We start from the raw sequence: 70,435 nt of genomic DNA on the forward strand, positions 1-70,435 counted from the left end.
TCAGCATTTTTCTTTAAAAATTTCTTGAATACCATGCTTCTCGATGCACCAAAGAGCAACTCGATCTCAACCGAGCTCTGATACCATGTTAGAAAGTGACTTTGAATACATTAGGTTCAATAATGAACCCATACACATGCACACGAAGTGCGAATATACCCACTCAATGGAACAACACAAGCACATCATGTGCTAATACATAAACCCATAAAAGGGGTAAATATGACTTAAAGTCATAAGTTGAATAAGGAAGAAGAGGGTAAAAACCCTATACAATGGAGCATAAGCTCCTACAAGGAGTCAAGAATACAAAGGGGGAGACCCATATTTATAACACAAGAGAGGAGCCACATAGGGGGCTCCCAAAGGAGTCGTTGGGAGCCCCCAACGGTCACATTTGTGACCGTTGGGGGCTCCCCAACGACTCTTTGGGGAGCCTCCCTAGGTGTCGCAAACCACAAAAAATAATAAAAAAAGAAACTAAAGAATAAAAGAAAAATTATATGCATATTCCAATTGGAATATGCGTAAAATGACAAATTACAAGAATACCCTTGAGGGTATTTTAGGAAGAGAAAATATATATATTTATATATATATATATATATAAATAGAGATACGTATACATATATATATGTATACGTATACATATATATATGTATACGTATCTTTATATATATATATAAATATATACATGTACATTTAAGGATTATATTTCAACATACATATATGTGTATGAGTACACATATTTTAACAAAGTCCTCCATCACTAAAGACAAAAGTAGATATACAGATACCAGTCCTAAAAGGATAAATAAGCTGTTGAGGAGTCTCATGGGGATGCAAGGGGAAATGTTTTCACAATAAACTAACGATACATGATATATGGGCCCTACCAAAATCCAACCTACAAACCATATTCTAAAGGTAATGATAATTTTTGAGAGGCACATAATGTCCTTAATTGTATGTAGCCTCATGCTTACCCAAGATCTGTTATCATATTTAGAAATATTTTCATGTTTCCAACTAGTATAAGGCCAGCTTTTGGGAGACACACAGAGTCGAGATGTTCTAAAAGTAGGACAAAAATTAACAGTATGCCTGGTGTTGGCCTGATGAATACGACTCAAGTGCTTTTTCTTATTGAAAAACAGTGAGAACAATGGGAAAGCATAAAGAAACATGAAAAAAAAGCAAAAGCAAAAGTGATGCAATTTATATTCTATTTTTCCTTTTCACTTTATTTTTATTTTCTCTTTTTAGTTATTTTTGTTTATTTTCTTGAAGAAGAAAAGGTCTAGTCTTCATCTTTACTTCACATCATCTTTCTCAAACCACTTTTTTCTAGAAAAAAGAATTATTGATTACTTTTTGCAAACATTTTCCTTTGCAACCATTAAAAAATAAAATATTTGAAGGCAATATTATTTTCTTGTAGTAATGTCACCGTTTATAGTCTTCTGATAAATGAAATAAATTACAAGGTTAATTACAATGATAAAACTTTTCTTTTTACTCTAACTACTTTCCTAGTTGATCTAATTGGACTATGTTTGGATTTTGTTGTCACATATCTATTTTGTACATTTCAAAGGCAAAGTCAACTGTCTGCTCTCTAACCATTAGGGAAGGAACTAGTAAGGAGTATCGATTTTACCAAACAAACATGCACCCCCCCCTCCTCCCCCCCCCCCCCCCCCACACACACACATACATACACACTCGTCTCTCTATATAATTTTTTTCCAAGTCTTTTTTTCCTAGACATTGGGCCAAATCTCTTATGTTTGTTGCCACATATCTTTATAGGCTATAGCCTTTAAGAAATAGGAAATAGAGCCCTTGTTTCTCCCACTTTCTTGAACATGCAGCCCATTCCTCTTTAGGAAGAATTGTTCTTAAGCATCATGTATAATGTGAAGTGCACATTCAGCTATGTCACACGGACTCTTCTAACCGGGCACCACACCCGCGTCGCATCCGCACCCAAACGGGTGCGACACTTGGACACAACTTCCTTTGTGTTAGGTGAAGTCAACCACACTGAGGTCCATTTCTATCCAAAAGTGGATTCAGTTAACCCTAATCAAGTCCATTTTAATCTCTCTCTCTCTCTCTCTCTCTATATATATATATATATATATATATATATATATATATATATATATATATATATATATATATATATATATATATATATATATATATACTCCCTGCACCCCCACACCCAAGTTTTTTTAAAGTGCTGCATCGCCATATTTGCACCCGCACCTATGTGACATAGACGTTCAGTGTATGCCGCTCTTAGATATGCTCTTCACAGTGCCTTTAGGCACAATACCTCTGCCTTCAACCTGAGATAACTTTGGGAACTTTGTCTAAAGGAAACTAGAATTTCTGTGATCTGGATCAAAAGTTTTATAAGGATAAACTGATGAAGATTGATTTTGTCATTCAAACAGAAGAATGGGTTTTCAATTTTCTGAAGAGTGAGGAAATGAGAGCTGGCTAAAAGAGCATTTTTTTTTATTGTGGGATCTGGTCTCTTTCCTAAATTACTTGGGCATGCCCACAATAGATGAGCACTAGAACCTGTACTGGTGAGAGGATGAGATATTGGAGTCCAAAGTATTTATCACTAGTGAGTCAAGCATCCTATTCAATCAGTTATCTCTAGCATAACATATCACACCTTTGGCTTGAAAAAAGATGTAGAAAATAGTACTTGTGATGTCTGCACATTCCTTTCAAATGGGGGCCAAGACCGATGTCCCTTATTAATCATTGCAAATAAGTCACCTTATTGTTTTGTTGTTTTTATGTGATATTTTTCAATGACTTATCCAATTTCACCTTTTCTTCTTTTTTCTTAAATGCGAGGATCTGTTGTTCGGGAAATTTAAGCACTTCAAAATATTCAGAAAAGATCACTGTGACTCTGTGAGAACATCTTTGTATCCCACTTTGGTGACGGGATAGTAAACTTGATATATTTTCAATAACTCCTCAATGGATAACCTAAAGGGATTTAGCCGCTACATGAAAATGATTCATTCTGTTGCATATTCCCCTAATCATAAAGGAGGTGCCTTTTTTTGCTTTGGACAAGGTTTTAATTTGTAGGCATGTTATTTTTTATCCGCTCAATTTCTATCATCCTCTACAAACATGTTGCTTTCAATGCATCATCTAAAGAAATTGACTAAGAAGTATGCCAAATAGGAGAAATCATTTTCCATTAGTTGGTTCATAAGGATGGTTACATGTAGTGATAGTTAAAGACATCACTTCTTTTGATCAAAGCGAGTTCATAGTTATACACATGAAGAAAGAATGAGATGCCTTTGGTATTAAATTATTAATCATGTCAGTGCTTCACAAGGCAGCAAATCTGCCATAAAAAACACCGTTAGCAAAATCCTGTAGAATGCATATATATTAGATATTTGGATTTGGCATCATATGGAGGCTTTCAATATTATTATAGTGGTGTCTTAAATTTCGGATTCATCTTATTCTAAGGCACTTAAAAATAAAATAGAACGAAATTCAGTCTATGTGATCACAATATCCATGGAGTATTGTTGAATGAATAGAGAAGCAAAAATGTTATTGAAAGCAAATGGGTCATCAGGTGGAGTATCAGGTGGATAGAACTTAGAAGATAGGGCCAGAGATTCAGGACCTAGTGCAAGGATACTGTGCATTTGCTCGGATATTATATTGTGGATACAGAGACTTATTATTGTATTGGATATGATGGTGGTCATGACAAAAGTTTTCTGCAACACAAAGATTTCTGCTGCTTTGGCCTTGAATCCCGCTTTTGATGATAGATCAAAGTATATTAAGATCAATTACCACTTTGCTTGTCAGGAAATCAATGTTTTTTGGAATTAAATAAACTAGCAACAGTTTTCTCCAAGTCTTAAACATTATGTACAAACTTGAAGTGTGTCAAAATCCCTAACTAGGGGCATATCTGCAACTTTTTTTGTAGATTTTAATCTTTTTTTTTTTGGCGGAATACACTTGTAACTTTAACACATCTATATTATATGCCCTAGCTTGACCTCGTCGTATAGAAGCTTGAAGTGAATGTCAAAATCCCCATCTAGGGGCACATCTGTAAATTTCTTTGTAGTTTTTTATAGTCCATTTTTTTAATGCAGAATGCACTTGTAACTTTAACATGTCTATATTATATGCCCTAGCTTGACCTCGTTGTAGTATAAGAAGAGAATACCCGAAGAGAATACCCGAAGAGAATACCCTGAATTGAACTGTTTTGGGTTCATGACTCTTTCACCCTATCTTCTTTCTTTTTGCTTCCTTAAAATCGAGGTGTCTTTCGGACTTGATGATTTTTATACATTCTTGAAAATTTGTATTGTTTTCATCTTTTGATTTCTCCTGAAATGAAATGCATCTGCCTCAAAGTGTTGGTCAGATTTAAGCTTATTCAAGTGCTTGCTTAAAGTCAAGGTGTTTTTCAGACTTGATGATGTTTATACATCCTTGAAATTTTGTCTTTTTGGCATCTTTTGATTTCTCCTGAAATGAAATGCCTCTGCCTCAAATTTAAGCTTATTCAAGTTCTTGTATCATCAAGGAGGTACAATCACCATGAAATAAATGGGAATATCTTGGTGGATGTGCCTTGTTAAAAGATGCATGGTCACAATAGGCATCTCTTCCTTGGAGCAATTGTTTGCATCCATGCTCTTGAGGGGAATAAGACAAGGAGACCCCTTGTCTCCCTATCTTTTTCTCCTTCTCATGCAAAGGCTTACAAAGAAACTGCAGTTTTGCAAGGATAGACAATTTCAATGGAGTCATAGCTTATACGCCGTTGATGCTCTCTTTTTTGTTCAAGATAATAGAGATTTTGTACAATCCTTTTTTGAAGTTATTTAAGATTTTGAGATGAAATCGGGATTGATAGTAAGGAAAAATCCATTTTTATTCCTTTTAATTTGAACAATTCGAGACTATCTCAAATCAAAAACCTTTTTTGATGGCAGAGGGAAGTTACCTATCAAGTATTTTGGTGTTTCAACATTTATAGGAAAGTTGAAAGGTGAAACTTGTCATGAAACGACATGGAAACCAAGATCCAAATGCCAAACCAACAAGCATTTGGATACGAACAATACACATTAAAACAAAAACAATACAACTATTGTGAATGAATGATTTCATTAGTAATGAACATTAAAATACAAAAAAGAAAAATACATTAAGACCTCACTACAATATATGCTAAAAAAATACCTAGAACTACCCAGCACTCTTTCACCTAACAAAGGCACCCACCCACCCATATTTATAGAAAAAATAAGGGAGAAGAGAGAGATTAAAAGAGAGAAGGAGGAGCTCTTCTAGCCGTTGGACTAGCCTCCAACGGCTAGAACAAAGTCAACCTAGGTTGACCAAAGGCTTAGTCAACCTACATATAAATATACATATACATATACATATACACACCAAAGATACATTTATCTTAACACCCCTCCTCAAACTTACAGTGGGAAATTACAAACTAAGAAACCCATTACATAAAATGTCTTCAAAGGATCTTTAATATCATCAATGCTTAAAATACCTACAAGAAGATCTAACAAGAAATAACTATACTTATATAACTTATGGAGAGAGGATAGCCAAGCACACAACCATACAATATGTAGAAAATATTTAACAAGTCAATTTAACATTTTCAAAAATCATTTAAAGTAAAATATGATAGTCATTAAAAGACTACGAGTTTAAAGGTTATTAGTTCACTAGAGAACATAATAAAATACTATCAAGAGAAGCAAACAATAATAACCATAAAGTCATTCTATGAAAAACATGCACATATATGTCTACTACAAAAGGTCACATTAATGCATATCAATATTATCAATATCATCACAAAGGATTACAAATGATTTTCACATAGTGGAAGATACACGAAGTGATTTCCAGCATTTAATTAAGTGAAGTCAAATACACAAAGATCAATTACATTTTGGAAGTAATATAAGTCATACAACTAAAAAGGTTACTTATGGACCAGTTTTAAGAAATAACAATAAACAAGCATTTAAACGCCGATGCTTAGAAACAAGTGAAAATACAAAAAGAGATACAAAGTGAAAACAATTTCAAGAGCAATCAAATGCTCACAATAGCCACTATAGGCGTACACAATACAACACACGAGATTTTACCAATGAAATGCTTAGTAAGACATTAATTAAACTTATGCAAACTATGCAAGATAATCAATCATGGAATAACTCATGCAACTAAAGTGTATACAATGCAAAAATACATGAAAACAATCATTTCTTGTAAAAGAGCAAATGAATTTAGAAAAATTATGAAGAGATTTAGAAAATCTCTTACATCATAATGAATGTATTTTGCAAATAAAAAACACTAGTTTGATCATCACAAGCAATCTTCTCACTAGACCTCAAATCTTCAAAAGTCAAGTATATCAGTGACTAGAACAAGAGCATAAACATAATGCCAACAATAGGCTAAAAACACACATGAAGGTGTGAATAAATATCTCTTGTCTACATATAATGATAATCAAAATGAGTGTATCGGCTACTAAAACAAGAGTATTATCTCAATGCCACTTATGGCTTAAACAAACACACAAAAGTGTGATCTTTTGTCTACATATAATGACACTCAACATGAGTGCATCAACTACTATAACAAGAGTATAATCACAATCAGTGTTGTGAGAGGCGTAAGCCTCAGTGCCTGAAGCGTACGCTTCAGAGGCGAAGCGTAAGCAAAAAGTACCGAGGCTCTGTAGTGAGGCGATTGAGTCTTAAAGCACACGCTTCACATGGGTGAAGCGTACGCCTCGCATCGAAGCACGCTTCGCATCTAAGGTGTGCACATCATGTTACTCTTCCCTCTTCAGTGCGCGGTGGAGTACCTCGAGATGACGGAGGAGCACAGCCACGACAATCTCATTGCCAAGACGAAGGCGTTCTTGAGCTCGTGCGAGCGGCTCCTGGCGGAGGCCGAAGAGCTCGGTATCATCATGGGAAGCAATGCCAGGCGGGGGATCCACCGATGGTCTTGGCAAGGAAGTTGTTGGTGGTGCGGCAGATCTCGGGGAAGGGCAATATTTGGGGGTTCTCTGGGAGGGACTCACAAAGGCTGGCAACCGGCGGGGGATCCACCGATGGTCTTGGCAAGGAAGTTGTTGGTGGTGCGGCAGATCTCGGGGAAGGACAATATTTGGGGGTTCTCTGGGGGGGATCCACTGCGTGCTAGAGGAGGTTGCCCTTGAGTCGTCTGGGTTGCTTAAATCGGTGGTGGTGAGGTTGGCGCTCCAGCTGGAGGTGGGGGCATGGCCGGAGAGCTCTCTGATATGACCTCTTCGTCCGAAAGGCTTGTTCACGAAGGCTCTAGCGTCTGATCGTGTTTGGTGGCTTGTTCACGAAGGCTCTAGACCTTTTTAAATTATATTAAAAAGCCTTTCGCAGTTTTTAAATTATATTAAAAAGCCACCAAATATAAATGATAAAGTTGTTAAATTATATTAAAATAATATGCTAGCGTTTGATCGTGTTAGCCAAAATGGGGGTGTCCGTAAGACATAGACTGTAGATTTGGGATGTGGCATAGACCTTTGTTTTATTTTTAAAGCATATTGTGCTACAATTTCCTATGTGCACCACATGCATTTTGATATTTGATCAGTTATTGCCCTTACCTGGCATTACATCAACATGGCAATAACTGAACATCCTTCATCATTCTCATCCCTTGTGCCCAACGGCCACAATCCCCCTCTCCATCATCTAGAGGTGTAAAATGGATCTTCTATTCTGAATCCAGTACATTCTTTTTTGATATATTATTATTTTTTAAATCATAAATGTGTTTTTAAATCATAAATACTATTTATTTTATACTGTTGTTTATTATTAGTTTTTATTTAAATTTTTTATTATTTTATTAATATTATATATTTTTTTATTTTGATCATGAAGCTTAGGCTTCAACGCCTCAAGGCTTACGCCTCGCTTCATAACAAGCTCAACGCCTCGCTTCGCCTCAACGCATTTAACAACTTTGATCACAATGCCACTTATAGGCTAAACAACATCTTTTGTTTACATATAATAACACTTAGATACGAGGTATAACAGGAGGAAACACAAGAGATAAAAAAGCTCGTAATGAAAAACACACTAATGTTTACCAATAAGAATATCAATTTTAACAATCTTTCGAAATACCATGGTTTAAGAAATATATAGCCATCACAAAATTATAATCATCCATAAAAATAGCAATGGCCAAAACATCAAATGGGTGATACAACACACTCAGATCCAGAGATCAAACAACTATCAGTTAGAGCCAAACCATAAGTTGACAATCTAGACTGACATAAAACGAGGTGCACTCAACTTACCCCAACAAACATCTCGGAATAAAAAACATGGATCCAGAGTTCAATCAACTATCAATTAGATCCAAGGCTAGTGTCAACACGACACTCGTAAACTTTGATAATTACATACTGATAAGATGACTTGAGGTGCATACATAACTCACCTCAATAGCTAACTCGAAATACCAATAATAATGAGTTCAGAGGCCAATCAATCAGACCCAAGTCTAGTGACAACATGTTACTCATAACCTATGTCACATGGGTGCGGGTGTGGCACTTTCAAAAACCTTGGGTGCGGGGGTGCGGCAAAAAATATATATATATATATATATATATATATATATATATATATATATATATATATATAGAGAGAGAGAGAGAGAGAGAGAGAGAGAGAGAGAGAGAGAGAGAAGGGGGGTCCGCGGGTCCCACTGCGCGGTCAGCCTCCAACGTCTAGAACAAAGTCAACCTAGGTTGATCAAAGGCTTAGTCAACCTAGGTTGATCAAAGGCTTAGTCAACCTAGGTTGACTAAGCTAAATATATATTATATAATATGTATACATATACTTATACACACCAAGGATACATTTATCCTAACATAAACCATGCCATTGTAATGGGTTGGTCCAAAAATTCCAGCACCGGATACTCTTGGAGTGGACATCTGATTTCCTTGCTTGGAAGAGTGATCCTTATCAAATCGGTGTTGATGCCCTTTCCCATCTATTGCATGATGTGCTTCAGAATCCCAGTGGTGGCGATTCAGCAAATTGAAAGAATTATGAGGAACTTTTTATGGGGTGACAAGAATAATGGGAAGCATTATTATACTTTCAATTGGGATATTGATTGCTTACCACACGAGGAAGGAGGTTTGGAATTGAGAGATTCAGGAAGTTACCCGTGCTCTTTTGGCCAAGCTAAGTTGGATGGTGGAAGAGAAGATAATCCTTGGGTGATGCTGATTCAAAATAAGTACTTATATTTCAACTCCCTTTGGCATGAATGTGAGAAGTATATCAGGTTCTTGGGGATGGAACTATGTCAAATGTGGGTCCCATATTGTTGAAGGGAACACTATTTGGAAAGTGGATGAAATTAGTGTAATGAAATCAATCGGAATAACAAGTCCTACAAGGGACAATACAAAAGCACCTAAATGCATACAATGGCTACAAAGAGCCTAAATGTGTACAAGCACAAGTCCACAAAGGGACAATACACAAGCCAATCAATGACCAATCCATGAGATCATAAGAGGCACCAAAGAGCATACACAAAAGAACACAAAAAACATAAAAAAATAATAATCTTTATTGAGATAAAATGCTTAGGAAAGCATTACATCCAATGGGACAAGAGGTCCGTAATTATATACAAACAAGAGGGCCAAGTGGACCCATATAGCTGTTAAAATGTATACTCAAGGATATTATTGTAAGTATAAATATATGTACTTATATACATAGAGATACGTATACATATGTTATATGTATATGTATCTCTATATATAAGTATATATATTTATACATTTTCTCCTTTTTTACCTGAAAAGGGTATTTTAGTCTTTTTACATTTTGTGCATATTCCATTTGGAATATGCTGTAATTTTTCCTTTAATTTTTTATTTTTCCTTTTTGTTTTTTCAAAAAGGTGCATTGGGGGTCTCCCCAATAGAGTCGTTGGGGAGCCCCCAACGGTCACAATTGTGACCGTTGGGAGCTCCCCAACGACTCTTTTGGGGAGCCCCCTTGCACCCCTCCTTTCTTGTATAAACAGGGGTATTTCCCCTTGTTGTAACCTAAGCTTGAGAGTCTCAAGCATTTGCTTTTATATATTGAAATACATGCATTATTGCATGTTTATTATTTATACGTTTTTTGCGTATTTTGTTCAAGTGTTGTGAGAGTGCTTTCGTGCACTTCTTTTATAAAGTTTTTATGCTTGTTTATGTATTGTCTCTTTGTAGACAATTTCACATGGTATCAAAGCTCGGTTGGTGATTGGAGATAGTGGGATCCTCCTTTGTTCGAGTGCCTCGAAAACCGTGCCTTCGGATCTTTTGAGATTGAAGTTGTGGATCTTGATTCTCAAATATTTTAGAAGGATCTTGTGCAAAGAAGAAGTTGAAACATTGTATTGGTACGTCTTTTTTCTTCTTCTCTCTACGTCTTAATGGGTGAGAAAGAGTCTTGAGGGAGAGGAAATCAAGATTCTTGAGGGAGAGGAAAGGATCAAAGCTCTTGAAGAATACTCAAAGAAACACGACGAATGGGAAATGAAGAACTTCAAGATTCTTTCTTGGTTCTTCGCATCCGTCGAAACGAAGATTAATGCCAACATTATCAAATTAAAAAAAGCATCGGAAGTTTGGCATTATCTCTAGAAGATGTATACATCAAGAGATCTATCTCATAAGTATTACCTTCAAAAGAAGGCCCTCTCCCTTACTCAAGGTGAAATGTCTATTAGGGAATATTTTGCCGATCTTTCCTCTATTTGGGATGAGCTCTCTATGCTTGAACCAAAATGGACTGGAGAGGCAATTGAACTCCTCCACAAGCAACTTGAAGAAGATCGTTTCTTCAATTTTTTGAATGGGTTAGAGACCGGAATTTGACCAAATAAGGTCATCACTTCTATCCTCATTTACTCCTTCCTCTCTTGAAGATGTTCTCACCAAATTAAGTGGTGAGGAGACTCGTATGAATTTATGTAAACAAGGACCAAGTGTTCTTATGGTTCCTTGTAATCATGAAGAAAACAATGAGGTTAATGCCGTATCAAGACCCGGAAATAATGTAAAGACCTATCGTCCTCCTCATTTTAAATTCCAAAATCAAGGAGGAGATGGTGGACAAAGAGGAAAGCGAGACTATAGCAAGACTATATGTCATTTTTGTAAAGAACCGGGGCATATCAAGCCCGTATGTCCCAAATGGAAGAAGCTTCTCGCTATGGCCACCACCAGCGCACCACAAAAGGAAGAGGCTTCATCAAGTGGGTCACTCTCGTTGAACCAAATAATGGAAGCCCTTCAACCTCTTCTCAAGGGAGCCACATCCGGTGCCGCCGTGTCTACTTCTTCCATTCCAAGTAAAGTCTCTTGGCTTTTGGACTCAGGTGCATCCTTTCATATGTCCCCAAACATGTTTTCACTTTCCGATTATTCAAAAAATGCTTCTCCATCCTTTGTTTCCACTGCGGATGGAACTTCTCTTGAAATAAAAGGAATAGGTAATTTTGAAACTCAAGATTTTTTTATTCCAAAAATTAGATTTATACCTAAACTTAACTTAAATCTTCTCTCTGTTTCTCAACTCTTGGATCATGGTTGTGATATTAAATTTTCATGTGATAAATGTTTAATACAGGATCGCCTGTCCTGGAAATTGATTGGGGAAGGCTTTAGAAAAGGCGATTTATACTACATAGAATCTCTTCAATTTCCAAAATCTTTTTGTAATGTTGCCCGAAACAAAGATATAAACATGTGGCACAAAAGACTTGGTCATCCTAATATCACCAAGTTATCTTACTTACATTTTGCAAAGGACCTATATAAAAGTTCTTTTTCTTGTAATGACTGTATTCTCGGAAAAATGCAAAGTTTACCTTTTGAGCAAAGAATTATGTTCTCATCAAAACCCTTTGAAATTATTCATTTCGATGTTTGGGGACCGACACCTGTTGTCTCAAAAGGAGGCTTTTCTTATTATGTTATTTTTGTGGATGATTTCTCTAGATATTCATGGATCTTTTTTCTTAAATTCAAACATGAAGTTTTTTCATGCTTTAGAACCTTCCATTCAATGATCAAGAATCAATTTAATAGTAACATAAAGATTTTTAGAAGTGATTCTGGAGGAGAATATCTCTCCAACCAATTTAAAATATATCTTGAAGATCAAGGAATCATTCACCAAAGATCTTGTCCTAAAACCCCTCAACAGAATGGGTTGGCCGAAAGAAAACATAGACATATCATTGAGACCATTAGAACCCTTCTTATTTCCCAAAACATCCCAAAATTTTTTTGGGTTGAAGCAGCTCTTGCTTCTGTTTATCTGATAAATCGTTTGTCTTCTAGAATATTAGGAAAAATATCCCCTTTTGAGATTTTGTATAAACTCGAACCAGATTATAATAGGTTACGAGTCTTCGGGTGTAAGTGTTTCATGCTTACGGATAAGAATGACAAACTCTCTCCCAAGGCTATCCCCTGCGCTTTTCTTGGTTATTCCGAAACTCAAAAGGGATTTTGATGCTATGATCTTCGAGAAGATAAATTATATGTTTTTAGAAATGTAACTTTTTTGGAAAATGAAAGTGGATTTGAAAAAAATGTTTCTCAACAAGAAAATTTTGATTATTCCTTCCTTTTTGACTTATTGTCTAGTAATGATGATACATCTAGTGATGATGATATATCATCAAACCATGATGAGAACATTGAGAGTAATGTCGAAGAGCATAACCAACAAGAAGGCAGGATTTCAAGTGATCCTATAACATACTCTCGTAGAAACCAAGACACCTTTAGAAGTGCTATTGACCAATATAGTGAACTTGTTCCTGTTCTCGATCACCGAAGGTTTGAGAGGAATAGGAGACCTCCCACTCGTTTTGTCTCCTTTGATTCCTTTTCACCCCGATATAGGGTTTGTCTTAGTGCCATTCATTCTTATTTTGAACCAAGAAACTTTGAAGAAGCAAAGAAATGTATAGAATGGCAAGAAGCTATGCAAAATGAACTTAATGCTCTTAAAAGGGCTGAAACTTGGGATTTTCAAACTCTACCTATAGGAAAGAAAACTATAGGTTGTCGATGGGTTTTTAAGGTTAAAACTAAGAGCGACGGATCCCTTGAAAGGTATAAGGCTCGCTTAGTTGCAAAAGGGTATGGGCAAGAGTATGGGATTGATTATGAAGAAACTTTTGCTCCTGTAGCCCGAATGGTTACAGTTAGATGTCTTATCACTATTGCATCTATTAAAAATTGGAATATCTTTCAAATGGATGTGAAAAATGCCTTTTTAAATGGTGATCTTAATGAAGAAGTGTATATGGATGCTCCACCTGGCATGGAGATCCCTAAAGATAAAGTCCTTCATCTTCGAAAGGCTCTTTATGGTTTGAAACAGGCCCCCAAAGCCTAGTATGACAGATTTACCAGTGTAATGTTGGAAAATGGCTTCTCCTCATGTTATACTGACACTGCTTTATTTACTAGAAAATCTAAGGCAGGGATTGTAATATTATTACTATATGTTGATGACATGTTAATTACAGGTGATGATGTTCAAGGAGTCAAGGGTATTAAGTCCGTCTTGACTTCAAAATTTGAGATGTCAGACTTGGGTTTTCTGACATATTTTCTTGGAATTGAGGTTGCCTATTCGCAACGTGGTTATTTTTTATCTCAGTCTAAGCTTGCTTGTGAGATTATTGACAGATCAGGAATTTCTGATGACAAAGTATGCGAAACTCCTGAAGTTGTGGGAGCAAAAATGAAGATTGACGACGGTGTTCCTCTAATCGATCCTACTCCTTACAGACAGTTGGTAGGTTCTTTAATGTATCTCAGCATTACTCGACCTGATTTGTCACATGCTATACACATCGCTAGCCAGTTTCAGCATGCTCCTACAACCGTTCATATGAGTGTTGTGCTTCGCATCATCAGATATTTGAAGGGAACAGTGAATAAGGGAGTATTCATATCCTCTTCTTCTGAATTAAAATTGCTTGCTTATACTGACTCAGATTGGGGAGGTGACCTTAGTAACCGTCACTCCACCACTGGTTTTTGTATTTTCTTAGGAGAATCTTTGATCTCGTGGCGATGTAAAAAGCAACAGAAGGTCTCCTTATCATCCACGGAAGCCGAATACAGAGCCATGGCATCTACCACCATGGAAATAGTATGGATTCGACGTCTTTTGGAATATATGGGAGTAGTTGTCAAAGAACCAACAAAGCTTTGCTGTGACAATAAAAGTGCAATCTACATTGCCAAGAACCACACATTTCACGAGCGAACAAAGCATATAGAGATGGATTGCCATTATGTCAGGGAAGAATACTTGAAGAAGGTCATTGATCTACCATACGTGACGTCTGAGTATCAACTTGCGGACTTCTTCACAAAAGCTCTTTGTTCGCCTAGATTTCATTTCCTTCTTGACAAACTTGCAGTTATCACACCGTAAGTTTGAGGGGGGTGTTAAAATGTATACTCAAGGATATTATTGTAAGTATAAATATATGTACTTATATACATAGAGATACGTATACATATGTTATATGTATACGTATCTATATATATAAGTATATATATTTATACATTTTTCTCCTTTTTTACCCGAAAAGGGTATTTTAGTCTTTTTATATTTTGCGCATGGAATATGCTGTAATTTTTCCTTTAATTTTTAAATTTCTTTTATTTTTTATTTTTCCTTTTTGTTTTTTCAAAAAGGTGCATTGGGGGTCTCCCCAATAGAGTCGTTGGGGAGCCCCCAACGGTCACAATTGTGACTGTTGGGAGCTCCCCAACGACTCCTTTGGGGAGCCCCCTTGCACCCCTCCTTTCTTGTATAAATAGGGGTGTTCCCCCTTGTTGTAACCTAAGCTTGAGAGTCTCAAGCATTTGCTTTTATATATTGAAATACATGCATTATTGCATGTTTATTATTTATACGTTTTTTGCGTATTTTGTTCAAGTGTTGTGAGAGTGCTTTCGTGCACTTCTTTTATAGAGTTTTTATTCTTGTTTATGTATTGTCTCTTTGTAGACAATTTCACAATAGCTCCCAACGAGTTGCTATGACCTTGAGGATTGCAGTAGGAAAAAGGTTGATGACGCAAGACAGGTTGCAAAGGCTGGCTTTCCAGATTGCTAACATATATTTGTATTCTTGTGCTTTAGAAACATGTTCTCATTTATTTCTAGAGTGCAAGACTGTTAAAAGAATCTGGAAAACAGTGATTAGGCTGTTTGTTGTTTGGGGGAGCATGGGAGCGAATATTCAAGAAGCTCTTAGGCATTGAAGTCGTATGAAGCTACCGGATAAAGTCATTAAACAGGGGTGGATACTTGCTTTTCAGTTGATCATCAGAAAATTTTGGGAAATAAGGAACCAAATCATTTTTTATAATAAAAATTACTCCCTCGAAGCTGTCATGATGGATGCTCTGAGTGGTATTCGTGAGCACATTCTTCCTGTGTTGCAAAGCTCAAATCATCCAATAAAGCTCAACTGGTTGTATGCGATTAGATGGTGCCCTCCCCCCAATGGATGGACAACAGTTTCTATCTTCAGTCATTTCTTGAATCAGTGGAGGATAGGGTATGCAGTGAGAGATCAGTCAGGTCGATATATCAAGATGGAATGGATGGTGAGACCGAAAAATTCGGAATGCAAAGCAAGGATCTGGTGATTAGAAAATTTGGATGGTTTGGAGATGGATCAGGTGAGAATTGAATCTTCGAGTTGTGATGTCATTAGCGCGGTGAATCGAGCTCTAGAGGGTCGGGACTTTCGAGTAAGAGTGGACAGTCTGGCTATTCAAAAATTTGCTCATTTTGAGATAAAGTGTATATGGGTTCCAAAGAATGTAATCACATTCCTAGGAGGTTAGCTGAATTGGGGGCTATGGGTTTTGATAGATGCTGGAAGGATAAACCACCAGATTGGTTTCCTTCGAGAATTCAGCGGGTATGATTTTGTAATCCATCTGTAATCTGGTTGGGGTCTGCCTAACCCCAGCCTGCCAATCCAAACAAAAATTTGTTTGCATCCATGCTTTGCAAACCTCTATCACTGACAACTGAAATGATCAATGGTCTCAAAGATTCTGAGTCCCATGTATCATTCTTTCATCTTCATTACTTCAGTATGTCTAACTTATTGTTAATAGATTAGTTTAAAGTAAAGTTTGTAAAAGGTGGGAACTTTTTCCTCAGCTCTCACTGGATTTGACCTCATTCTCTCCTATCCCAGCCTTATAAAAGATTAGAGAAAACAGTCACACCTTTTTCTTCCTCTCCAACATGGTGAAACTGCCGGAGGTGTTGATGCAGGTAATTGAGGGCTTGTGGATAATGGTCCCACAGCAGATCCCTATATAGGTAAATGTTTTCCGAGCTTGATAATCCTTGTGTCAGTGGTCTGAATCCACATCTAAGCATGAGAAGGTAGGTGCAGAGTGGAAAAGGTGGCAACAACCAATCTTGACCTGCAATATCCTTTCTTATAGTTGTAGGATTTTTATGTGGTCTAAAACTTCTAAGCATCTCTATTTTCTTTCCTCTCAAAAAACAGAAAATCCTATGCATTTCTAGCCATTGGAAATATGAGGTTGAAAACAGGCATAAGTGCATTGTTAGTTAAGGCTAACCTGCTGAGCGGCAATGTTGATATTATTTCATGTTATGATTGTGTTTTTTAAATCTACTTAGCATATTTAACTAGCATTGTCTGAAACAATATTATTTTGGCGGTAATCTTAAAGGCATCTACTAATCAAGGGAAACCTACTGCAGCAACAAGCATCGAAGCTGAACTGGAAGCAGAGAATCTATACTCCAATTTTCCAGAGCAGAAGCAAACATTCTGTAGCTCTGATCAGATCAATCTTAGAAAGACCCAAATGTAGTATTAGTAGCCATGAGAATGGATCCACAGAACCTGCAAGGGTTCTTTTGGAGAAATTGTTTGCACAATCGCAGAAGCTTGAGAAACAAATGAGTAATGTCTCCCATTGGGACAGAGACATGGATATTAGTCTTGAAGTTCTTGAAGCTGATCTTCAAGCAGCATTGGTAGCTTTGATGAAGAAGGAAGGGGATCTTCAAAATGCTGAAAGAATGGTGTTATTGGACGGTGCTGAATTAGATCATGCCAGACATGAATTGGAACAACGTGAGGAAGAAATGGTTGCTGCACAAACTAGACAATTAGAACGGGAGAAAGAACTTAAGAAGGCCCACAGTGATCTAGTCTTTCAAGCTAGGCAGATTGAAGAATTGAAACTTCTTGTTGCAGAGCGTGACAGGGAGCTTATCAGCACCCAATCTACTCTTTCACAGAAACAGGCAGAACTAGATAAACTGCAAAGGGACCTGGTTATGAAGAACAAGGAAGCTACAAATATTAGTTTGGAACTGCAGCGAAGAGATCAGATCCTGATTCAAGCAAATGAAGTCACAAAGAAACAAGATGCTGAGGTTCAGGAACTCCATAAGGTCATTAGAGAGAAAGAGCTCAAGTTACTAGAGTCCTTGCAGCAGAGGAAGAATGAGGAAGAGGATCTAAGAATTGCAGAGGCCAAATTAGAAAGGCAAGCCCTTGAATGGTTATCTACACAAGAAGAACTTAAGAAACTAACTGAGAATGCTGCTAAACAGAAGGTTAAAACCAAGGAAACGATGGCAGAGTTGGATAGAGTGAGAAGACTTCTTGCTGATGTACGAATTGAGCTGATGGATTCCCAAAAGTCTCTAGCTTATTCTCGCAAAACGCTGAATGATCAAGTGCACCAGCTTGAAAAGCATCTAGCTGATATGGAGGAGCAAAAACTTGTCTTGATGTCGCATAAAGTAAGCCTAAAAGATGCTCAAATGGAAATTGAAAGTGAAAGAAGTAAACTGGAAGCTGTACTGGCTCATAATGCTGAACTTGAGCTACAACTTAATGCTGAGAAGGCATTAGTAGAGAAGCTTCAGCTTGAATTGGATGCTGAGAAATCTGCCCTAGAATGTGCATCGAATGAAGTCATGTCACTCAAAAAGAAGCTGGAACAGAAAAACTCCGAGTTCAGTATTGCTCAAGACCTGCTTCAGGTTAAGGAATCTGAGTTGGTAGATGCTAATCTTGAAATCCAGCATCTGAAATCAGAACGAAAGTCCCTTCAGCTTATTTTAGAAGAGAAGGATGCCATTATTCAAACCACAGAGAAGAATCTGGAGGGCATGAAAAATGATGTCTATGAGCTAAAAAATATGATGAATGGAAAAGAAGATAAACTTCTTCTAGTGACTTCTAAACTTCGTGATAAAGAACAGCATATTCATTCCATGCAACTTGAACTAGATGACACCAAATTAAAATACTCAGAAGCTGCATCCATTGTGCACCGAATCACAAAACTCACAGACATGCTGGTTGTTTCTGCAAAGAATGAAGGTAATGTTACCTTGGTCTTAGATGTTCAGGAAAGGCTGTTAACTGGAAAGGAGAATGTCTCATCCACAATGGGCAAATCATTAGAGGTTCTCGTTTGGAAAAAACAGTTAGAAACTGAGCTTGAGATGACAAAAGAATCCCTTAGACAAAAAGAATTAGAGTTGCTAGCTGCACAGAGAGCTCTTTCTGTGAAAGAAGAGGAGCTAAAAGCAACACTTGAAAAATGGGAATCAAAGGAAAGGGAACTTGAAAAGATGCAGGCAGAAATCCACGAGGAATCAGAGAACATCAAGAAACTGCACATTCTTGCACAGGAAAGAATTGGGGATAAGAGTGTTGGTGATTTGGCAATCGAGAGGCTTCAAGTCGAGGTTGCTCAGTTGGAAGTTGAGGCAGCAGTTAGCGCCCTTCAGAAACTTGCAAATCTTAGTCACGAGCTGCTGAAAGAAACCAAGACCTGTTTGTGCTTTGAGATCGACACTGACAAGCAGAGAAATGAAGTGTTAACAGACTCAGCTCTGAGCGAAGGCTTTGAGAATTTTGAGAAGACAAAGGGGGTGATTGTTAGGCTTTCAACTTTGACTGAACAACTTCTTGAAGAGGCTGACATTCAGAGATGAGGAGTCACGATATGGATGCACCAACATTTGTACATATCAAACCAATTCATTGCTGCTTTCGTAGGCTAATAGAAATCATTGCCTATGTGATGAGCTTTCTATACATTGTGGCATGTTGTAAGAACAAATGTCCATATTAAAGATGATGGCCTTCAATAGATGGAACCACACAAGGGCACAGCTCAAACACTAGTCTAGGATAGTTTGCTATGAAAGATGGTGTTTTTCAATTAATGGAACTATACAAGGCCACCGCTTGAGCGCCAGTTGAGGACAGATTGCTGGTACAATCGTACTGTATTTTTTGTATACTAAGTTGAGTATGAAAATTGTTGGCTCCAAGTTGCATTTTGCTGATATTTGCATCATATTTGTACAGTCTTCTTTTATGGATGAGCAGATATTGGGCCGAATTTTACATTCATTATGTAATTCTAAGATGTTTCTGAGATAGATATCTAAGCCAGCTCACTAGCAATGATAACTCGGATGTCAAAAAGGCCAGTAACAATTTGATATCAAGAGATGGAGTGTATGCACCTAGAGTGATGCTGCACCAAGGAGGCAAGGAATTCATTCCAACAGAGATGAAATAAATAAATAGACAGGGAAGAAAGGGGAGCGCTAGGACAGCTTTTGCAGAAAAAAGACAAACGCCCCTTCCGTGAGGAAAGCAGCCCCCCATAAACATCGCCAAAACACCTAAATCAGTAGAATGATTTCCCCACAAGAGGGATCAAAGTCATCAGACAGCTTTCTGAGAAAGGAAGCCTGGGACTCAAACTCACTCTAAGGGGGTGTTTGTTTCAGCCCTTTCCACATGAAAGATGCTGTCACCCACAGCCCCTCTTGTGAAAGGTGGACTCTCCCCTACTGGGGCTAAAACAATCATAACTTTGTGAGAAAATGGTGCAGGCCATTATATTTAACGAAAAATGATTGCATTGTATAACTAATTTGACATGTTTTCTAAAATGTCTTATAATTTTTGTTATTCTTCTCATGTCCAAAATCATAAATATTTAGTTTTAAAAAGTTTGTTTTACCTTTTGTTCATGTGAAATTCTTAAATATATTTAAATTTTCTTTCAAATATGTGATTGTTTTTTGTAAAACAGTTTTTATTCTTAGATTTGTATCTCTTTGATCCAACGTCAAAAACTTGCGCTTTTATAGTCGTTGAAAAGTTGAAACACATGCTTGTAACTTTTCTTGCAAACTGGAACAGTCATGATAACAATCACATACACTGGAAAAAAAAGAGACAGACGTTAGCTTTTCAATGCCACCAAAATCTTGATCTGATGAGTAGTGGTAAGAAAGATTCTCTAAAAGATAGACTGTTTGATTGTTCTACTCTACATAGTATGCTTCTATTCTGATTTTGAAACTCGAAAATGAAAATCTTAGATGATTTTTTTTTCTCTAACTCAAAACAAAAAAAAATTATAGGCATGTGTCTCCGCTTTTCAATGACTATAAAATCCAGGTTTTTAATGTCAGATATTTGATAATAGAGATTATTTTACAGAAAATATATATGTAATTTTACTCTTATATATATGCGTGAAGTTCTTCTTATATATGCGATTTTTCTCTTATATATACAAAGTTTCTTCTAAAAATGTGATTTTCTTCTAAATGTAAGCGGGGTTCCTCCTATACATGTGATTTGATTTTCTCTTAAATACGTGTGGAGTTCTTCTTATATATGCATTTTTTCTCATAAACATGTGACTTCCTCTTAAATATATGTGATTTTCTAAGTTTAATAGGTTGTTGACCACTATTTTTATGTGAACTGAGGTATATACGAACTTAGTCATATATTTGCGAAGTTTTGAGGTTTGAGTTTAATAGGATGTTCATACTTATTTTTATATGGACTTCCTCATTTTATGTGGACTTTATTGTTTTATGCATGTATTTTATGTAAACTTTCTTATTTTATGTGAAATCCCTCATCTTTGTGTATATTTTATGCAAACTTCATTATCTTCACATAAAATAATCTATCTTTCAGAGGATGTTTCTCCCCAATTGTTCATCAAATTAAAGTGATTTTGGTAGTGTTGGAAAACTGACATCCCCCATTTATCTTTTTTATTTTTTTAAATTTTCGATGTAAGTAGACAAAAAATATCATAGAATAGACAGAAAAGGCATAGCCACGCTTGTTCATCTCTTATTTTATAAATATTTTCAAGGTTATATCTCAAAGCTTGTTTGTCATTTTTCGATGAAGTAGGTGTTGAAAATGTATTTCTATTTTTTTTTTTAAAAAATTCTAGAATCCTTTATTTTATGGGTTGAAATATCCTTTGAAGATAGATTGTTCGATTGTTTCAATTTATAAAGTATGTTTTTATTCTGGTTTTGAAATTCAGAAACAGGAATCCTATAGGGGTTCATGAAAGTTATAGTCCAATGTCTTAACTTTCCAACAGCTATAAAAACATAAGTTTTTGATGTCAGAACAAACATTTACAAATCTGAGAAGAAAAACTATTTTACAGAAAACAATCACATATTTGAGAGAAAGTTTACATATATAAGAAGTTCACATGTGTGAAGGGTAAAGCGATCTTTTTAAATCTAGATATTTGTGATTTTGGATATGAGAAGAATATAAAAAATTATAAAGCATTTCAAAAAAAATGTCAAATTGACGGTCCAATACGATCAATTTTTGTATATTTAATGTGATTGCACTTGTTTTCATATCAAAATTGGGTTGTACCTCCCTCCAGGGAATGGGTTTCTCACATGAGGGTTCTATCTTAGGAAAGTTGCGTACTAAATGGCATGTGTAACAACCACCTCATAAAATATCCTAAAAAATCAATGGGTTGTTAGACATTATGTTACTAGTAGAACACATTCTATAAAATAAGGAAAGGGTCATTCATCTCTATACTATGTTTTTGTTTTTTTGAATTTATAACTTGAGAAAACTGCACCGGGCATGAAGACCTTGTTGCGTTGACTAATCTTGTCATACCTATGGTCATCATCCCTACAAAGTAAAACTTCAAGGCTAGGACCTTGCCCCTGAGCCTATTCTACGCATGCATTGGCTTTCACATATATTTGAGAATCGAACCTTGATTGCCCGTCTAGCAGCCAAGGCTCCACCCCACTAAGCCAACCTCCTTTGGGGGTAGGGATGGCAGTGGACTGAGAGAATATGGGGCCCCACCCCGTTTGGACCGAGGATGAAGGGCATGAATCAGGGATGGACTTACGCTTTCCCCTGCCCCGTCTCGATCCCCGCCTTGCCCTGCCCCGCCCCGCCCCATTCTCAATCCTTCTAAGGGATAACAATAGACTGAGGGGAAACGGCCTGCCCTGCCTCGCCCTCGTTTGGATAGAGGATGGAGGACATGAAACGGGAATGGAGGGGTGGGGGTGGGGAGGGGGGGGGGGAGGTTAAAATTCATCCCCGTGCGAGGATGGAAGCAGGGATGGAGGTTCGGATTTTGAGATGGGTCCCCCGGCCCCGCCACCGCCCCGGTCCACTGCCTTCCCTATTTCTTATTTGGGGGAGACTAGATGGTTATTTACATTACCATTGTTTGATATTCAGATAAAATGAATTTCTTTCAATGACACACCGGTTCTTTTTCCAATGTTCTCAATAATATACCAGCTCATTTTCAACGTTAACTAGACCACTAACCACAGATGAACTTATCCAACATACTCCCCATTCCTCTTATCATCAATATATTTCATATTCCGATAAAAAAAAGTGAATTAAAAAAGGCTGTTTTGGTTGCTTGAAGTTGTGTGAGGGATAATTTCAAGTTGTGTGAGGGATAATTTCGTGAACATGGAACTCAAAAAGTCACACCTCAGTAGTCAGATAATTGCTTGTTAAAAAGAAAAACAGTGTGGAAAAAATCGTGATCGTTACTTTCCGAACAGGTCATCCTCCATCAAGCACGATGGACGGCCATAAAAGGCCCAATCCAAATTAAAAAGCTTATTACGCTATAAAACCCCTCCCACCGGCCACCCCTCCCGTTGTCCCTCCCCTGCATATCCCTCTCTGAATCGACGAAACCTTATCCGAGAGCCAAATCCGTCGCCTACCACCCTCCTAATTTTCGCCGAAGAATCCTTTTCCGTCTCACCCATGTTGGGGAATTGAGGGTTTCTTCCTCGGTGAAAACTCTCTGATGCCCCACTTTGAAGGAAGGGAGAGAGGAGTTCCGTGTGCTCCGAGGTTTTGGGCCCGGGGTTCCGTCGCCGGTCGGGTTAGGGTTTCGGGATTCTAAGGTTTGAGGAATTTGCATGGGAGTGTAGTGCGTCGAGAGTTACGTCGATCCGTGCCGGAAACCATGTCTGCGATAGTCTGTGGAAAGAGGTCCCTATTTGAAGAGCTTCACACGCCTCCACCCGTCTCGAAGAGATTGCGCTTGTCCGGCAGCACCTCACCGATCCGGTTCTCGCCGACCAGGGTGGTCGCCACCACCATGGACTCACCGCTCTCGCAGCTTCGGGAGATCTTCCCAGATATGGACGAGAAGGTCCGTTTACTGCCTATCTTTCTTTGCTGTTTTCCTGATTTTTCGATCAAATTATGCTTCTTTTGATCCGAATTATTTGGTTTTGGTCGTTATCTGTTGATGGATGAAGGTTGGGGAATAAAATTCTGAATTGGATTCAATAGGTCTATCAGAATATCTGGATTAGATGAATCAAATCATTTTTTCCCTTTTTTGGTTATATTGTCTGTGATCGTTTAAGGTTTTAAGTGGTTACCATTTGAAACATTTGAGAACTTCTGAACTTTAGTGATGACTTTGTTCGGTTCTCAGTCTTTGGATCCTTTCCTCTCTATACATCAAGTTGCTTTCTTTGATTCTATTGGAATTTGACACTTGTTTTTGCGATCTTATCAATTTGGTCTCGTCTGCGGTTATCAAAATAATTTTCCTGCAACCATCAAGCACAATCTGCCTCTTGATGCTTCTACTTTTATTTTGTGAGATTCAAGCTGGTCAAGACATCGTATTTCATGCAACTGTCAAGTTGTCAATTATGAGTGAGTGGAATGCAAGCTGCATATGATTTTCTGAAATTTCTCAAATCATTGTAACTATGTTTTTCTGAGTTTCATAATTATCTAGATATGAGGTGGATGAGAGATTCTGCTGCTATCTAATTAAGGCAATTGTATGTGCTGCTGATAATGCATATGCTCTTGATATATTTACTTGTACCAGGTTAGGAGATCTAAAGAATCATTTTTTCTTTATTTCATTTGATGCTTTCTCTGACACCCTTTTGAAGCTTCATCCATGGGACATTGAAAAGAACAAATAATGAAGAAACACCTCTCCGTATTTGATTCTGTGATGTGCATTTCTTTTACATTTTTTTGTTATATCTTCTGGCGGATGGTTACTTTTCAGTTATTTTTTTCCGAGGATTGGTGTTACCATCAGGTCACAATATCTGCTCTGGTTGCTATTTTGCTCTATATAATGCTAAATTGCTAAAATGACAGACTTAGACTGTGCAGTCTGAGCAGCTTTATTGCTTGTAGCCTGTAAATTGTGGTCTTGCTTTGCATGTCTGGATGAATCTCTTTGAATCGATATTTCCTGTGTTGGTTTTATTGGTCTTGTCACTTGTTAAAGATTTTTGGTGGTTTGGAGCTCATAGGTGTACATATAAAATTTATCCAGTTAAATTGCTTGTGCTATTTGCTACTCTTAAAAGAAATATCTATAGAATAATTCATTGAATCCTCTCTTTCAGCTTCTTGGGCAAGCACTTGAAGCATGTGGCAATGATTTGGATTCTGCAATCAAGAGTTTGAATGAGCTTTGTTTTGGAGAGCATAACATGGCTTCTCCTGAGAGAAAATCTGATGTTAAAGAGGTAGTAATTTCTCAGCAATCTGCAGAAGGTACATATGTCTCATTTTCATAGTTCTTGGGGTGGTGACAATGGTTACTTTTAAAGTTTCAGTAATTCTTTTTCTACCATTGTGTTCACGGCTTCACACTTACAAGTAAAGAATAATGATATTTGCAAATTAAGACCAATGTCTTTTATGGAAACTTGGAGGAGCCCATTTTCATATATACAGGGTGCTCTACCTACTCCCACCTAATAGAAGGTTCAGATTTTCAAAATTTGAGTGTTTTTTTAGTTGATCGGACCCTATAGATATGATCTACAATAATTATTTAGTGGTAAACAAGTTTTGGATCATGTGATTATGGCATACATGTAGGTTTTTTGATGATCTTCAAAAATCAATGGCTCACAATGTACCAAAATTTCATGACTTAAAAAAACCTATTTTGATGTCCAAAAACATGATCCAAAACATGATTCTTATCAAATAAACTGTGTTAAGTACATCTATAAGGTCTGATTAAGAAGATGCAATCTACAACTATGATTTGTAGTAGGTGCTCCCGCAGCATCTACTCCCTCTAAACCGTTAGATTATTTTGAAACCAACGATCTAGATGGGTTTTGAAACTCTGTCTTTTACAATTATTATAGAACTTAAATGATGGTTTTCCATTATTAATGATTTGTAAAGAAATAAATGAGGGAGGAGGAGAGGCAGTTTCCAAAGATGAAATCAATGAGTTGATCTCTCTCTCTCATATTTCATGCATGTGGATGAATGGCATGAATGCATAACATGCATGGATGATGGACATGGATGCATGCAGGAATGCATCCATGCGCTTCCCTCTTTCATATATATAAATGGATGCATGGGCATAAATGCATGAACCGATGATAAACATGTATGGAATGGATACATGTCATGAGTGCATGGATGGATCATGGAATGGATACATGTTTTCTCTCTTTCACTCTGGATGATGGACATTGATGCATGATAATAATATTAGAGAGAAAATTAATAAGTCAGCCACATTTAATTTTTAGCTTTGGAATCTACCCCCATCACCACTCACGCCTCCCTCGTTTAGTTCTCAGATGTTAATAATAATTGAAAATCATCAAAATTAACGCTGCCTCCCCTTCATTTACTTTTTTAGGACCATTAAAGATGGCAAGCCATGCAAATTCCAACCTCTTCTAAACTGTTGGATTAAAAATAATCCAATGGTATATATGGAGTAGGTGCTGCGGGAGCACCCTATATATATTATCAGTTGGCAAACTCGTGACTAGGATTCAGATAGAGTCAGCGGGTCGAATCAGTAACTCAGGCGAGTTAGGACTATGCATTTTCTAGTGTTAAGATTTGGAAAAAATCAAACTCCAAACTGTTTAATCACTAAATTTAGCACATGACATCAATGACTAAGCCATACAAGCATTTAGCTATACATAATTGGTAATATTTATGATTTAAAACTATATGATTCTTTATAGCAAGTGTCCTTTTATGACAAAAAATACATAAAGGGCATGTGGATCGGTGGTCCTGAATCGGTGACCCACTTGGGGGTCGACTCAGGCGATTATGGAGTCGGCTCTCCGGGTTTGCCAACTATGTATTTGCTGTCTTCTCTTTGTCAGGATTTCAAGTAATGTATTGGCTGGTCTTTATATTGAAGAAAGATTTACTCACCTTTTGGTTTCAACTTTTATCATTGATAGTTATACTGGTCAATGGTGAAGTGTCTCCCAACGGTCCATCTCCTACCGATCTTCCAGCTGATGGCTCTGAGTGGGTGGAGTTGCTTGTGAGAGAAATGAAGAATGCTTTTGATGTGAATGATGCAAGATTACGTGCTTCAAGAATTTTATTGGTGCTGGAGAGCTCGATCGTCTCTCGAGCTGGCGAGGTTGTATCAGAAAACCTTCACAAGGTATTTTTCTATTCACTTATCTTTACTAGATTAACATAGTTCAACATTGGAAATTCAAGACCGTGATAATTCTGCATGTTATAAGGTATTGGCCTATTGGGTGCCTTTCTGTTCAGAATTTTAGGCATTTTCCTTAACCCATAAGGATGGTAATAAAAAATATTCTCCTACCAAAGTCTTCTAGAGGTGAGTCATCCACGGCTGTTCTCTGCAGCATTATCTGACATCCTATTTCAAACTTCAGGCCTTTCTTTTCCTCACTCGTGCCCACTCTTGCTTCCATAACCAGCCTCTTTCTTTCCTTTATAAATCTTGGCCCCGTTGATGAATACAATACTATCTGCAAAAATAAACAGCTGTCTGCCTCCCTGTGGACGGCATTCATGCATCACTGGCCCTTAATCTATCTGCAAATGTTCAGGTTCAGGTAGAAGATGGTCTTGAACAGTATCTTGTTAGCTGTGAAGCTGCTTGTCCAAAATAGGGGATTCTGAACCAGGCATTTGTTGGAAATTATTATATCTTTGATTTAGATAAATTGTATTGGCTTTATTGGCAAAGTGAGTATATTCCCGTTGTATTATTGTCTTTCATTTTAGTTACAGCTTATTGGAAAATGGTTTTTTCTTTATTATATTCCTTTCCTTTTGCTTCTTCCCAGTGCTTTAGATTTCCTTTTATATTTCCAAGATTTTCCTGGCAAAAAACAGAGAAATATCACACTCGATAGATTGTTGGTTTTTCATCCGCCTGCTCCATTCATGGGCAGCTCAACATTGAGTTGCAGTTCTGCCGATAATGATCCCACACCAGATCAGTTTTTGCTTGTTTTAGTCATGAGTTGCCTTGGTCTTTGTTTTTCTTAAGCTTGTTTTTTGTTTGGCCAGGAGAACTTGATGCTCAAGGAACAAGTAGATGCTCTTCTTTGCGACAACCAAATCCTTAAGCGAGCTGTGACCATCCAGCATGAGCGCCAAAAGGAATACGACCAAAGGGGTCATGAGATGCATCATCTAAAGCAGCTTGTCGCTCAGTACCAGGAGCAAGTGCGGACACTTGAGGTTTGTATTCCTTGGCCCCCATATATGTTGGAGGTAGAGCGCACTTGATTGTTTGAAAACAATATCTTCATGTACTTAAGATTTTTGTTTTCCTGATTGGTGTTTCAGGTGAATAACTATGCATTGACAATGCATCTACAGCAGGCACAACAGAGTAGCTCTATTCCTGGGCGCTTTCACCCGGATGTGTTCTAGTTTTTTTCCTGGATATATTACATTGGTATAGAACAGAGATGGGCGGGGATTCCTTATTTGATTCGTAAATTGTCCCTGGGGTATTAGTATATCATGTAGTTATTGAGGTCTCTGTTGTAATCTCATAGATGCTGATTGTGTTGATCGTGTGCATTCATCATAACTCTCTGTGATGTCCATTCATCACTTTATTCTCTCTCTCTCTCTCTCTCTGTTCTATTGTTGGCCCTGTGAGCTTGGAGAAAAATGAGGAGAGAAAAGTGAGACCTCTATTTTACCCTGAAAATTGGAGTGTTTCCAGATAAATTGTATAAAAAGAATCTATTGTTTGCAAAAGTAAATAAAGTGGATATCTGGTATGGTTCGACATGTTTAGATTGCAAAGATTTTTTTTTCCATGAAGGATGGCGAAACCACCTTTGTGATCAGAGACCTAGTCACACTGGCTCAGCCTGCTGTACTTTCAATCCCCTTATCGATGGTGTAAACCTGTGGCACACCCATTGCCCCCAAGGATTCACCCGGCTTCAGCTTGGCAAGGGCTTATCTCCCTTGTTCTCATTAATGCAAGGGGTTTGACACTCGTGGGATTGAGGCGGCCCTGACCACAGGTCTAGTGGCCAAGGCGACCTCCACTGCACCAAACCCCTTGGGGCTTGTAAAATCTTATTAAAAATCATAAAATAGGCTTGGTGATCCAAACAAACAATAGATATTCAGCTCATCTCGTCTTATATAGGCTCATTGAGTAGTAATAAGTATAGTTTAGATCTATTTTTTAGTTTATATCGCTTAATGTAGTGTAGAATGAATAGTTGAAGTGTTTGGCTTGTAAGTAATAAATTTAGAGTTGCTTCAAGCTTATTTTTTTCTATTAATAAGGCAGTCCAACTTTGAAAACTTTTTTTTAGGGTGGTGGTGGTGGGGGGGGGGGGGGTGTTAATGAGCCAGCTCACTTTGTTTGGCTTGGGTTCCTCACATGCTCGAGCTCCACTCAACTCATCACAAAGACAAGCCAAGATCACATCAAGCTTACCAACGGGGGCTCCACGTGGTTGGTAGGAGCTGTCAGTGCATGTCTCCTTGTGGTAAGAGGTTGCAGGTTCAAAACCCAGTGGTACAGTTGAATAACTGGTGGGGGTCTGCCTAACCCGAGCTCTCAGGGCCTTGCAGGATGAACCAATGTGAATGAGTGTAATCTTCCTTGCCCAAACACGATTGGTTCTAACCACACTAAGTGATACTGTGGTACTGGACAGGTTGTCACCGAGCATTCCTAGTCACAAGTGTAAAATGGATCAGGTTTGGTTGGACCTTCCATCCAAATTTGACACTGTTTTTATGTATACATTCTCAAAGATTTGAAATGGTATTTAGATTTGATTCAAGTTATTTTCCGGTTAGAATTGGATTCAAATCAATGTCTTATGTTTGGATTTGTGTGCAATCCAATTTTTTTGTGCATTTTGCGCGTAAAACCCTTGATTTCGATCTTCTGTTACCATGTCCAACATTACCACATATTTCATGTCCAAATTCAACTTTACATCATTGGATCTCATTCATATCTGGACTCAAACGTGGGTTTATTGTACAAAATTCAAATTAAGTTTCAGATCAGGCAAGATCCAGCCTATGTTTGATTTGTCTGAGGCCTTAGATTCTTGTGCACTTAAAAAAAGTCTTTGGGGTTTTCTTACCTCACAATCAAATGCACTGTAATTGAAGATCAAATGAGATAGCTGCATGGTCAGATGACACTATCATATCTAAGAGGTCTTGAAGTTTGAATCACACAAGCATTATCCTCTTTTGTTTTTTTTTTTAATTAACTACCTCAATCACTCAGTGAGTTCATTGGGGGTAAAACCCTGAAGGCACCTTTTGGATGACGCCCAAAACCTACGTAAAAACCAAGTTTTCTGCGTAAACTTGATTTTGCCCCTCTTAACCAAGTTTTGACGCCGTTTGAGTGACGCACCTGGTTTAGGAAACTCGGACGATTGGCAACTATAGTACTGTACTGTCAGTGTTCATGTCGCGTACCAAAAAAAAGAAACGTTCCTATAAAGAGCTCCTTTTCTCAATCACCGTTTCTGCAAGGCCCACGACTCTCTCTCTCTCTCTTCTGTCTCTCTCAAGAGTAACTTCACGTAATGGGTCGTGACAAGGATAGTAACTTCATGTTAATAGCGGGCGAGTAGTAGGCCCTCTTGCTTGCTGCAGCTTGTGGGGGTTCAGGTTTTCACCAACCAAAACCATAGAGGATAAAGCGGCCCATCACCCCTTTATCCTCTGAAGTCTGAACCAAACGGCCGCTGGTTTACAGACACCCAGACCCCCGCCTAAAAGCACCCCCAATCTTAAAATCCCAAATCAGCCACTACTAATAACCATCAAAACAATCTCTTCTAGCGATAATATCCCTCGAAGGAACGAAAAAAAGCTACATTTGGAATTTCGGTCCATACATCTAGAGACTTCATCGTCTCTCTCGTTTCTCTTCTTCTTCTTCTAGATGACCCACCTTCGTCTTCCTCTTCAATTTCTCTAATGGCACTCTCTCTCTCCTACCACCCAATCAATCTCTCACCCATTTCATCTTCCCCAGAGAAACCCATCTTCAGAAACGTCAGATTGAAGTCTGAGCTTATTCACCACCCGCTTCATGGTGCACCATCCTTCTTAAATGGGGGGCAGAGTCTCTGGAACGATCCACTTATCGCTTTCTCCTGCAACTGCAAGAAGAGGGTCGGAGGTGGTGGCCTCGATTGCCTGCGGAACGTGGTTTCTGCAGATTATTACTCTGTTCTGGGCGTCCCAAGAACGGCCAGCGGCAAAGAAATCAAGACCGCCTACAGGAGGCTCGCCCGCCAGGTAATGATGTAGATATATCTGTGGTTATTCCTGTTTTTTTATTTTCTGAAGTTGGGTGTCTGGTTATTGCTTGAGATGGGCTCTTTAGCTTATTGGGACTTTGAAGTGCATGTTGGGTATGAGTCTTGGTGTTTGTAGAAGAGCATTTTGATTTGTTTGCGCTGATGATCGATTGTTTGTTGGAGTTTCATTTCAAGATGTTTGATTTTCAGCCATCTTATGCATTATCTGTTACCGGTTTGCTTTATCTTTGTGGCAGTGAAGAGAAGTAACGTTCTCCAAGTTAAATTGTTGTATATTTGGGTTTAATTTTGGTTCAGTTTTGCTGGAAGTAGCTAAAGGCATGGTTTAGATTTTTACTTTACTCTTTGGACTTAGCAAGCCATTGAATTAGGCTGAATTGTAGACAGTGTCTGGTCATTGACTTATCTATAGACATTTTATTTTAGGAGATTCTCTTCTCCTTAAGGGAGGTAGCTAAAATGAGATATATGGGCTGGTTTTGTTTCCTTATGTTGTTGTAGAACGGGATCGTTGCTGAAGAGGATTTGAATCTCTAGCACTCAAGCCACTTCTTGCATCTGAAAGTTCATCTAGCATAGAAAAATTTAGAGATCCGTGGTGGCATGGAACTGGTTCGGGAGTTCCACACCAGCCATATTAATTTATCATTTTTGGGCCTGAAGGGCTAGAAATTTGTCTTATGTGACTTGATAACTGTAAGAGAATCCATCAGTCCGAAATTTGCTTATATCTGTTACCACAAGATATTATTGATTTGTGAATCCATGTCAAATGTGAATTTTATTGAATTTGTAATGACAAATATCTTTCTCATAGTTCAGCTTGACATATCATGTAGGATGTTGGTAAAACCGAAAAATTGGTTGTCAGAGTATGAAGCTCTTCCTATATCTTCTGTGGCTTTTGAAATCTGTTGATGCATTAATCTCACTATTTTGGTGCAATCTTAGCCATGCTCAAAATCTAAAATTTTCTTATTTTTCTTGCAATTCAAAAATAATATCATGAAGTACCATCCTGATGTAAACAAACAACCTGAGGCAACTGAAAAATTTAAGGAGATAAGCACTGCATATGAGGTATGTGTATTGCTCCTTTAATCCCCTTGTATTGTGAATCTATTTCCGTTTCTTAGTTCTTGGCGATGCTATAAATAACATAGGAGGTAAAGTTACTAGGCATAAGCTGCTTTCTGTTATTCAAGTCTGTATCCGATTTTGTTATTTCTTAACATTGTTTGAATTCTAAACTACTGCACTGTCAGGTGTTATCAGATGATAAGAAAAGGGCTTTATATGATCAATATGGTGAAGCTGGGGTGAAGAGTCCAATTGGGGGTTCAGCTGGAGCATATGCGGTATGTTCAAAATCAGGCAGCTATTGTAGATTTGTTTTCTTGATGGTTATAGGGCCTCTGTATTGGCATGAAAAGGTGTCTTATATAATTAGTTGGCAACTTAACGTAGCTGTAAGTGTGGGAGTTGTGTTAGGGAGATTGTGCTGCTATTGTAGGTTTGTTTTCTTGATGGCTATACAGCCTCTGCCTTAGCATGCAAAGGTGTCTTAGTTAAATAGTTTACAGCTTACTTGTAATTGTGGAGGTTGACTTAGGTAGGTGATGATTAGGAAATTTTCCTTTCATTGCTTTAGGTCAATTAGTGGGAAGTTGAAGAGAAAACCTTCCTGACCTCTTACTCGAGTGTGCATGGGAAATTTTGATGAACAAGGCAACGAGTAGACTGTTATCCCTAATTTATCAGTCAATTGTAGAAACTCCTATAGTTACCACCAGACTACGTACTTAAAATTCCTGGACCAACCCAGATTGAAAAAGAATCAATCATACCCCAAATAGTCATTGGGCAAAACTCTGTTGACCCTAATAAGAAAATAAAAAAGCTAGACATCTAGTAATTTCTAAACTCTTTATTTTAATTGTTATTTCTTCTCCAGCATTTCAAGACATGAAAGATGCAAACTGCAAAAAATTTTAGAATGGTCATTGGTTAAAGCAGTCTTAGAATGCCTGAAAGGATCTACGTTAAGATATGTTAATGTTCATCTGTATCATTCATCTTGGGTTCAGTAAACTCATCCTCTAAATTAATCAAGTCTTGGAAACCACCATACTAGCATCATAAAGAAGGTACACAACATGCACATTTCCAATCCTATGTCACAACATGCACATATACAAACTTGTCACATGGAAACTTCACTTAGCATGTGTGTCTTGTGTCGACATGACATGAGACCAGACACGATGCTTGGCACACCTCGATACTTCATGAACACGGTCAAACTTGTGCCAGATATAGTCGACACATGTCCTTAACTTTATCTATTTCTTTTGTAATATGGATTGTTTATTTTATATTTATTTATGTGTTTTTTCTTTTAAATTTATGATTGATTGCATTACATTTCAAATTTTAACTTAGATTATATATGTGTATGTATATATATTGGCCATCTCCCCTTCTCCTGTTTTACAAAACTCACGTGTCATACCAAATGTGCCTGTATCTTGTCCTTACCCATATCCGTGTTTATGTGACAGGCAAAAAGCACACTAAAACAAGCAACAAAAGGCAAAAATATTGGACAACCTTAAATTTGTTAAAATATTCGTTACTGTTCTTTTGGCTGCCCTAAAATATTTGAACCATGAAAAGTTAGAGCAGAATACGTGAAGATCCCAAAGATATCTTGCATCAAGCTGTAAAACGATTGATGAGGTGCAGAGAAACCTATCTCCACAGTAACTCTGCATTTATACCTCGGTTCACATGTGTTTAATCTGGTTAATGAACTTCCTGTGCACTGTCACAAGTGCATATTCTTTTTACAAGCATACAGATGGTATTTCTATGCATTTTCACAAAGTGAACTGACAAAAAAATTTATATTTTCTTAGTTTGGGCTATTTCAAAAGGATACCTCAATTCACTCTTGTGTCGTGTCCTTTCATATGTTATTTTCAATTCAAAAATTCCACCAAGATGACATGTCACATATTCTTTTTTCCATCTCCTTGTGATATAGAGCGTGGGGAAATTTATTGGTTTATGGGGCTGTGTAGTCAAAAGCGCTAGGCGGTGCCTAGTCGGTAGGCCCATAAAAAGACTAGTCGAGGACTTGGCGGGACTAGCCGGACTAGTTAATACCTCAATCTATGTCATAGGGATTCACCAAGACAGGTGCCGCACCCGCGTCGATGCGATGCGGGTGCGGCACCCGGTGCGGTCAACCCGACCTTGGGTGTGGTCAACGCACCCAGGGTCATTTTGGTCCACTTTTTGGATTAAAAAAATCTGCTTTGGAAAATAAAAAAAAAGAGACCCTTGCTTTAAATTCATTTAAAATGCATTGAACAACATTATTTTCAAGTGAATAAATTCTCATTAAACTCTCTCTCTCTCTCTCTCTCATTTAATAGTAATAAAACTTCCTCTCATCCACCAAAAACATAAAACGAGTTTATCAACAAGGCAGCTTTGGAAAGTGTTGATAATAGAAAACGGTTTCCTAAAATCTATCTTGGAAATTAAAAGCTTTCATTGAGAATAGGAAAGGTCTCCTAAAGTCCAATGTGTAAATTAAACCCATATTTTGAAGTTTTAAATAATTTTATTTAGATTCTTGGAAATTAAAATCTTTCATTGAGAATAGGAAAGGTCTCCTAAAGTCCAACGTGTAAATTAAACCCATATTTTGAAGTTTTAAATGATTTTATTTAGAAGTTTCAATTTTGGACCCCCTTCTATATATATATATATATATATATATATATATATATTTTTTTTTTTTCGCACCCCCGCACCCAAGGTTTTTGAAAGTGCCGCACCCCCGCACCCTCACCCGCACCCATGTGACATAGACCTCAATTAAAAAATAAAAATAAATATACAAAGTGTACACAAAAATATATTTATTTTTTTTGGTAATTAGATGTTTTCATCAGACAACTACACCATTATGCATGATTTCACAAAATATATATAACCAGAATATTATATATATATATATATATATATATATATATTCAATTATTCATAACCTATTCAGTATAATCAACAAAATATGCTTTGAGTTTTTTGCAGAAAAATTAATTGTAACAGACACATACATATTTTATTCATAGCATAATCAGCATGCATATATATATATATATATGAGAAAGAGAGAGAGAGACACACACACACACACACACAAAACAATCATACTTTCCGCCTTTCACAAACATATATAGATAACATATTACATACTCAGTAATGCTAGAAACATGCTTTGAAGCTTTTATAGAAAAATTTACAAAAACACGCCCACCATCACTTTCAGCCGTTAACAGAAAAATTCATCAGAAACAAGTTAACATACACATATATAAAAAACATAATCATTTAAAACTAAACCCCTTCCCATCGTACAATTTTTAAAAATATATATAATAATAAAAAATGAATAAACTGTTTTTGCGCTTAGGTGGGGGCAGCTTAGTTGCTGATTAGACACCCTAGTCGACGCCTAGTCGTCAAAATTGGTACATTTTAAGGTACCCACCTAGGACTTGCAAAGCCTAGGTGTTTTACTTATGCCTAGGCCGACTAGGAGGACTAGTCGGTGCCCTTGACTACATAGGTATGGAGACATACGCAGAACATCCCCTCAAGTTAAAATAGCACTATCCAGCATGGTGTGGATTTTTCTTCCAAAGATGAATAAGTTTCTTTTTCTCTTTCAAGTGACCCTTTCATTTTTTTTCTCCCTTGCAGACCAATCCCTTTGATCTATTTGAGACATTCTTTGGTGCAAGTATGGGTGGTTTTTCTAGCATGGATCAGACTGGCTTCAGAACTGGCCAACGCACCACTGTTATACGGGGTGATGACCTACGGTGAGACGAGCTTTGAAATTAAAACTTCCTGAGCTTGTCCTTTGCTTCATTTGTATAGTCTGTTCTGCCATCAATAGCAGTTGGTATACCCTATTGCTATGCTTGACTGCAAGATTTATTAGGTAGTTTCTCAGGAGATGAGGCAGCAAGAGTTTGTCTCCTGTTAAATGATTTGACTATACTCCTCATGATTATTGTTTTGATCAAAATAAGCTTCAAAATGATTTCACAAGCCCTTGTGGATGATTGACTGCAAATTGAGTATGTAGGATCCCCTGTTAATTTAGAAAGTTCTGTGAACATTGGCTGACTTAATAGACACAAAATAGGTGCCTGCCTGACTTCGTCAACGCAAAATAAGTGACTGATTTCTTTTATCTTACATATTTTTTGATATTTTCAATTTGAGATTAAAACATTTTTTCCCTCCAATATAATCGATTGATAGCTTGATAGTTCAAGTATATCATGGTTGTTGCAGGTACGATATGTCATTGAAGTTTTCAGAGGCTATATTTGGAGCGGAGAAAGAGTTTGAGCTCTCTCACTTGGAGATTTGTGATGCATGTACTGGTACCGGCTCAAAGACGGGCTCAAAGATGAGAATTTGCTCAACTTGTGGTGGCAGGGGTCAAGTGATGCGGACAGAGGAAACACCATTTGGTCTTTTCTCTCAAGTATGTAAGCCTTTTTTGTTTGTTGATCTTGATATGCATCATCAATTTCTTTTTTGAGAAAACTTTAGTAGAAGAAAATGTATGAGGGATCTTATTGTTCTTGTGGCCCAAGGAGCTTTGGATATTGAGAGCAAAACACTTCATTTATTTAAATCATGGGCACCAAATATTTTTTCAAAATTAATGAATCTTTAAAGGTTTATGAAAAAAGAAAAATATTATGACATTCAAGAAAACATTTAAATTCAAATATCTCAATAATATCATAATGTTTTCATGTTAATTAATATCATGATACTTTTCTACGAAATTCAGTTTTTTAAACTTTTTGAAGATTTTAATTTTTTATTATTTATTTTTTGAATTTCCCTAGAGTTTTAGGTGACTGTGATCTAAATTGAAAGCTAAGACAAGCAGTGCACTTTCTTAATTTGCTGAAGTGGTTGCATATATTTTTTCATGTGAGCAAAGATGGTAGTTCCTGAGATTGATTGCTATTTTCATTGTATGATTTGAAAAAAAAAAAGCTGCCTGTTCTTGATACTCCATTAACCCTTTTTCTGGTGTACTGAGTCCTGGATATGTATTCTAATGTACTTGAATATTTGCTTCTCTTGCTTGTTCCCAGCTCTCCGTTTGTGCAACCTGTGGTGGGGATGGCCAAATTATATCAGAATATTGTCGAAAATGTGCTGGTGAAGGACGTATTCGGATTAAGAAGGATATAAAAGTAAAGATACCTCCTGGAGTCAGTCAAGGCAGTACACTGCGGGTACGTGAAGAGGGTGATGCAGGACCAAGAGGGTATGTTCTGTTCTTTATATCAAGTATGAATTGTTTATCTTGTTATAAGAACTTCTTGCATCCTTTTTGGTTTTAGTATGGCTGATTTATGAGGATGACAATTTCTTTCCTTATGTGGATTGTTGCATCTTCTAAATGGTGGTTCATATTCAGGATGTTGTCTGGACTGTAGAACATGTATTCCTGAAAAACATGTGCATGTTCTCACAGATCTTTGTTTCTTTTTTCCTGCACGTGGATGGGCATATCTTCTAAATTGGTGATCATATAATAATTGGTATTTACTATGTCTAATGATGAAGTTTGACCTCAAGATACACAGCATGTACCCACATTTGCAGAGAGAAAAAACGGTCATTTGATGGTTCAATAAAAAATTGCAGCATATAAAACTGTAGTTAATGAAAACAAAACTGTGATCGATGGCCATCATTATCAGCCTTAACTCTAGAATACAATAACCTATCCAATTCCAGACCCTAATTTATCTCATATTAATTAGCAAATAAAAATTGCAGAATGACATGAAATATACTTGTAAGGCAAATGAGATCAACAAAAATAACACTTGTCAAAATAAATCCATCGACCTATGAAGAACATAAAATAAAGAGATGCTAACTCAAATATTGTGAAAATTAGAAGTGGAAACCATGAAATTCATGATAGGTCATGGGCAGATCTAGAGGGACATGAAGCGACATATAATGGTCATGGCTATCATGCATGACACTGAGATTAAAGGGCTGCATGTGATGCTACAATGTCATTGGAACACCAAATTGTAACAAGGCCAGGTGTGACTTACAGGGTCCTGCCAAGCCAAGAAGAGGTGTCATGACTAGTAGAAGTCATGTCCAATCAGTAAAGCCTGTGGAGATATTTAACTATTTTAATAAAAATTTTCTCTGTTTAGATATCAACATCTACATCCAGAAAGCTGTATACATTGGAAGAAGCTTGTACAGTGTGGGAGGGGGCAATCCTAGATGTGACTGGATCCATGACATTGTTTTTGTTAACCAAGTATTCATGAGTCTAAATCCCAGTAAAGGTTTCCCCTAGCATGCATAGCATCTATGTCACATGGGTGCGGGTGCGGGTGCGGGTGCGGGGATTCGGCACTTCCAAAAAACCCGGGTGCGGGGGTGCGGCAGGGGCAAAAATGTAAATATATATATATATATCATGTATAGTGTATATGTATGAATGTATGGTAGCTGTTAAGGTCCATGACATTTATGCATGTTAGCACGTTCACCACAATTTTATGCCCCTAACAAATTTAAAAATTGATATGGTGATTAGGTGTATTAATTGTCACAATTATGGACATTTTAGTAATTTTTATTAGGAAAACATATTAATAATTGTGCATTTTGAATGCACAGCTAATAAGTGTGTAACTTATTTTTACACAAAATTGCAAAAATAGCTACTGGTGTCCATTAATGCATGGAACCGCCAAGTCATTTTTAAACTTCAAGGGTGTATTTTATGGTCATGTGTTAACACCTGCAGATGGCTATGGAAGTCAACACACTTATTAACTTCCTAGACTGATCCCTCTTCATGAGAAGCCTTTTGTTTTATGTTTGCAGAGGCATTGATTTTTTTTAGATGTATATCTGAATGTGTGCCCAACTTGCTTTTTACCATTTTTTTATCTTATATGGTTGTCCCCAAAGATGAAAGTGCTGAGTTGTGGAGCCTGATTCATTGTTTTTGCCCTTGCAGGAAGGGGGGTCCGGGGGCTCCCCCCAGCGCGGTTCCCGCTGGCGGGGGGTTATAGGGGGGCAGCGCCCCCCCCCCCCCCCCCCCCCCCCCCCAAAGATTTTTTTTTTAAATTCCACAGCTCATTTCATAGGGCAAATTTTTTTTTTTAAATCCAAAAAAAAAATGGACAAAAATGACCCTGGGTGCGGTCAATGCACCCAGGGTCGGGTTGACCGCACCCGGTGCCGCACCCGCGTCGATTCGAGTCGCGTCGACGCGGGTGCGACACCCTGCTAGCCGAATCCCTGTGACATAGCATAGCATGTACCTCAAGGAGAAACCTAGCTTATGAAATGGTGGGTTTGTAGGCCCTGTAATTTCAATCTTTGGGTGAATAGGAAACACCAGTCCCTATTGCTGATCATCTATGTCACACGTACACTCCACTTTTCCTCTGTACCCGTGTCGACACACGTGTCCTCGTGTCGACACACGTGTCCTCGTGTCGACACACGTGTCCCCGTGTCGACACACGTCGACACCTGGACACACCATTTTACCCTTCGTACATACAAGTTTGTATTCAATTTATAATTTATAATTATATTTTCTGTTTATAACTTTATATTTTCAGTGTATAATATATATTTTAGATATAGATTATATTCAGTTTATTTTGTATTTGTGTGATATATATATATATATATATATATATATATATATATATATATATATATATATATATATATATATAGTTGTGTCCCCATACCTGCATTTTTTGAAATTGCCGTGTCGTACCCACCACACCCGTACCCATACCCATGTGACATAGCTGATCATGCCCTTGCAAGAGTCTGAAATGGACTTGAATTTTGAATGTTTGCAAGTTAATGAAATCCCACTTATATAGCCGCTCCACACTGCTTAAGGGAGGTGCAAGAAATAGTTAATGTGCGTTACAGTATAAAAAATTCTGCTAAAATCTGGTTAGTAAATAAGTAAAGTTGTATGAATATTGTCATCATAGAGAAAACAAAATGAGGTTGCTTGCCTTTGGACATTGTTTATCATTTTGCTGATGGAAGCACACAAAGTGTTATCCATTGTTTAACGGCCCATTACAATGGATCAAGATCTATCAAGCATGAGGGATTTGCAAGATAAATAAGGTCAGTCAGCCACTGCTACCTAGACTATAAGGAGGCTTTCTTCAAAGTCTTCGAAGTGTAACAGTGGTGGACTCCATCCTTTCAGCTGATGGAAACTTAACTGCCTACTTTCTTTGTAATCATATTTACATGTCCCAAATTTGTCCATGGGCCTTTGTTTGAGGTTAATGGACTCTCTCTCTCTCTCTCTCTCTCTCTCTCTCTCTCTCTCTCTGTGACACTTTTATTTTCACTGTTGGTTTACAAAGCCCTAATTCTTCTGTAGTCCCATAAAATCACAATGCCACTCTTGTCTAGTGTTCCTAGTAATACAAATATGCTTCAATACAAAAGCCAATTTTTTGGAAAGGATTTTAATAATGGTATCAAGTCTTAGTTAGAACCTATGCCCTGCATAATCTGTTCAAATAGTTAGAAATAGCGCAAGTGGACCCCGATGAGCCTCATGCCAAGCTTTTGGATTTAGCATGTGAATCAGCTTATCAAGGATTCAAGGTCCTATACTTAAATTAAACTAGAAAGATAGGTGGCCCTATTATGGGGCCCCTTAACATGGTCAGAAGAATATCTAAATAACATCTATCTTTTTCTTGACTTTTTGGCCATAATAACAGAAATCTGCTGTTGGTACTAGTCAGAGATTTCAGAATCAAATAAACTATATTTTCACCCAAATTCAACTAAGTTGTAGTTTGATCAGAGGCATGATGTCTAGGTACTTTGGAAGCCTTCTCAAGATTCATAAAATAAGCATTTGATTGGGAAATGGAAAGGTTTAGGCTAAGACAGTTGAAGTTAATGCGATCCAGAGTAGTTGTACATGTCCTTATTTGAGGAAATCCATGTGGCCTTGCATGCCTTTTTGGGCTAATCGATTGAATAAAAACTATTATTATTGTTGTCGTTGTTGTTGTTTCGAATATATTATGTTGAACACATTCAATTGCAACCAATCAATCTCATGGATGTTTACACTTGTATTTGCTTTCACATTGATGCAAAGACTTGGTAATAACTAGGAACAGAAAATTGAAAAACACTGTAAAAATGATCTTTAGTGATCATGGGTGCTGTTTGCCCTTTGCCCATACATTTCCACACATTAAACTTGTTGTGTGCCAGCACAATTGGAGGCACTAGTGATGTGGCCTTGGCAATATATTTCACGGATATGTTAAAATTACTCAATCTTTTAAGAAACTTTGTATGTAATGAATCATCACAATAAAACTGGTCATGATTTGATTTGTGACAATTCTGTCCATAAAAACTCAATGTATTTTGAGTGCATTAAATATGGTGATGATTGTCACATCAACATGACTACATGAGAGATTACCCTGTATTATGGTTCTCAGGTGTGCATGGCACATGTACATTATGAGTCCTTATAATTCAATGGGTCATGTAAGCCCCATCAGTCAACTTTTGAGTCAGGACTTAATTTTGATCATAGGGAAGTGTTTACCTTAATATGGGCTAAACACTTGAGGTCCTAGCTAGAAAAAGACTTGTTTTTATTAATAAACATTGAATACGAACATGAACTTAGCCTAACTCAGTTTGCATCTACCAAAGAAATGTTGTGCCATTGGTCATGGTTCATTGCATATATCTAAAGTTTGAAAGTTATGCTTTGTCTAAAATTTTAAAATGTTTTCCCTTTGAAACTACTCCTTGCCCCTACTGAATCTAAATGTACACATAAAATAATCTAATCGGATCACGATCTTCATTGAATTTACCTATCTTTAGGTTTCTATCGATTGGGAATATTAAAACTCCATAGAAGACCCAACAATTAATCTAACTGGATATGGTAGGGGCTTTACCAAATGACCAAATGCATGTCAATCTGTTGGATGGTCTAACCCACACCTGCGAGATTGACAGCCCTAGGTCTGCAGTGCCTTAGCTATGGATAGGTTTTATGTCACAGGGACTCGGCCAACTGGGTGCCACACCCGCGTCGATGCGATGCGGGTGCGCGTGTGGGTGCGGCACCCGGTGCGGTCAACCTGACCCTGATTGCAGTCAACGCACCCAAGGTCATTTATGTCCAACTTTTGGACTCTTATTATATATATATATATATGTTGAGAGTTATTATCGTGAGGGGTTTATTGGAAATCAGAAAAGTTATCAGGTGGTCTTGTTTATATCTTAACTTTTAATGGTCTCTTTTGTAATTTTCTTTATTGACCCTAATCACTACTTAAGGGTGATTAGGGCTAATCGTGAATAGACTTTTTATCTTTTCTCAAACCAAGTTGCAACATGGTATAAGCGCCTCTCGTTCTTGGGAGAATCTGACGCCTAGGCTGAATTTCTTTCTTCCCTCTTTATCATAGTTTCTTTCTTTCTTCTTCTCTCCTCCTAGCCTATATCTAGTATGTTCGATCTTCCTTCTGATCGAACCCTAGGTTCTTTCCTCTGTCTCACGACCCGGGATCTAACTAGTTCTGCACAATATGCAAATCTGATTAGACACCCTAGATCGTGTGTTCCTCTTTTGCTCCTTGTTGATGACGCCTCAATAATATTGATTGATCGTGGTGCATCAGATCTACTATCATGTTGTGATTGCGTGGAGCAGATCTGACATCATGATCGTGTTGCATCAGATCAACAATCATTCTGTGATTGGGTGGAGCAGATCTGAGATCGTGCAGTAACTGGGTGTCGTGTAGCATGGAGCGTTGATGTTGGATCAGATCTGAATGGTGTGGTTGACTTACTGTTGCTCGTATCAAAGTCGTGTTGATGTGGTAGGCGTTAAATCTGTAGTGCTTGTTGTCGTTGGAATCAGATTTGCTCGTATCAGAGTCGTGTTGATGTGGTAGGTGTTAAATTTGTAGTGCTTGCTGTCGTTGGAATCAAATTTAATTAGATCTGCTTAATTTTTTGTTGAAGTTCAGATCTGAAATCAATTTTTGTCATCTGAAATTAATTTTTATAGTGGTGATCAGATTTATTATCTTGCTGGTGGCGTCTGTGATATATATATATATATATATATATAAAGAAGATGCAAAACATCTCTAAGATGAAAGAGCTTGTGACGTGTCCTTCTAGGGAGAATTAAAATATCACCGAGTTGAAGGTTGATGCAATGAAATTCTCGCCCAATCCCAAGAAAGCTTACTTTTTATGTCTCAAAAGAGTTTAAAAGATCATCAAGAGATTCTAATAAGAGAGACAACATCATTAATATAATTCCTAGGACTAAAGAAGACTCGGATCATCTCCAAGTTTAAGGAGTATGTGACGTGTCCTACCAGGGAAAATCCGAACATCGCCAAGATGAATGCTGATGTGATGAAATTCTCGCCAAATCTCAAGAAAACCCATTCTCTATGTAAAAGAGTGCAAAAGATCATCATGGGTAAACCCTAGATATCAAACTGCCAAAACTCTGAAGAATTATCTTTATTCATATGAAATTATTTTATCAATATCTTTTCATCAATTGCTTTTATGATACTAAGAACAAATTCCTTTCTTTTCATATCAAGGAAATTGATAGTTTCCTTAAAGAAACTCAACACGAATAATTTGATTTTGATTCTAGATTCTATAGAGTTAGCCCAGTTAGAGGTAATACTCAAGGTAGAAGAGAGAATATTTTCATATAAATGTGCTTATTTTCAATTATCTTGAATCAACTACAATTTTTATCTTATTGATAATATTGTTAAGTTATCCCGACATGAAGCAAGAACTTGTTGTCTATTTTGTTATATCCTGGCGTTGTTTTTATCCCTTTTTAGGACTTAATAATGGGAGTTTTCAAGATCCTTCCCTTCTTGTTTTGATCTGAACGCCTTGACTCTCAGATTTGCACACTTCTCTGTGTTCCCCACTGTCCCGTTATAGACAGTTCCCGTTCAGGGTAAGGGTTAAACTTGAATTGTTTCTGCAAAAGGTCATCTGTTTTAAAAGTTATATATATATATATATATATTTATTTATTTATATTGCAAGACAGAGATTTTATTTCAACTAAAATCTATTTCTTTACTATCAGATTGCTTGTGATTACTTTCTGGTTATTATTATTATCCTGCTCATTGGCTAGCTACTGTCAACGGTGAATACCATGGCTGAAATAAAGTCTAGTGATGGTGAACAAAGGTCTGAAGTGTCTGCAGAGTACAAAGCTTTTGCTAATCCCTTCTCTTATGGGTCGTCCGTAAAGCTGGACGAAAATAATTATGAAAGGTGGTCGAGGACTTTTATGATGTCTGTGTCAGGACATCGTCGAAAACATATTGTTAGAAAAGGAACCAATAGAGAAAACTAGGAAATATGCCACATGGCAGGAAGATAATGACATTGTTGTCTTGGATTATGAACAATGTTCAACCACATATTGCAGACGGCTTAATTTATTATTCTACTACAAAGGAGATGTGGGATTCATTACGTGACACGTACTCTCAAGACAAAAATGTCAGTAGAATTTTGCAAGTTGAGCAAGAGATATTTCAGTTGCAGCAGGGTGATCAGAATCTTTCCCAATATTATGCATAAGTTAAATCAGCCTATGAAAGGCTCAACTTTGTTCGTCCTCCCTGCTGCACTAATCATAAAACCCATCAGGAGCAGACTATGGTGGCTCATTTTTTATCAGGATTATCTCCTGATTACTCAGTAGCCAAGGTGTAAATGCTTACTGGCTCTGAGATCCCTACTCTAGCTGATGCCTACAACCGGTTAAGCCGTCTTGTTGTTACCCTTCCTCCGCCTCATGGGGACTCTCAGACTTCAGCTCTTGTTGTCACCGATGGACGAGGACATGGTTTACCTAGTTCTTCCAGAGGTAGAGGTCGTGGAAGAGGCCGTGGAGGTCGTAACAGACTTCAGTGTACATATTGTGGCAAGCAGGGGCACCTTGAGGATCGGTGTTGGGATAAGAACCCTAGAAGTCGCCCTCAGAGCTCATTATCGTTCCCCAAAGCAACAACTCAGGTTGTCTCTTCCATCACTGAACCTGTGCCTACTTCTTTAACTTCGTGTGTGGAATCGAGTTCTAATTCCTACCAATGGCATCTCAGATTGGGTCATCCTTCTCTTTCCAAGCTTCGAAGAGTCATTCCACAGGTCTCTCCTACAACGTCCTTTCAGTGTGAAGCATGTCAGTTGGGCAAGCATCATCGTAGTTCCTTTTCTTTAAGTCAGAGTTGTCCTAGTCAAAGTCCTTTTGATCTAATTCATGTTGATGTTTGGGGGCCTAGTCAGGTTCCTAATAGGTTTCAGTCCAAGTATTACCTTGTCATCGTTGATGACTACTCTAGAGTGTCTTGGGTCTTTTTAATAAAGGAGAGATCTGAAGTCCTGTGTATTCTCCAATCTTTTATTCTTGAAATAAAGACTCAATTTGGTTCCATTGTTAAAATTGTTCGCACTGATAATGCTCTTGAATTCAAATCTAGCAAACTATTATAATTTTATCAGGATAATGGGATTTGCCCCCAATTTTCATGTGCCCATACGTCCCAGCAAAATGGGGTAGCTAAAAGAAAACACCGACACCTTTTGGAAGTAACTCGAACCCTTATGATTCAAACAAACATGCCAGCTTCTTTTTGGGGAGATGCCCTTCTTACTTCTTGTTACCTTATTAACAAAATGCCTTCTACTGCTCTTAATGACCAAATTCCTATCAGACAGCTTTATCCAGATTGTTCTTTGTTCAAAGTTGCTTCTAAGGTATTTGGTTGTGTTTGTTTTGTGCAAAAACTTGGACCTACTAGGGACAAACTAGCTGCACATGCAACTAAATGTGTCTTCCTTGGGTATCCAAAAAACCAAAAAGGGTATAAATGTCTTGATCTCATTGCTCCTTAAGAGTATATCAGTGCGGATGTCACATTCTTTGAGACCATTCCTTCTCACTGTGCGCGTCTCATGTGAATCCTGATATGTCCAAATCTTTTCCCTTACCCATTCGTCGCATTCCTTTGGAGTTAGTTCCTTTGTTGCCTTCATTATGTTCTGACCCATCTTCAACTCAGTTCCATGATCCTCCATTGGTGTATACTCGCCGTCAAGCCTCCTCTCGTGGCCCTTCATCATCTTCTTCTCCTGCAGTCAATGATTCTGATCATGTTGATGATTTTATTTCCTATCCTGATGATCGTAGAGCAGATCCTGAGATTGAAAATGATTTGCCCATAGCCCTGAGGAAAGGCACGCGTCAGTGTACTCTGCACCCAATTTCAAAGTTTGTGTCCACAAAAAGGATTGGAAAGAGCATGCAAAACTTTCTATCCGCTTTATCTGCCATCTCCAATGATGTCAATCATCAACATGCTTTATTAGATCCTCAATGAAAACAAGCAATGCAAGAAGAAATGGACGCCTTGATTTCTCAAGGGACTTGGGAGCTTGTTGATCCTCCTTTTGATGCAGACATTGTTGGTTGTAAGTGGGTGTACAATATTAAATATCATTTTGATGGCACTTTGGAGAGACACAAAGCTCGTCTAGTTGTCAAAGGCTACACCCAAACATATGGGGTGGACTTCTTTGAGACTTTCTCTCACGTAGCCAAAATCGACACTATACGCTTAGTTATTTTTATGGCTGTTCATCATGGGTGGAGTATGACTCAGCTTGATGTGAAGAATGCTTTTTTGTATGGGGATTTATCTGAGACGGTCTACATGCAACAACCGCCTGGCTTCGAACGACAAGGGGAGTGTGGCAAAGTGTGCAAAGTGAAAAAGGAAATAAATGGTCTAAAGCAAAGCCCGCGTGCATGGTTTCACAAATTGTTTGAGATGATGTCTAAATTTGGTTTCCAGAGGTCACCATCAGACCATTCTTTGTTCATAAATAATAACTCTAAAGGTTTTGTGATTATGGTTGTTTATGTTAATGACTATGTCACACGGACTCGGCTAAAGGGTTGCCGCACCCGCGTCGACACGCACGGACTCGGGTGCGGACTCGGGTGCGGCTTTGGACTCGGCCCGGACTCGGTCAACTCCGAGTCGGACTCGGTCAACGAGTCCGGGCCGAGTCCGACCACATTTTGGACTCGGTCAACTTTGACCGAGTCCAAAATTGTCCAGTTCGAGTTTTAAATTTTGTTTTGGATCCGGGTCGGGTCGGGTCCAAACCCGACCCAGATCCAATTTTTTTTGGCAGCCGAACCCTAAAAGGGGTTTATCGACAGGGAGAGGGGCTTACCCTCTCGATTTTGCCTCTCCCCCTCAGCCCTTGCAGCTTTCTCCTGCAACCACGCCGGCGATCCGAACTCTGGCGACAGGCAGCCACCGTCTCCCCCTCCGTCAGGTATGTCGACCCTGCTCGTAGCCTCCCTCCCTGCACCCTCTGCTCGCAGAGGAGGGGCTCGGCCCCCCTCCCTGCACCCTCTGCTCGCAGGGGAGGGGCTCGGCCCCTCCCTGCACCCTCTGCTCGCAGGGGAGGGGCTCGGTCCCTCCCTGCACCCTCTACTCGCAGAGGAGGGGCTCGGCCCCCCTCCCTGCACCCTCTGCTCGCAGGGGAGGGGCTCGGCCCCTCCCTGCACCCTCTGCTCGCAGGGGAGGGGCTCGGCCCCTCCCTGCACCCTCTGCTCGCAGAGGAGGGGCTCGGCCCCTCCCTGCACCCTCTGCTCGCAGGGGAGGGGCTCGGCCCTTCCCTGCACCCTCTGCTCGCAGAGGAGGGGCTCAGCCCCCCTCCCTGCACCCTTTGCACGCAGGGGAGGGGCTCGGCCCCCTCCCTGCACCCTCTGCTCGCAGGGTAGGGGCTCGGCCCCTCCCTGCACCCTCTGCTCGCAGGGGAGGGGCTCGGCCCCTCCCTGCACCCTCTGCTCGCAGGGGAGGGTCTCGGCCCCCCTCCCTGCACCCTCGGTTCGCAGGGGAGGGGCTCGGCCCCCCTCCCTGCACCCTCTGCTCGCAGAGGAGGGGCTTGGCCCCCCTCCCTGCACCCTCTGCTCGCAGAGGAGGGGCTCGGCCCCCCTCCCTGCACCCTCTGCTCGCAGGGGGGGGGCTCGGCCCCTCCCTGCACCCTCTGCTCGCAGAGGAGGGGCTCGGCCCCCCTCCCTGCACCCTTTGCACGCAGAAGAGGGGCTCGGCCCCCCTCTGCTCGCAGGGGAGGGGCTCGGCCCCTCCCTGCACCCTCTGCTCTCAGAGGAGGGGCTCGGCCCCTCTCTGCACCTTCTGCTCGCAGAGGAGGGGCTCGGCCCCCCTCCTTGCACCCTCTGCTCGCAGAAGAGGGGCTCGGCCCCTCCAATATTCCCTGTTTTATTAACTTTATTTTATTTACTTATTTAATTATTTTCTTTTCAGTTTTCACTTTTCAGATATAATGGCGAGTTCTAGCGGTAGTGTCAATACATTTGGTTCAAGTTCTAACCCTGAATTAGATGTTTCTCAACCACTTTGGAGGCTTGTGACAAAAGGGATAAAAGCTAGTAGTGGTGGTGGTGGGAATGTGCAGTTTCATTGTAATCTATGTAAGACTGTTTTCACAGGTTCTTATACGCGTGTGAAAGCACATCTTTTGCATATTCGTGGTCAAGGAATTAGGGCATGTTCTGAGGTTGACAAAGACATGTTAAAGCAATTAAAAAAAGAACAAGAGGAAACTGAAAAGAAGAAAATTGCAGAGATGAAAAGCGATTCGATTAATTTGTCTTTTCCTACTGCTAGTGATACACAAGAAGAGCTTTTAAAGAAAGAAAGATGGAAAGCAATAAAACAATACAAGCGTCATTCAAAAACATGGCAAGAGCAGAAATTGATAAAAAGATTGGTCGATTCTTTTACTCAAGCTCAATTCCTTTTAATGTAGCTAGAAGTCCATACTGGAAAGATATGATTACATCTTTGGCTAATTGCAATTTGAGTGGTTATGTGCCTCCTAGTTCAGAAAAACTAAGAACAGTCATTCTTGCAGAGGAAAAAAATAGAATTGAAGACTTGCTAGAGACCCAAAAATTTGCATGGAAACGACATGGAATGTCGATTATTTCTGATGGGTGGACTGATTTACAAAGGCGACCACTGATAAACTTCATTGCTTACTCACTAAATGGGTCAATCTTTTTGAAGACTGTTGATGCATCTGGAGAGTATAAAGATGCTGAATATTTAAAGAGATTATTTGTTGAAGTGATAAAAGAAGTGGGTGAAGAAAGTGTGGTGCAAATCATTACTGACAATGCTCCAGTTTGCAGTCGTGCAGGAATGAATTTGGCAAGTGAAGATACATATTCACATATTTTTTGGACTCCTTGTGCAGCACACAGTTTAAATTTGGCACTTAAGAGTATATGCAATCCATCAAAAGATGATGCACATGCACATGAAATGTGCTTATGGATTGAGAAAATAGAGCATGATGTTCGAAATATTAGAAATTTTGTTGTAAACCATCATCATGCCCTTTCTATATTTAATAGGCATTCTGAACTCAAGTTACTGAAAGTTGCTGAAACTCGTTTTGCTTCTCTAATTGTTATGATAAAAAGAATTAAGCAACTCAAGAATGCATTGATGATGATGGTGGCTGATCAAGATTGGGATTTTTATCGTACTGAAGATGATGTCAAGGCTCAAGCTATCAAAAAATGCATCTGTGATGATTTTTGGTGGGATAAAATTACATATTTTGTTGAATTTACAGAGCCTATTTGGGAAATGCTGAGAGAAGTTGACAGAGATGTACCCATGCTTCATAGAATTTATGAAATGTGGGACAATATGATTGAAAAAGTTCAAAGTATCATTTTTAAACATGAGAAGAAAGATATTGCACTTGATGATTCAGAATTTTACAATCATGTACATTCAGTTTTAGTGAGAAGATGGGATAAAAGCAATACACCTTTGCATTGCATGGCACACTCTCTCAATCCAAAATACTATGCAAAAAAATGGTTGACAACAGGTGTTGGTCGTGTTTCTCCAAATGAAGATCCTGAGATATCAAGAAATAGAATGATATATTTGGGAAGAGTTTTTAATGATCCTCACATGTTTAAGGTTGTAAATAGTGAGTTTGACAAGTTTTCTACTGGAAGATTTGATTCTTTAGCAGCACTTGTGGCAAGGGACGAGGAAGATCCCCTTAATTGGTGGGCAACATATGGATCAGAGACACCAAATCTGCAACGTCTTGCAATGAAGTTGTTATCCCAACCTGCTACATCATCTTGTTGTGAAAGAAATTGGAGTACATATGCTCAAATTCACAACATTAAAAGAAACAAACTCACTAGTAAAAGAGCAGAGGATTTGGTATATGTTCACTTAAATCTACGATTAATTTATCGCCGCACCAAAGAAGAGTATAGGTACTTTTTTTTCTTTGTATTCAAAGTTTGTATTTAAATATTTCATATTTGTATTCAAAGTTTTAAGTTAGATACTAATATAGTGATTTTTTGATGCAGTTGTGGACCATCCAAGAATTGGGATGTAAATCCAGAAGATTTTGACTTGGAGAGAGAACATAATTTACATACTCTCAACATGGACTACCTCGATCCTGTTCTTCCTTCTAATTCAGACGATGAGGCAGATTTATGATAAGTTTTGTTGTTTATCACACTCACAAGCTTCTTTATGTGTTATATTTTAGTAAGTTTGTGTTGTTAAGAATTGTTTTTTTTTTGCTTTAAAATTTACAATCTTTATGTGTTAATTTATTGTTATATATATAATTATAATATTTAAAATATATATATTTATAATATATATTTTTTAATATATAGCCGAGTCCCCGTGTCCAAATTTTTTGGAATTGCGCCGCACCCGTGTCGCACCCGCACCCGCACCCATGTGACATAGGTTAATGATATAATTTTAACTGGAGATAATGAGCAGGAGATTTCAAGCACCAAGGCATATCTGCAAAAATACTTTATTGCAAAGGATTGGGGTCCTCTCAGGTACTTCTTGGGAATCGAAGTAGCAAGAAATAGAGAAGGTATGGTTCTTTCTCAGAGAAAATATGTGCTTGATCTTTTACAGGAGACAGGGTTGCTTGGTGCAAAACCAGCTACTATTCCCATGAATCCTAAACTACTCTTGTATGACGTGCAATCTGAGACAGTTGATAGTATAGGACTCTCATTGGTAAACTTCTCTATGTTACTATAACAGTATAACTAGGCTCGACATATCATTTGTTGTTGGCAAGTTGAGTCAATTCATGGATAAACCAAGAAAAGTTCATTGGGAGGCAGCTATGATGGTTCTTAAATACCTGAAGACATCTCCAGGAAAAGGTCTATTGTTTACAAAAGGGGCAAATCTTGATGTGGTTGCGTATACTGATGCTGATTATGCAGGGTTTTTTGATGATAGGAAGTCTACTACAGGGTTATGTGTTTTTGTTGGTGGCAACTTAGTTTCATGGAGAAGCAAGAAACAAGCTGTAGTAGCAAGATCAAATGTTGAGTCAGAATATAGGGTCATGGCACAAACTGCTGCTGAAATAATTTGGATAAAATCTATGCTTAACGGATTGGGCATAAAGGTTTCTCTTCCTATGAAGATCATGTGTGATAACAAGGCAGCCACATATATTGCTAATAATCCTGTATTTCATGAGAGGACTAAGCATATTGAGATAGATTGCCATTATATTCGGGATATGGTTCAAGTGGAAAATATATCAACTGTTCATGTTTCTTCAGAAGATCAAGTAGCAGATGTTTTTACCAAACCCCTTCCTATCGCAGAATTCTCAAAGTGTTGTAATAAGCTGAGCATGATTGACATCTATGCTCCAGCTTGAGGGGGGATGTTGAGAGTTATTATCGTGAGGGGTTTATTGGAAATCAGAAAAGTTATCAGGTGATCTTGTTTATATTTTAACTTTTAATGGTCTCTTTTGTAATTTTCTTTATTGACCCTAATCACTACTTAAGGGTGATTAGGGCTAATCGTGAATAGACTTTTTATTTTTTCTCAAACCAAGTTGCAACAATATATATATATATATATATATATATATATATATATATATATATATATATATATATATATATATATATATATATATATTGCCGCACCCCCGCACCCAAGTTTTTTGAAAGTGCCGCACCCCAAACCCATGTGACATAAGTTAGGCTGAGTGCTCCTATATTTGGTTCCTGTATGCTAGTACTTTTCATTGTTTTTAATACATTTTGACATCACTATGTCCATGCAGATATCTAATGCTGGTTTCAATGTTCCTTTGGAGGTTGTTTATTTGATTTTACTGTCTGCAGGCTGGTAGTTCTTCTGTACTTGATAGCATGTGACTTATTTTCTGATGTTTTTTCTGATCCTCAGAGTGTATCTGACAATTGTATCTGGAAATTTCTTTATTTTAACAGGGGACCTACTGGTGATCTGTATGTATACCTTGATATTGAGGAGATTCCAGAGATACAGAGGGATGGCATAAACCTTTGTTCTACAGTCTCAATAAGTTACATTGATGCCATTCTAGGAACAGTTTTGAAGGTAAAGATCTTTGTAGCTTAGTTATTTTAATATCTGTCTCTCTTAAGTCGATGACATATACCCTAATTCGTCTGCCTTTCTGTTTTAATTTACTACAACATCCTTACCTCCAGTCTTCATACATGTTTTCAGGGAAGGGGCTTTTAGAAAGATTACATTGAATAACATTTTCTGCTTAACATTATTAAAAGGTTTTCTCTTTTTGTATCAATACTGTGGAGCACCTAAGTTCATAATTGTCCATTTTAGCAGTATTTCATGGAGAGAATCTCCCCATAAAAACAGGCTGATGATACTCCAATTTATTGCAAATTTTGATGTCATTTTCACATTAAAATATGATAATCATCCAGAGATACATCAAACCAAAGAAATAAAACCTATCACCAAGATGGAGCTCTATCTAAAGAGCAAGGAAGATATAGACAGCCAATTCAACAGAACTAGGAGAAAAAGGTCATCAGTCTGTCTTAGCCTAAGCTCTTAGTCGAGCTTGAACTCCCATGCCTGTTATGAATCACCTTTTGCCTGTTAATCATATCAAAATGCCTTTTCTGGGCTGAAATAAAATATATGAATTCTACTAAGAAGTTGAGAGAGAAATACAAAGAGTATGTTTTCTTATTCTTTTCCGATATAATCTCTTACTGCAGCAACATCTGTAAGTAAAACCAGCTACATATTTTTGGACTGAATTACCTTCTTTCATCTTTTAGTGATATCTCTGGGGGCACTGTCTTTGTAGTGGTAGCTCCATTTTGCAGTCTAAAGCTTGAAGCATCTCCTTGTTAGTTCTGTACATTTCTAAAGTAGTGATCTATCTGTTGATCTATAGGTTACATTTAGAACCTAACAATGTTTTTATTTTGTTAAGGCACCACCTTTTTTTTTGCTGGTCTCTAGCCTATTGCATCTCATACATCTTGACCTTAATTAGGAGGAGCATCTTGATCTTGGACGTGTTCAACTATGATGATATAGCAAATTGCAGTTATGTATTGAAAGGTGGACAAAATAGGGAGTTGCAGAAGCCATGCAACAGATTATATTGGCTTGTTTGAACAAACATTTTAAAATAAGCCATGAAAAAATTACAAGACAAAGCAAGTAAAAGTATCACATGTCATTGCAGTTTACATAGATTGATAGCTTGTGATCCCGTGAATAAATGAATAAATAAACCATAACCTAGTAATTTGTTCACAAAATTCAGTTTCATCGTAAAGATGCCATTTTTTTACACCAGCTCAGGAAAAAACTTTAATTTTTTGGTCTGTGTGAGAAATGAGGCTGATTTTGGAAGGAACTTTATTTGACCCATCATTTCAAAGGATATACAAAGAAAAAAATGGAGGACCAGATAGGTCTAAGCAACTCGATATTTTAAAGAAAACTTGGTTCACCATTAAAATTGGTCTGAATCTGGTGTAACAATGTCAATTCATTTGCAATGTTATAAGCAAACATTGTTTATTATGTTTTTGTTACAAATGTGTGTTGATAGTCATATGAGTGTTGTTGCTATTGTACTTTTGGGGTTTAGATTGTGAAGAGTAACTGGATAACTGCAAGGAACTTACCAAAGAACTCTCACCTTTTGTCTACTATAAAAAATTCAATTTTGGTTTCCATTAAGCTCTCAAATATTGATGCCTCAGTTTGGTGTGTAACAGGTAAAGACAGTAGATGGTGCTACTGAACTTCAGATTCCACCTGGTACACAACCTGGTGATGTGCTTGTCTTGTCAAAACGAGGGGTTCCAAAGCTTAACAAACCATCCATACGTGGTGACCATCTGTTCACTGTAAAAGTCACCATACCAAATCGCATCAGGTGCACCATATTTTTATGTTTCACTTCTGGTTGAAGACTTGAAGGCATCTGTTTTATGGTTCTAACTAGATCTGGGAGAGCACTCTTTCTAACACAAGGAGCATGTTCATTTTGGTTGATGACCATAATAACATGAAATTTAGCCAGGGAACCTTCCTGTTCCATGAGAAAGAAGAAAAGTGAAAGTGACCCAATCTTCCTGCATAGGGTGCTAAATGAGATTGCCACTGCTCTTGGGTGTAATGCGGGTTCCATTGGGGCAGCCCTTTCTTGCCTTGCTTTTGGAATTTGGGATAATGAGAGTTTCAATGGAAATGTTATGCAAACACAGAATTTGGGGCCTGATGAGAACTCACGGTTGAGAATTCTCATTCGAGTTCCCAAACACATAAGTGTTATTCATATTAGTTGGTTAGATAACTCTAAGAATTTTCATTTTCTCACTTTTTAACGTAAAATTTCACATTTTCATGGTGAATTGAGATTTATGATATTTACTAAAGAAATAGATTTAATCACTTACAATTTGTACGAATATTTAGTCGTACATCGTCATTGCATACTTGACCAACCTGTTGATTATTACGTCAAGAATCCTGCATATCATGTGTTTTCCTTTGTTTTGAAGTTATAGATTAACTTCAATTTCTTTCCTTTCATTTCCAAATCTTCTGTTTATTCAAGGCACTCAAACCATTTTTTATTGTGTTTTGTAATCCATATGCTATTTTAAGCTCACATAACATGTCTAGATATCATGAAACTTCATGACTGTTTATATATATATATATATTGATAGGCGTGTTGGGGGATAACCCCCACGGGATTTGTACCCAAGGCCCTTTGGTTATGGTAGTGTGACCTACCGTCCACTCGTCCAGCTATCTCGTTCGATCCCCTAATTCATACATAATATGAAACTTTGAGCTGCCTAAATAAAATTGCAAGTTACTATTTGGGAGAGAGCCACTCTCATTCAGTAGTTACCAAATTGTAGTTTTAAAATCTTATCTGCAGGATTCAACATCTTGAAATCATATTTATTTTCCTGTTGCAGTAGATGTTGCAACCTGTCCTTTATTTTGCATCTCCTTTTGATTTGTTGATTTGCCCTCTCATCAGATGTAACTTATGGACTATTACAACTAAGACATGGAAAGCAAAATAAGACAGCTGCCACAGCACAACAGGAAATAGGTGTACACCAAGATACAAAATGAAGATTTGAATAATCTAAGAGATGAACTTCAAATATTAAAGTTTCCAGTTCCTTTATGTTGTGGGATTCTGATGATATTCTACAGTTATGGACTTGATTACAGAAAACCATCTAACATCGTGATTGCAATATTTTTTGTATTTTCTAGGGACTTTATTGGTAATCCTATTCTCTGGATTATCTACTAATGTACTAGAATGTTCTTGTTTGCTGTATTTATTATACTTCAAACTCTGTCTTGCTTGTGTTTTTGGCTGATTTTTGACAACTGCATTACGTGCAGTGGTAGGGAGAGGGAATTGCTTGAAGAGCTTGTGATGTTGAAAGACCCAACTCTCAGCCGTACAAGGACAAATCCTATTAGCAAACCTCAAAGTAAGCCAAATTTGCTTTAGACAATATTTTTCCTTTTTACTTTTGTTTTTAGAATTAAATCTATTGGTTGATTAAAGATGGGGTTTATATAGATAGTTGGGGTTCCAGTTGTCAAGCATAAAGTTTGATCTCAAGGTTCTCTGCAAGTGCAGTGATATTAACCATTCACCATCAAGTTTAACGTGGTACATAGCAGTGGGCTTTCTGACTGGATATTCCAATAGGCCCAGAATGGAGTCTGGACCCTTTTTGGGCATGATTTTTAGATCTCTGTAGTGTAGAATATTTGGGCTATTCTGGGGACCAATTTTTTAGTGGGAGTAATCTTGTCTGGTAAACATACATAGCTTAGCCACATTTAAGAGCTCAAGCCCGTCTTGGCCAGTATTAGAACCAGCTGGGTACATTAGCAGCTTCTGACAACATTGCTGTTGACCACAGTTTGCTTGAAACTAAAAGTGAGCCATTGATTTGAAATAATTGGTAAAGTTGATAGAAGTTACTTTTTGAAACTTACAGTGAATCGCTGATGTGAAAGAATTGGTGGAATTGAGAATTTATTATGTCCTGGTGGCTAAATGGTCTGTTATATACTTTGGTTTTCATTTCTATGACTAAAGCATTCCACTTTCAATGCAGACAAAAGGACTAAAGTCCAGAGTGGGGATGATGTTAAAAAGCCTGAGCAATCTAAAGCCCCTGCTGGTTTCTGGCAGAAACTAAAGGATTTTGCTGGGTAAGTTCGTTTCTTCTTCATTCTTCATAAAATTAACTGGAATTGTCTTTGGTTGTGCGTGCCATAGTTCAGTACCTAAAAGAAGTGATGCCACTTTGTTATCACTTCCCTTGCCGCTTCTTGTGAATGTATGCTGTCTTTATTGTTGTTAAGTGTGAGTCCTTGTGCTATTTGAATTGTTTTTATTTCATTGTCAATGAGGGATTTGGTACCAATTGATCATGAAAATGAAAGTCATAAAAGTGCCCAAGTTTTTAGTAGGCATGCACAAAGAAATGAAATTCAAAAGACATTTCAGACAACTATGGTTAGGAATACCACCAGTCAAGGGTATTTTGATCTTTCAAGTCAGAACATGTATCTTGTATTAAACCATTATATATATATATTACTTCTGTTAACAATGTGTTATCTAGAGAATTCCTGTATCCTCTTGCCTATAAATGTTGTTCAAGTCTTTAAACCTAGACTGTGAAAGTGGTAGGCAGTGGTTGTTATATATGAGACTTCACAACATTTATATAAGACTTAAAAAATATTGATATGCGTTTAGAGAAGTTTGAATGCCCTTTTGCTCTTTGTGCATACAAGTTTTTTTTTTTGCATCCTTAAACCCAGAACCATGGTCAAGTTGTATAACCAGTTTTGGAGTCTTGAGCATCGTTTTCTATATCAATTTGAACAGTATGTAATTGGTTACCACCACTTTTTATGCCTTACTTGTGGGTGGATATGCAAAATCCGCCAACACTGAAGACAATAAACAGTTTCATGTTGATCATGTGCTACTACCATCCGAAAAAAGGAAAAGAAGTGACCACAAGTCCCAATTACACTGAGGTTCTCTTATGTTTATGTCACAACTGTGAAACTAGTGTAAACTGACATTAAAGGTTCAAGGACTAAATATCTGAAAAGGATAGGAATAAATGATAGTTTTTAACTTTTTAGTGTATCAAGTAGGACAGATTTATTAAAAAATAAGTAGTTGACATCATTTATTAGATTTGTTAATTAGAGATGGAGCACCTGTTTAATGGCAATGTAATAGTTTAAATGCCATCGACATGGGAACTTAAAGCCAAAATTGGCTTCCATAATAGCTCAGTGGGAAAAGTGGAATGTCTAGATCCACAAAAAATGGTCAATACTGGAAAAAATTAAAAGGAAATAAAACAGGAAAATTTGCATTAATTTAATGTTCTGTAATAGAAAATGTGAATTTAACATGCAAAATGTGTGATTCTTAACTTACTAAAGGAAGTAGCAAGATGGCATCATCTTTCCTGTTTCCAGTTAAAAACTCTCTCTCTCTCTCACGCACACACACGCGTGCATGCTTTTTTCCTGGTTTCTTATTCATCTTAATACATGTTCTTGTATTTGATGGTTTATGATGCAAGACAGCAAAAGCCTTCTTAACTAGTTAGGGTTGATGAAATATATAAATGAAAGCGAACTCATGGAAGTCATCACATCCTCTGATTGTGAAATGAACAGCAACAAAGTTTCGTCTGAGACATAAAGTTCCTGTTGATTCTTTGCATGTTTTCCATATTTTAAGATCACTGCCTAGTTAATTCATAAAGGAAATTTAATTTGATCTTTGTTAAATTTCTATGTTGTCCCTAATCAAAAAAGGATTTTCTGGATCAACTAAGATCTCTGTACAAGGCTTAAAGTTCAAGTTTAGGAATGAAAGTCTTGGTTTCATGTATGGGTCACATATTAGTTTCATGATTGTGCATTTTATTTACTGAAACTTTTATGGTACTGAGGTTTTTGGCTTGCCAGTTGGGCTGGAATATGTGTATTTGAGTGGTCTATGGTCTTATATACAGAAAAAAAATTTGTTGTAGAGAAGCATAGCAATTTCCTTTGGCTACTGGTGCATGACCTATACTAGTTAATGCAATTGTATGCTGGACCAGAAAGTAAACTTGTTCTGGTAGCCATTTCTTGTTTCTACATAGGGTGGGCGACCCAAAGTTATCTGTTTGTTCATAGTTAGGATCATAACCAATTCACTTTGGCTGCTGTTGCTTGCTGGACCAAAAAGTGAGGGAGTCCTAACACCATTTATTATTTCTACGTAGAGTGGACAATCCATAGTGCATAATTATGGATAGCTAGTCAATGGCCTGTGCTAGTTAATGTAACTGTATGTAGGGCCGACTGTAAATTCCTGCCAGCTATTTCTTAGCACTGGTTTCTGTGGGCAGAACCCAAAGTTGTAATTCATGAAATTATGACTGCTATTTCCAGTTCTTTGATGTTTCGCATAATTCTTCACAATAAGTTCTCATGATTGATCAGCTTGCTTGTGCTTTTGTGTTTGAACTTGTACATTAAATGTGTAGTCAGTTCTCATGTAAGGTCCTGGAACATGCAGGTCAGTTGCTAATGGAGCATTAACATGGTTAAAGAACAATCTCCAATCCTGACCCAGACCTCCTTGGCGCATGCAGGCATTGAACCTCTTCATGGTCATCGTAGGAGGCCACCAAATTTTCTCAGTAGTGGCTTCATAGTTTCTTTGTCAATTTGTTTTACTTTTTCCTTAATCTGTCCTCATTGTAAGGATATTCTATTCATAAATCCAATTCTTTTATGACTCTTAGTCTCATGTATATACTTCTGCAACAAGCACAGATGAGATTATTTGATATTCATGTACATGGTTTTCCCTTCTTGGGATTAGATGCTTAAATGAAAATGGTAGAAACCAACATGCAGACTGAAATGTCATTATAGTCCGTGTACTTTCTCGTGTATATGAATAATTTCTGAATATGAGATGTTTACATTATGTCAGTTTGTCATTGGATGGCACATACTCTAATGCGGAGAATCAGCTTTCATTTAACAAGCATCATACTATTGATTATCTTCAACTTCCTCAATTTATACTACATGTGCACTTCCACGTTTGAATAACAGCAGCTATTGACTTCAACCTGGAGCAGGTGGTGGATGTGAAAGTTCTAGGTTTCACTTTCTACAAGTTCAGTCTTTTATGCTTGACAGAGCTATATGATCTGTATTTGGTAATTTGCTCTTAAGGGCCAGTAAAGTCTATTTCAGGTGTATCCAACTCTAACAGGGGAGGTGTTGGAATTCATTTGGTTTAGAACTGGTTGACTAGCTCAATGTGGTCAATTGGTAGGATTTAAACTTGACAAACTTTGGTTTGGTTTGACCTAGAGCTGCTATGGTATTTGAGAATGTTGACCATCCTTCCTTTATCAAATTTTGGTCATTTAATTGAGTGTCAGGGAGACCCCTTCCTTTGAGCCCTACATTTTCATACTATTCATCAATTTAGCCAACAAGACATTATGGCCGTGATAAGGAAAAATCACCAATTTGTGTTACCAGACAGTCTAGAAGCTGGTGGTTTGGACTTTTCTCAGTTGTCAAGGTGTAGAATTTCTCATACTTGGGATCCCTGTGATTGTGGGCAAACTCCAGGGATTATTGTTTTCCTGATGATGGTGCCATGTAATCCTTTTTCAAGTATGTTCATGCAGGAGTGTCAGTTGCCAATCCCAGGAACATGAGATTTTTTTGCAATTCCCAGAAAATCAAAGGCACATCTTGATGCTCAGAAACTCTGTTCCTGGTGTTGGCTAGTTCTGTGAGGTGTCAGCATCAAGCATTTTGTCAGTCAATCACTTTTCTTTAGAGAGAACACAGAGGGGGTATAGTTTCTGAAAAACGAAATTATTCATTGATAGAAGTAGGAAAAGAACAAATTTGAGGGAAAAGAGGACTTATGGATGAAAATGATTCAAACGCCATGGCATGGATGAGAGTGGATGGTTACTGTTACAATCCGCATGTTCCGTGAGATGGCCGACAATACAAAAATGGTTCTATGCATTGGAGCTGATGTATCCCGGAAGTTGGATGATGGACAATAGGTGTAAAACTTGGCAAAGAAATTTCAGGGAATTTGAATATAGACTCCCCAGATGGTCAATAGCATTTCAATGCAAACAAATTGCTTGTTTGAGGAAATTTTGAATCATTAATCTGAGAAGCGTCTCCAGACATAGGAAACTATCAATGGATGGCAGTGGACCAGGGCGGATGCGGGGGACAAGGTCTCCATCCACGCCTTCATCCCTGCACGGGTTTTGATTTTAACCTCCATTCCTGCCTTCATCTCCGTTTCATGTCCTCCATCCCCGGTTCAAATGGGGCGAGGCCCCGTTTCTTCCCGGTCTACTACCATCCCTAAATAAGGAGGTTGAACAGTAGAAGGGTTGGCTGCACCCACTAGAAGAAGGAGAGAAGGGAGAGCTTACTGAAGAAGCGGCGACCCAAAGAAAGAGAGGGTCGTTTTAGCTTTAGGGTTAGAAATTAGGAATATATATATATATATATATATATATAAGAAAATTATATAAAATTTTATTAAATCATTAAAGGTATTTTAGTTATATTACTAACAGGGATTGGGGGCGGGGTGGGCAGAGGAAAGAGTAAGTTCATCTTCCATCCCACCACGGGTTTTGATTTTAACTTTCATCCCCGCCTCCATTCTCGTTTTATGTCCTCCATCCCCGTTACAAACGAGGCGAGGTGGGGGCAAGGCCCCATTTTCCCCCACTCCACTGTCATCCCAAGTGAAAATTCTCGGCCTTGCAACACCCTAATTTGGACAAGTACCAGAATCTCTCTCTCTCTCTCAACAAACATCACCTTTCTGAGGACTTATGACTCATGTGGGTCAACCAAGTGGTGCAAGACTAACTAGAATCTATGGGGGCTCTTATGGAGTATCTTTGAGAATTGTTGGGTTATCTATGAACTAAAGTTTTCTACAGTATTCTTGGACCCTCTTAAGTTTAATTCATTTTTAAAGCCTTTTCTTCATGTCATTTTCATCCCTAATTATTTTAATGCTACAAACTTCTTTGGTGGTTATTGTCTATTTCGTAGTTCTCACCAATGTTCAGTATCGGTATCAGCCATGAATCGTTTGGCCAACGATTCAGGTGGATACGGGCCGATACCGATTTTCAAGTGAATCGTTCTGAATCGTCTAAAAAATAATTAAATAATATTTCATGTCACACATATTAAAACCATTAAAATAATATTTAAAATTTAATTTTAAGCATTTTTTACATTTACTAAAAAATAGCCGATTCAGGTTAGTATCGTACTGATTTTCTGCCGATACTATAAGTATCGGCCGATACTGACAACATTGATTCTCACTTCTATAAATGTTTTAATTTGACCGTCTTTTAAAAAATTTATGATTTCGGTAACCTTTTGTTGGTCCAGGAATTTTTTTTCCTTGGTGAGAGTTACAATTTATAGATGATTAATTGCAACATAAACTATATGACTTCTTTGAAAATTCTAAATCACAAAATTGATTTTTCTGTATGTTCTAGAATTCAGTACATTTTTGTTTTTGGAAATACTAGACATCCGAACACATCCTAGATGAAACACTGAGCTTCAGAATCATTCTCCATAAGCTATCTAAGATCATCAGAATCTGTCCAATGTAAAATGAGGATTAAGCTTGGGCCCACACGTGAGTTTCATGCTTGTTCATTTTGTATTTTTGTTGTCATGAAGGGGCTCAAAGAGATCGGGTTTGGTAATACCTCTGACCCGAATCCAACACTTTATTTTCAGATACAGATCATTGGAATAAGATCCAAAAGGGCATTTGGACCAGATTATATTTTACATCTTTGGGTTCAGACCAGTCTTTTATGTCGGTTCTATGCTTGGATTTGGTTCTAGTTCAATCAATGTGCACATTTTTACATGTAAAAACCTTGATTTCAGTTTTCTTTTACATTGATCCAGCATCGCCATATATATTTCAGATCCAGAACCAAGTTTACATCTTCGGATCTTATTCAGAATTGGATTGTTTGCACAAAATTCACATTCAGATTTGGATCAGGCAGGATCCTCCCATTCTGCACTGAATGTTTAATGTATGGCCAGTGTATAAGATTGTGTTTGGTTTTGCTGAAAATGAATTCCATGGAAGCAGATTATGTCGACATTCCGCCGTTTGGACAAAGCATCTTATGAAACAGGTTTTACCACCTGTGCCGGCCATTAGAATCTATCTAAACAGGCACCTGGAGTTTGGAGAGAGAGGACTGTGAATTCCAAGCAAGCATTTTCCGGTAGAATTCATTTCTCACCAAAGGCAAACACAAACCAAGGGTGGTTTATCTGAAGAAATGGCTGAGGCACAACAGTCTCATCTCTATAGAGAACTATTGTTTCTCCACTGAGGTGGGAGAAACGATTCTGGAGAAAAGTATTTCCTATGCTTGCCTTGTTCCAATCTACCCCCTAATCCAAACAAAGCCCATATGGATACCAACTTCTGAAATTGAAGACAATGAGCATAAGAATTTTATGAAAAGGGCATGGCTAGACATATTCTTTAGATATTTGAAATAAAGCATTTCTTTCAAATTTTCCAATTAAAAATTAAAATCAGAAATTACTAGAAAACTCAAATTTAGTTATACAAATAATATACTTAAAAAACAAATAATAAAATAAAGGGTGTCTAACACATGTCGTAGCATAAAGATTTACAAGTAGTTGTTAATGGGGGCAAAAAGAAGCTGGAAGCGCGTAGCTTTAAATGAAATGATGCACTGCATATCACATTGAGTAGAAACCACGTAAGGCTCAAACTGTCCCCACACGGACAGGGTTAGTTGGTTCTCCTCAAGGTGTACTTTACGTATTATACCTAACCTAACTTCCTGACTAGCTGGGGCCTACTTGCCATCTCAAGGTTGCAAATAACAATAATGTCCCACACCACACCTTCAGAAACGACCAATTTGTCCATAGAAACGATTTGGACAGCCCACAAAAGTGTATGTTTATAACTAGACATACCCCAATCTGATTTTTTTTTGGGGGGTTTGTATTAGACAGGCAAAAATCCAGACCAAGCCAAACACAGTTGTGGGACCCCCCAAAAAAAAAAATCTCTGGTACGACTGGTACAACTGCGGGCTATTAGTATTACTATAGATCTAGTCCCTCGAACTGTCGCCCACACGTTTCGATCCTTGGCCCTACTGTGACAGGTGATGACTTTTAGACCCCATTGCTCAAGGAGGGAGAGCCCTTTGGGACTCAATATCATAATACTTGGTAGAATAAAGAAAATTAAATATTTCCCACATCTTGAAGAGAAAATTAATGTCAAAACATAAACCATAGTGCTTCTATTTTGTAAAAGTAAACTACTTATCACTGGCATGGATACTAGATCTATGTGGTTATTAAAAGTTTTAAGAATAATTAAAAATAATTAAACTATAAAAAGACTATTAAAAATATAAATGGTTGACATAGATTTTTCAAGTACGCGCATGGGGGAGGAGAATAAAAAGGCTGTAAGAGAGTGGCTTGCAAGAATGGTATGTGGCACTCATCACGCCGAAGTTCTGCAGGAGAAAAGCAGAGCTTTGGGGGGGGGGGGGACCGCGTTAGACTCAGTATGGGCCCCACACGGTTAGTTGTCCCTCAAGATATACTTTATATTTGATACCTGTAACTTCGTCACTCGGTGGGACCCAATTTTCACTTCTTTTTTTTTATATTTACACGACAAACCCGTTTCTAAAATCAAAGACCTAAGCGCGTTGGCTTTACCTGCCATACTTATTATCACTGTCCTGACAGCATAAAACTCAGTGGGCTTAACCCTTGGCGTTGCTAATGAAAGTAACGACCCTTTAACTTCTTGGTAAACAACCAACTTAGTTTTTGGATGAAATGAACTGGTACAGCCTTAAAGCAATATTATTCTCTTCATTAGTTTGTACCAATTCTATATAAAATAAGTGCACGATTGACGATTGGTAAGATGGAAGACATTGAACGGTTTTCCCATGTAGAAGAGAACTTGAATCAAAACCATACTCACTGTGCATACTTTTTATGAAAAGAAACTATTAACAATGGCATTGATATAAGTTTTATATGGTCTATAGACTATAAATTTAATTAAGAGCCAATCCTCATTAAATTACCTTCTTTTTTAACTGAAAAAGCCCAAAAAGAAAACTATGGGTTAGGACACTCTGTTGCATAATCTCAACCATGAAGAAAATCTATGAGAAGAAGAGTAAGAAGAGGAAATCATGAAACAATTTCGATTTTTTCATTTGAAACAGAATTTTGCATAAGAAGAAGAAGAAAAACAGCCTTCCTGTTCCAAAAAGGTCTCATCACCCATATGAAAAAAATAACCTGTCATGAAACTATTTACATTTTCAAAATGGGTACCGTTGGGTTGGGTGAATTAGATATGTTAGCATTCCAAGCTTCCTTTCTCATTACAAGCAAGGCCTATTGCACAGAGAATTCAGTTCCTCTTGATCATGCTCAGCAGGTGAAGTAAGAAAAAAAAATTAAAGTTTCAAATTTCAGCATCAATTAGAAAAAAAAAGAAAACTTTTCTTCTGATACAAAAGTTTCTTTCACCCATAGCCTAACTTCTTAACTATTTACATAAACAGAAATGAAGAAGCAGAGCCACATTTCAAGAGAGGGATTTGAACCCACCTGACTTCATCATCAGCTGAAACTCCTTGAAGTTCACCCTCCCATCTCCATCAGCATCCACCCTCCCAATCATCTGCCTACAATCCTCCAACCTCCGTCCTTGCTTCAGCCCCAGCGAGCGCAGCACAGACTCCAACTCGTCGACCGTGATGAACCCATCTCCGTTCTCATCGAACACATCGAACGCCTCCTTCAACTCCCCTTCTTCTGCTTCTGCATCTACCCCCACTTCTTTCTTCTCGCTTCCGCCGCCGGCCACCATCGACTCGTAGAGCACGCAGAACTCATCGAGATCGAGGGAGCCATCGCCATTGGTGTCCAACTTGTGGAGAGTGGAGACCAAGTCCTTGTCGGAGATGAACAGGCCCAAGTTGTACAAGGAGTCCTTGAGCTCCTGGCGGGTGATGAGGCCGTCGTTGTTGCGGTCGAACATAGCGAAAACTCGGCGGAGGTCGGTCTCTTTGGTGGATTTTGGGGGAGGTGGGGAGGGAGAGGGTGGGAGGGAGGAGATGGTGAAGAGGGAAGAGAGCCAAGCCATGGCTTTTGTTGGGGAGGAGGAGGAGAGGAAAGAGTTGAGAAGGCGGCCGCCGCATATGAATAGGATGGCAAACAACACGATGCTCATCACCATCTTCCCCCTCCCTTATCGAAACTTCGAGAGAGAGAGAGGGGTAAGGACGGGGATTTGGAATATATGTTGGTATGTGCGCTCCTTCCAAAGAGAGTTTTCTCGAGCGTCTCTCTCTCTCTCTCTCTCTCTCTATATATATATATATATATATATATATATATATATATCGCACCGCTTAGCTTGGGGACGCAGATCAGGTCATGCTGAACATGAGCGTTTTTGCTCATGCTGACATCGTGGCCGTCTGTTTGCATTTTGAATAATACCACGTGGTTTTGTTGACTTATGAGCTTTTTTTAAAATGTAAATCGGATGGCCACGATGTCAACATGAGCAAAAACGCTCATGTTCAGCATGACCTGATCCGCCTTCGTTGTTGCCCGTGGAATCACTAAAAAATATAATAAGACCAGTGAAAAACACTCTCTATCTATCTCTTTCTATATAAGTTGAAATTACGGCAATGTCAATGCTATGGATTTGTACGCACATCTGTCCATTCTATACTTGAACTAACGTTTTTTCAAGTCTAACCAGTTAAACAAGTCGGATTTCATTTTCAGATTGTATATTTAAGTTAGAATAAATGATGCTGTATGCCAAAAATGACGCGTTTCCGAAATGCTCAACAATAAGTCTCTGTTTTTTTATATATAGAGAGAGAGGAATGAAAACTACCCACTAAAAACATGTCAAACATACTTAATGAAAAAATGTTGATTTTTATTTTTAAATTCTGACTGTACAGATGTGTTCAGCATGATTGATTTACTCGAAATCAATACTAAAATTGTAAGTTGTGGATTTTTGAAACTTATGCATCAGAATAAAATGCTTCAAGAACTGAAACAAACATATAGATAACATCTGTATGTCAAAATTTTGAAAAAATACTAAAAAAATCTAATAAAACTTGACATGTTTTTATTGGGTAGGTTTTCATTCTCTCTCTCTATATATATATACATATATATATATATAGTCTCTACCGCACCGCGCAGTTTTTCCGTGAAATCACTAAAATATGTAAGATCATATGGCCATAAGTGACTCTTAGAGTGGTTATTTCAACCGTCATGTTCCAAGAGAAGTGTCTTTTGAGGTTGAAAGCTATTTCAACAGACACATTTAAAGAGAAGAGTCTATTGAGGGATGAAGGGATTTCTCCCAGGAGTTGTGTCCCAAAGCTTGAACCCTCTTCGTAGTCTATAAAATGCAAGTGAAACAATGTATGGTATATACAACACAATATACACAAAATTTATAGCATTAAACAAAGAAGAGTGTTGAGAGTTCGGACTCCCTGGCGATTTCGAGCATAACTGCGAAGCCTTCATCCCACTGCAAATTGGGCTCTGTATGAAGTCGCTTCCCAACATTGGTATCAAAGCCAAGTTGTGCGGGTTTGACAAATACATGTCGGTGAAAGTGTACACGTCGATATTTTTGCATCACCATCGTCGAAAAAAAGAAAAACAAACAATTCAAACAGGAAAATAAGCAATTAAGGTCAGTGAGATTTTTTTGTTTGAGAAAACTCAATTTATCAGGGTAAATAAAAAAAATTTATCGTCGAACCGACTATGGCTTGCGTTGAAACCACGCACGCCCAAATTGGGTTCCAGTGGTTTCCTCTATTCTGTAGGGTTACTGCTGGAAAACCCAAAAGAAAAAAAAACTTTCGTCATTGGCAAAAGAACGTCGGTTCGATGCCGATCATCGTGCAAGTAACATCCACTCTGGCACCGACAGGAAGCCGGGTACCATGTGCAGTCGCCGGAGGTGGACGTCGTGAGCTGCCGCCTGACCGGCGTCTTGGTCAGTTGGCAGAGAAGAAAAAAATCCAAGAGATTACCTCAAGAAGGGGATCGACCGGATAGTGCTTCTTTTTGCTAGAAAAATCGAACGTCGAACCGACTGGACGATGCTAAAACTGAGTGCGCCCGAATATGTTGGGTTGTTGCTGGAAAACCCACAACGTAGCAGGCGGCTGAAGAACGCGGGCCAACGTTGGTACGGGTTGATTCGGCGAGCCATTGCTGAAAAATCGTAGGCGGCGGCAGCAGCTAACGCCCAAACGGAATAGGAACCAGCGACTCAGCGGAAATAGCACCTGGTTGCAACCCATTGCCAGAAAAATCATCGGGTTGCCGCTCGTTGCCAAAAAAACAAATGAAAAAGAGGAAGGGAAAAGGGATTCTGGTATACCTGGGAATCGTCGGCAGGTCGGAGGGAGTCGCCGAAAGATTTTTTGCTGAAAAATCGAGCACGGCTCCGACAATGGCTTTCTCTGAACTTTTTTCTCTGAATCCTTTTTTTTTTAACAAAAAGGAACCCTAATCAGGTTCCTCTTTATTTTAACTTATAAACGTTAAAAAAATCATAATAAACCTGAAATTTATTGAAATTTTGGAAAATAGGTTAATTTTCTTAAAAAAAAATAGAAACAACCTGTATCTAACTTTTCTAAAATTGCAGAAAAGTAGTTCTTTTCTTTTCTTATTACTTCAATAAATTTTATAATTTTGGAAAGGCACTGATCTTTTCTGAAATTACAGAAAGGGGATCAAATCTTTTTGTTTAAATCAAAAAATTTTATTTTGAGGTTTCTGTTTTCAATTTTGCTTAAAAAGGCATCTGCCTTTCTAAAAAATTACAGAAAAGTGTTTGAACTTTCTGATTAACTCAGAAAGTTGCAGAAACAGGTTTACACAGAACCCCTCTTAAATACTTTCTGAAATTGCAGAAAAGTGGTTTTGAGTTTCAGAAAACCACCTTTACTTATTTTTTTTCAAAAAGTGCTTAAATTTAGCATTTTTTGTGAGTTTCTTGCATACTTAAAGATCATATTGCATGATAAACTAGTTTAGAAGGATTAAAACTAGTTATATTTATAAATATTAGTTGGAATATATTTTATTAATTCTTATATTTGTTCATAATTAGGAAAATAGCAAATCGAGTAGTCATGGCAGAGTTGTCCAAAATAAAAAACTCAATGGGACAAATTTTGGAATGTGAAGATGAAAAATAAAATATCTATTGACACATGACAAGACCCTATACGTATTGAACAATGCAAAATCTTCATTAACTGATAAATCAATTGAAGAAGAGAAGAAAGCTTACAACAAGTTTATTGAAGACGATCAACTTGCTCGAGCAACTTTTCTAACATTTATGCAAGATGATCTCATCCGAGTATTTGAAGATTTTGACACTGCAAAAAAAATAATGGAAGAAGTCAAGAAAAAGTATGATATGACTTCAGAAGCCTATATTTAACTTCTTCTAGAGAAGTACAACTCTTGTAAGATGAAAGAGTGAGATAACGTAGTCGATCATGTGAATCGAATGTTGGTAATGGCTAAGGACTTAGCCATAGCAGGAAATAATATTCTCGAGCATATGCAAATCTCCACCATATTAAATAGTCTTCCTCCAACATGGAAGATGGTGTCAATTGCCATGAGGTTAAACCAGAAAAGCCTTACTCTAACAGAGCTCTCTCTGCAATTAACTCTTGAGCAAGAGCACATGTCAAAAGACAAAAAGGAAGAAGTTATGAATACTCAAGAATTCTTCCCAGCAAATTCTCACAAGTTCAAGCCTAAAGGCACATTCTTCAAAAAATTTAAGAAGAATAAATTCAACAAGAAGCGCCCAGTGCAAACCAAGAACTCCAAGACTGCAATTAGGGGAGCATGTTTCTTTTGTAAAAAAATTGAGCATTTTAAGAATAATTGCCCAAATAGAACTAAGAAGGAGACTTCACGAAAACAAATAAATGAAGAACGAGAATTAGTATACATTATATATGAATCATTGATCGCATATAGCAATCTCTCAGGGTATAGATTGAGAGGCGACGCGACATGTGTCTAAGAGAAAGGAAGGACTTGTGAAAATGAAGGAGTTGAAGCTTGAAGATCATAAGGTGCATATGGGAAATAACATCTATAGTGATATGGTCGGGATAGGGACCTATAAGCTTCAAGTAGAAGGGACCAGTCTCCGACTAACAAATGTACTTTATCTACCTTCCATGAGAAGGAGTCTTTTAGCAGTGAGAGATTTTGTTAAAAAGGGCTTCGAAATCCGCTTTCG

The 70,435-nt window shown here is 37.9% G+C and overlaps 3 protein-coding genes and 1 pseudogene across 4 annotated transcripts; 3 read left to right on the forward strand and 1 right to left on the reverse strand.

Annotated features, from left to right (window-relative positions):
- Nucleotides 1–16,483: 16,483 nt before the first annotated feature.
- On the forward strand, nucleotides 16,484–19,237 carry LOC149842000 (protein involved in starch initiation 1-like). The gene is made up of 2 exons (XM_090000569.1): nucleotides 16,484–16,513; nucleotides 16,976–19,237. Exons 1-2 carry the CDS (start codon nucleotides 16,484–16,486, stop codon nucleotides 19,235–19,237), a joined length of 2,292 nt encoding a protein of 763 aa, XP_089856695.1.
- A 4,031-nt stretch (nucleotides 19,238–23,268) lies between these two features.
- LOC149842001 (uncharacterized) lies at nucleotides 23,269–28,509 on the forward strand. Its single transcript, XM_090001243.1, has 5 exons — nucleotides 23,269–23,769; nucleotides 25,007–25,157; nucleotides 26,846–27,057; nucleotides 27,945–28,118; nucleotides 28,227–28,509. The coding sequence occupies exons 1-5, from the start codon at nucleotides 23,581–23,583 to the stop codon at nucleotides 28,311–28,313; spliced, it is 813 nt and encodes a 270-aa protein (XP_089857369.1). The 5' UTR covers nucleotides 23,269–23,580; the 3' UTR covers nucleotides 28,314–28,509.
- Nucleotides 28,510–30,527: 2,018 nt separating this feature from the next.
- Nucleotides 30,528–59,865, forward strand: LOC149842002 (uncharacterized). Its single transcript, XM_089998827.1, has 11 exons — nucleotides 30,528–31,190; nucleotides 32,225–32,293; nucleotides 32,479–32,571; nucleotides 35,990–36,111; nucleotides 36,593–36,788; nucleotides 37,417–37,592; nucleotides 52,818–52,947; nucleotides 54,621–54,781; nucleotides 56,284–56,375; nucleotides 57,015–57,111; nucleotides 59,504–59,865. Exons 1-11 carry the CDS (start codon nucleotides 30,867–30,869, stop codon nucleotides 59,553–59,555), a joined length of 1,512 nt encoding a protein of 503 aa, XP_089854953.1. The 5' UTR covers nucleotides 30,528–30,866; the 3' UTR covers nucleotides 59,556–59,865.
- Nucleotides 59,866–65,277: 5,412 nt separating this feature from the next.
- On the reverse strand, nucleotides 65,278–66,450 carry LOC149842003 (calmodulin-like protein 3 pseudogene; annotated as a pseudogene). The gene has a single exon (XR_016431024.1). The product of XR_016431024.1 is annotated as a calmodulin-like protein 3 pseudogene (transcript).
- Between the last annotated feature and the right edge of the window lie 3,985 nt (nucleotides 66,451–70,435).

Source organism: Nuphar pumila, chromosome 3 (genome assembly GCF_984573655.1).
Source record: "Nuphar pumila chromosome 3, dmNupPumi1.hap1.1, whole genome shotgun sequence".
Classification (NCBI taxonomy): Eukaryota; Viridiplantae; Streptophyta; class Magnoliopsida; order Nymphaeales; family Nymphaeaceae; genus Nuphar; species Nuphar pumila.

Bases quoted from the DNA above. Each gene is read 5' to 3' on its own strand.
- LOC149842001 (XM_090001243.1), top strand. From the start codon at position 23,581: ATGTCTGCGATAGTCTGTGGAAAGAGGTCCCTATTTGAAGAGCTTCAC. The intron at 25,158-26,845 runs GTACATATGTCT...TATCATTGATAG, and splicing joins TTCTCAGCAATCTGCAGAAG to TTATACTGGTCAATGGTGAA. The intron at 27,058-27,944 runs GTATTTTTCTAT...TTGTTTGGCCAG, and splicing joins TATCAGAAAACCTTCACAAG to GAGAACTTGATGCTCAAGGA.
- LOC149842002 (XM_089998827.1), top strand. From the start codon at position 30,867: ATGGCACTCTCTCTCTCCTACCACCCAATCAATCTCTCACCCATTTCA. The intron at 36,112-36,592 runs GTGAGACGAGCT...TGGTTGTTGCAG, and splicing joins ATACGGGGTGATGACCTACG to GTACGATATGTCATTGAAGT. The intron at 54,782-56,283 runs GTGCACCATATT...CATTACGTGCAG, and splicing joins ACCATACCAAATCGCATCAG to TGGTAGGGAGAGGGAATTGC.
- LOC149842000 (XM_090000569.1), top strand. From the start codon at position 16,484: ATGGTGAAACTGCCGGAGGTGTTGATGCAG. The intron at 16,514-16,975 runs GTAATTGAGGGC...AACCTACTGCAG, and splicing joins TGCCGGAGGTGTTGATGCAG to CAACAAGCATCGAAGCTGAA.